We start from the raw sequence: 72,089 nt of genomic DNA, 5'->3' as shown, positions 1-72,089 counted from the left end.
CCAGGGAAGCAGAACTCAACTGAACTCACACACCAAGTTTGATCGAAATCCATAAATATTTGGGGACGTTAAAGTCTTAACGTCGTTTCGGAGCTGAAAACAATATGGCGGCCTATGGCGGCCATTTTGTGACGGATCAGGTTGGAATGCAATAGCAACCTACCTTGTGTTGTAAGGGTTAAACATTCTAAGTTTGATCAAAATCTGTTAATATTTGTGGACGCTAGAGTGTCAACGTCGTTTTCATGACCAAAAACAAAATGGTCGCCTAAGTCCGCCATTTTTCAACGGATCGGGCTGAAATGTAATACAAACCTGCTCCTTGGGGTAAGGATGCTGCTTGTCAAGTTTGATCAGAATCGGTTGATATTTGTGGACGCTGGAGTGTTAACGTCGAAAAGTTAACGGACGACGACGACAGACGACGGACGCCAGTGGGTTCAGTATGTGATGAACTCAACTTGTTCGCAGGAGTCGTTTTTTGTTCGGCGGGTATTTCAAAAATGTTTGAAACAGGATGCGAACAATTGACGACGCTTCCGAACCCCCGCGCATGTTTGGCGAACTTTTGGAGCCTAAAATACGAATGTTGGACTTTGCCATTTTTTCGACATTCGCATCCTTCGCGAACCGTTCGCGTGTCCCATGAAAACCCACCTTAACCCTGCTTTTCGCTTCGCGAGCGCAGGGTAACAATAGTATAATTTGGCAATAATAATAACGAATGGAAACCCTCTCTAACCCCTCTCTCACCCCCCCCCCCAACCCCCCGGCCCAAGCACATCTGTGTTTGGTGAAAGGAAAGCTCATGCTCAAGCACTGCAGGCAGGTATGCTCCAAGGCCATGAAGACCAATGAAAATTTGGGTGTCAAACCCCCAAAACATAGATTTTGACACCCATTTTTATTACTAGTGGACAAATGGGCCCACTAGTAATAAAAATAGGACCGCGGATCCTGAAGCTCACCTGGACCAGAACCAACAATCACTCAAACTCCCCCTCCCCCCATCCCCCCTGCGCAGACCCACGTAGACCCTGATATTTCAATGCCGTGAACAAACTTTGGTACATCACGGGTGTTGAAGGTTGTAGTCAAGTTTCATCGACATCGTGTGTGTAGTTCCGGAGAAGAGAGCAAATACCGTAAAAATGGGGGGAATAGGGACAGCAAGGTGAATAGGGACACAAACTGAAAAAAAAGTTCGGAAACTTTTTTCGCTGAAAATTGATAACCATACTGATTTGTTGATATTTGGGTTGAAAGTGTTCTCTTGTTTTTTTAAAAGCAACTTATAGTCCCCATTAACCCCATATATGGGTTAAATAGGAATAAATAGGATTTTTAAGGCTGTCCCTATTCACCCCGTTTTATGGGTGAATAGGGACAGTCACTAATACAAAAACATTATAATCAAGAAATAGGGAAAGTTTGGAGAAACCTTTTATCCCATATTTTTTTTCATTGGCACCGTGGTTTATATTATGGGTGCATATTATGTGCATCCATCTGAGCTATCAATTTAGCAATAAGTTGGAAACTCAGGATTGTTTCTTGATTATTTTTTTTTTTGTATTAGTGACTATTCCTATTCCTGTTAATAACGGTTTCCTGTTCTCGCACGGAGCCAGAGAGATATTCCTCCTCTGCATCCACAGCCGAATGTCGGAGGCATTATGTATTCGGGTTGTCCGTCCGTCCATCCGTCCGTTATTGGATTTTGTTTCCTCGATAACTTGTGAAGGGATGTCCACCAAACTTAGCACAAGTACTTCCTGCAACAAAAGGATGAACCGATTCGATTTTGGGTTCAAAAGGTCAAATGTCTGTCACGTGTGCTTTGATTGAACACCTTTATTACAGTGATAACTCGTGAACCACTGAAGATATTTCAATCAAACTTGGCACAAGTGTGGAGTGTAATACAAAGATGAACTGAGGCAATTTTGGCTCCAGTGGGTCAAAGGTCACGTGCCTTTTGGGAATCATTTTGCAGACCATAATTCAAGTTGGAAGCATCTGAGGTTTGTTTTCTCTCTCGCGCTGTCCATCATATGTGACCTTTTAGTGTTCCATGTGACCTTTAATTGAGATCAAAGGTAACAGTGGATTGACATCTGACGCGGGCCGAGGCATATCTATTGAGGCATTCGCGTCAAGTTCCATTTTCTATTTCTCATTGGCATCCTGATGGATTCTCTTTCCTGAATCTTTTTGCTGTATTTTTAGGATGATGCACTTTACAGGTTGTTAATAAATGTTGCACTTTAAACTGCAGTAGTCTTACTAGTCAACTATATTGAAAACGAAATCTTAACGATTAAATGTTGACAGGTATGCTAAATGCCCTGAGCTGAAAGTTGAAGTGACCTTTTTAATTTATTTTTTATTTTTTTGTATACAAGATCGAGGCTCGTGAAAGAGCTAACATCAATCACACAAAAAGGCAAACCGACACATAAAACACAAAAAATAAGGGGAGCGGTAGACAAGATGGGGAGAGAGGGGGGAAGGACCCAAACACGACATTTGAGAGCAGGGACATCGGGAGATCTGTGGGAGGGAGAGGGCTTGGGGGGGAGGTGGGAGAAGTATAAAACATATGGACCCTGCAAGGACTTCCAGGAAAGAAGTTGGAATTTCAAAAAAAGTGTATCTGGGGTGAATTAGCGGGGGTAGAAAAGATCAAGGTTTTGGATGGGGGAAGATAAGAGATGGTGGTGAACAGCTGTTTTAAAGACCTGGAGGGAGGAGTGGGATTGAAGGGATTGGGGGAGTTTGTTCCAGAGGCGGGAAAAAAGAGCAATGAAAGAGCGAAGGTGAGCAGAGAGCCTTGATTTTGGCAGTTTAACCATAAGAGGGTTGCAGGCAGATCTTGTGCGACCTGCAGGAATATTTGGGGGACAGAGCACAGAGAGAGTTGGGGGAACAAGGCCGGAGAGGAGTCTGTAGAAGACAGAAAGACCACCAACCTGCCTGCGGTGAGTGAGTGAAAGGCCCTCGGAGTTAGCTTCATTGCAGGAGATTCCAATGATTCTGAAAGCTTTGGTTTCAACAGCGTGAAGCCGAGCTAGGTGTGAGGCAGGAGCACCGGCCCAGAGGGGGGAACAGTATTCCATTGAGCTGCGGATGAAAGTCTTGTATATGGTGAGGAGCTCAGGTGTGCCAAAGAAGGACTTCGCACGACGGAGGATGCCCAGTCGGCGACTGGCTTGGGAGGCCAGCTTGGAAATGTGGTTTTCCCAAGAAAGATCATGGCAGATAGTGAGACCCAAAAGCTTGAGCGACAGAATTTCTTGGAGAGGATTGTTGAGAAAGTGGATGGGAGGGTTTTCCAGTCGGTCTTTTCGGAGAGACATCGTAAGAGTGTGAGGACCTTTCAGGCATGAGCTCTTCTTAAGAGCAAGAGACGGTTACTCGCTGCTCTTTGAATTGAACTTTCATTTATCATAACATTTCCTTCTCGTCTGGATGCGTCATTTGAAAATTTGAATGTCATGACGAGCCTCTCCCACTGCATTATCCCACTGGACCTGCTCATGTTTTTCCAGGTGAACCTGTCATGGCAACACTTTATGCAGAATCTTTCAACGCCCCCATTTTTCTGGCACAGCACACGGTGTGCACCCATCGCCTTTAACAAATCATTGACACCTCATTTCTCATGAAGATTGCAAGTGATATGGATCCTCCCTTTTCTTTTCCACAAACAAGGGTGCTGCAGAATTCCAAAAGCAGGAGATGCATTCAAACCTCGTAAATATCAAAGGGCCATTACCTGAAGTATTGTCATTAATCCTGGGGACTGTTTCTCCCGGCAGCGAAGCGACGGGTCTTATATTCTAGTATTCAAATAAATCGATCCTATTGAGGGGCGGATCTAGGAATTTCAAGACGGGGGTGGAGGGGGGGGGGGGTGATAAAGGGGGGTCTGGGTTTTCCCAGGAAATTTTTATAAATTGATCGTCAGAAACGGCATTTCGTGCGTCCTTGGAAGTTTCTGCAGTTCCTTGCGAAGGAATATTTGGACCTGTTGGACCAGTTCTGCTGAACTGTTGGACCAGTTCTTCCCTGGTGCAACAGTTCAGCAGATTCGCGATGACTAATGGTCAGATAGAGAACCTGCTGAAACGACTTGCCCAGCTGTTCCTTCTGCTATAAGTTGAAGAATTTTGTCGGTGTGTGTGTGTGTGTGTGTGTGTGTGTGTGTGTGTGTGTGTGTGTGTGTGTGTGTGTGTGTGCATGCGTGCAGCATGTTTTTTGTGTAGTTCTGCTGGAGCTTTCTGATATGGAATTTCTGATTTGTGTAGTTCTCGCGAAATGATTGTTATGATCTCCTGAGTTATTTAAGCTAATTAACTACAAAGAATCCAGAAGAATTCCCATGTTTCTAAACGCACGCCATGTGAAGGTGTATATAACAGCTTAATAGGTCCTTCCATGGCATGCCATTCTCATTACAAAATAAATAACAAAAACAATGACAATATTTTACAAAGCATTTATTCCAACTCAAGTACTATAGCAGGCAGGTATGCTGCAAGGCCATGAAAGCCGATGAAAATTTGGTCCATTTGGACCAACGGGCTCACGAGTAGTTATAAAAGACCTGTGCACTCCCAATTCCCATAGTGTGAAATGATGGCGATGACAGACTGTATGCTGGTCAAAGCCCGGCACCACCATGCACCGAGGTTGTGAAGCTCAAGGCAGGGGGTTCTCCCCACAAAAGAGATCAGATAGGACAGCGGAATGTGAATTATTTTATTAATCGTAAATTATGCTATTTTGGAATAGACGGCGCTTGTGTTTCCGAATGAAAATGTCACACACATCATGTCGGGATATGGTGAAGTCATGGTGCATGTTCAATGTTCATGAGGGCCAGAGATGCCATCCGACTTTCTCCCATGGAATATCTTAGGTAGGTCTTCAGACGACGCAGGCAAGAAAATGAGCGTTCGGCCTCACAGGAACCTACAGGGAGGGTGCATCCAATATGGAGTAGGACTTTGATGGATGGAAATTCGTCTCCATCTACTGCACAGAAACAATCCATGAATGTGCTTGGAAGCTTCTTGTTGGGCTTCCTTCTCCAAAACATCTGCCAGTCTCTAAGCTCATAAATCAGTCCTGCTGGATGTTCCATGTCGTTTTTCCAACGCAACAGCTTCTGATGTCGGGCTGGAATGTCGCAGGTATCCGCGATTATTGCAGATGGCATCAGCAGAAACAGATCACCACCTTCCTGATTTTCAGCACAGAATCGGGTGTCCATTTCCTGGCTGAGATGGTCGAGAAATGGAATGTACATGTTTCTGAGGTAGAAGAGCAAGGGAGTATTGGCGGCAGTGTTCGGACGATGGATTTGTCCTTTTACAACTCTCGGCATTGTGACGTCACCTCCTACAGATTCTATCATGGCCTTGGCGTGATCGAACCACAGAGAGAATTCAGTTTCAGCATTTGACCATAGTTGAGTGAGCACGTCCTTCTTGTCGTTAATCATGGAGTTTGCCTCCAGCACATCCATGTCGTTGCGTTGCAGCTTGTGGGCAAGGCCTTTTAAAGTATGTCGGCTGTTCTTCACTGTAATGAATACAACAACAAACTGAAAAGACATCAGTGAGCTCAGAATTCTCTGTGCAGACACGTGGATATCACTGTCCCACCCCCAGGAATTCTCATCACCGTCGGGATTTACAATCCTGTCCAAACAAATACAGACAAATGGATATAACTCTTCGACTGTCTCATAACAAGAGTGTGTCTCCACCCACCTCATCTTGCACAGACCTTTCAGGTTTTTTGCTGTGGTTTCGTCTTCTTGCTCAGATAAGGTCTTTTCAAGGTACCGTTGTCTCTTTGGTGAGTTCTTGAAAATTTTATAAACCTCATGAATGGTATCAATCATATTGCGAACCATGGGTAGTCTACACGCTGCTGCGATAGACAAATGTAGCACATGACTGTTGCAGTGAGTGTAGAGCGCCAAAGGCTGGACAGCTTGAATCTGCGCTTGAGTTCCGATTCTGGATGACGCCATTGATGATGCACCGTCATAGCTTTGCCCTCTTGCCTTACTGATGTCCACACCTCTTCTGAATAAACAATCTATGATGGCCTTTCCTATTGCTTCCCCAGTAGTTCTCTCTAGCTCTACGAAATCAAAGAATACTTCTTTAACTGAAGGTTGTGAGGCCAGGGTGTCGAAGAGTGAAATACTGAGAATTTCATGGTTGGAATGAAGCTCCGTTACCTCATCGCCTATGATGGTGAAAAATCCTCCCTCCTTCAAACACTTGGTCAGTCCGTCTCTAATGTGGCCACCAATGATCTCTATCACTTCGTTCTGGATGGTCTTAGAGGTACAGCGAGCATTCTTGTTGTCACTCAGCAGATGCTCCCGTAAGATCTCATCGTTTTCGGCAATGTGACTCAAAATGGCGAGGAAATTTCCTTTGTTTGAGATGTCATCACATTTCAGTGAATTGTCGTCTCGATGTCCCCTGAGTGCTATGTTCTGCAGCACCACACCAACAATTTGTCGGAGGATGTGTAGGTTTTTGTCATCGTTTAATTTGTCCTGTGCGGAACTCAAATATGATATTCTGTGGGTTGGATTTCGGACACTTTCCATCAAATCATGAGCAGCAAGCACAGCTTGTTTACGGTAGTTCAGTTAATCGTGTGTCGCCAGTGCACCGTCTGTACCAGTTGCTTTCTGTAAGTTGGTTAAGGGCGATCGGACTGGCACCCCTAACTTAATTTGATCATTTTTTGGAGGGAACATAACACAGAACTTACACATCCCACCTCCAAGTACAGAACTGTAAGCCAACCATTTGTAACGATCGAGCCACTCTCCTCGAAAATTCAGCACATTACATATGAACCATTTTGTCCGTTACGGTTGATCCGTTGAACACACAGGGAATCAAAATGTTGTGGGCAGTGATGCTCGTTTAAGTACTTGATTTTCTCGTCACCCGGAAGCGACTCGATACGAACATTATCGGCCACAATATCACCGACATCATAAACTGGCGCGGCCTGTACGCCTTCCAACACAGGCACTGATTTGTCGTTTGTTGCATCACTCACTTCAACAGTGTTTGTATTGCCAAGGGGATCGGAAGACGTGGTTGCTTCATTACGGCGTTCTCGTACCTCTGGTTGGGCCTCAGTTGCTGGTGCTGCTGCAGGCCTACCCAGTGGGTGTTGAGCCTCATCTGTTGTTATAGTATGGTCCGTCGCAGTGATGGACGAAAAGAAGTCCGTAATCTCCCTCTTTTTTGGGTCTTCCATGACACTCACTCGTTTTGTCTAAGACAAAGTAAGTGATCCGATGTTTGTCGATATGATACCTCTGTAGACCGCATTGACCAGTTTCCTCGGTGCTCAGCAATACATTATTGGATGGACGAGTCCACTAACGTGCTCGGCGAGGGGTGTTGAAAATAGGATTGTACTATTGTGAACGTACCCCACGTCGAGCGATTTAATGAACTCGTCGACATAGCACATGAGTATCGATCCTGTCCAGACACAAATAATTGACACAAACATGAAGAGAAATTTGAATTCTGCGCAAACTGTACTGCAACCATTATAATTGTGCTCCGCTGTAAACGACTTTTAATGTAATGCTCCGCCCTTGTTTGCATCATGCATATCATGCTCCACCCATGTTTTCCTCATCACATATTCAATTCATGCTCCACCCATGTGTTGCGTCATCGCCACGGTGTTATCTTTGCGTCATATCTGCTGGAGTGGCTGCTGCTGATTATTTCGCTTTGGACGGTGCATTTATGTGATGAAAGCATGGTTTTTTACCGTCGCACTTGGAGTGTTTTATAATAAAGCAAAAGTGATTTAAAACCTCTGAGTGTTGCTAAGCCGCCTGAAACGTTCCTTGTTCAAAATAATCTGGACACAAGGGCTGTTCCAGGATTGTTACGGGGTCCCCCCCTTACCTCTGGTCTCGGTGGACCTCCGAACCCCGAGAGGGTCCCCGGCAGAAAGATGTGTTATCCTTGGTTGAAATCCAGCAAATAATGAAACCCTCAATGGAACCAGCAAATGAAACAGTCAAATCAATAATGCAACCACACCAGGTTATAAACAAACAATAATATTGTGGCGGACACAACGAGCAATAATTCCGCGCACCAGTGGGTGGCGCGAGCGTCCAGGCGGGGAACGGGAACGCATGCCCCGCCTTTCGGCCGACCGGCCACGCCCGGGGGCAAGGCGTGGCCTCAGGACATATATGCGGGCTCTAAGCTCGAGCCCGCCCAGTGCTGAGATGCGAGCTTTGAATAAAGTCTTTTGTTTGTATCCACGCGTTGTGGCCTACCTCTCTGGCAATCGAGTCGTGTGTGCACAGCACCACAATATATTATAAATCACACACAAAGAGCCATACAACAATGGGGGCAGTCACCCCTACTTTCAAATCTTACGATGATATCCTTGTCCAGCCCCTTAACCCCACACTCACGGCAACTCCCCCAATGTCTCTGCACCCCTCCAAGGCGAAGTCCCAATGTCTCTGTGCGCTCCCGCGATCGGGGAGTCAAGGCCCGATGGTCAATTGAGGCGTAGTTGAGCGAGACGACCCCGAGGTCACGTGCTCAGCACCCAGCATCACAGCGGTGGAAAGGAACCTCACAAAGACGCGCTCAGACATGCACGTTGCAGTTCAATCCGCGAGCCTCCGTATAATTCTCACGTGCCCCTTTCTGGCACAGCCGTCCCCGGCAAACCACCGGGGAATAATGCCCAGCCGACACGACAAAAACCTGTTCCCTGCAGGTTGCTCGTGTGGCGAAGATGGCGGACGGCTTTCACTCCAACCCGGGCTTTGAGGCCAGGATCCTCCGGAACCTCAATGAGAATACCCAACGACACAGGCTCCATGCACTCCGGCGATATTTCTTATCGCCCAAACTTCCCTTCACGGACGCAAAGTTCACTCGCACTGTACGTCGAACGCTCTGGCCGGAGCTTCAACAACCACGTCTCTTTTCGATGTCCTTCCGCCTCTTCTTTTCGCTCCACCTCCTCCGGTCACGATCCGGATTTCCGGCCACATTTTACCAGGAGCGCCTTTAAATCTTTTAACCACCACAACCCTTTCCCTTAAGTCATAATAAGCATAATATCTAGAACCAACAATGATAACAACAACCATAACGAGGGCCGAATCCGTAACACTTCCCCTCCTCAAGAAAGAAAGGTTGAACACCGCGAAAACTTGCTTTGTTGGCAAATTCTTGAAACCAACACAAGTAATCAATGTTTCCCCAAAAATAAAACAACAAAATTTTACACAACCCCCAGAGCTTTCCAAAGTTAATTCCCTCTGGACCAAGCGTCAACAACGACATTGTCCCTGCCCCTCTGATTTTTACTTCTAGTTTCTCTTGAATGAAGGTTAAGGGGTTGTGATCAAAAACCCAAAGGCCAGCAAATCTATAGCACTTTCCCCGGGAGGCCGAGCTGAAAGCCAGGTTCCATGGTGGTTGGGTGGTGAGGCCTGGAAGTATTCACGACATGGACGCCTTTAGGAACGTGGAGTTCACGGTTAGTCCGGGGAGGACAGTTCACTACATGGACGCCTTTAGGAACGTGGAGTTCACGGTTAGTCCGTGCAGGGAAGTTCACTACCTGGACGCCTTTAGGAACGTGGCGTTCACGGTTAGTCCATGTAGGAATCTTGGCTCGGCGGCTCCGCAGCATTCAGTGCTTCAACTTTTCCGGACTCCTAATAATTACGGTGGGACCACTTGTCACAGTAGTCACCTGACTGGCGGTCTCCTTCTCGGCCACTGCTCTGATAATCCTTCCTTCGGGAGCTGTCATAACTCTTGAAGCCTCCATAATAATATCGCTTGCGGCCACCACCACTACTACTCCGTGGTCCTCCTCTGTAGCCCCCTCGACCCCTAGGAAATGCCTTCCCTACTGTGATGGTCCGACCCTCCAACTCCTTGCTATTCAGATCCTTTTCTGCCTCTCTGGCATCCTTTGAGTTTTCAAACGTGACAAAGCCAAACCCTCTTGACTTTCGTGTCTCCCTGTCTTTTATCAGCAGGACTTCCAAAAGCGGTCCATAGTTGCTGAAGGCAGACTGCAAAACATCTTCCTGTGTTTTGAAGGTCAGTCCACCTACAAATAACTTGCTAAACTTGTCGCCATCCCTAACTGGTGTGGTGTTATTTTCCCTTCTGGGCTTTTTAACAACCATCGGGTTACCATAAACTTGACCACCGGCCAAATCATTCCCGATAACAACCGATACTCCCTCTACAGGAAGCGTGGCTTGTAAACCGCCGGTGACCGGTCCTGACACCAAATCGGACTCCAAATGGATGACATGAAGTGGAGCACTAACACAGCCACCAATCCCCTGTAAACGAACACTATCCCCAGTTGCCGTCTCCTCGGACCATGGCAAGATGCCTTCAAGCATTAAAGATTTATGTGCTCCTGTGTCCCTCAATATCCTAACCGGTCTCCGGTTAGTCGAGGCTCCATCCAGTGACACAAACCCCTCGGAAATAAATGGTTCGCAACCCTTTTGAGGGCGATTTCTCACAATGGCCATCGCATTTGGAGTCATACTAGTCGAACTCCGCTCCTGATTTTCCTTTCCCCGAGCATAACAGTTGGACATCCAGTGTCCAGGTTTATGGCAAATTGGTGCAAATTCCATTATGGTGCAAATTCCTTCTTCATTATGGCAAATTGGTTTATGGCAAATTCCAACATCCCAGTGCAAGTAGGCCCGGAGGAGAACCTCCTGGTCTGCCAAGGCATGGGGGCGGCCGTCTGCCTCGAGTCCCCCGGATGATAGGTCTGTCTTGGAACCGCAGTCTTCTGATTTCTAGAAGTCGTGGTGTCAAAGTGGACCTCATTTTCATCCCGAGGCCGCCCCCATGGATTTTCATTCTCCGCCCCTGATGTACCATAGCTCCCCTGGTTAGGTCTGGGCGAGAAGTTCGGTTTGTGGAACCCCATCCTGTGTGTTAAGGCATAGTCATCTGCCATGGTGGCTGCCTCATACAGCTTTGGTACTTTCCTTTCCTCCAGATGAACTTTAATGTCCACGTGGACACACTGTTGGAATTCCTCCACCAGGATCAATTGTCACAATAGTTCGAAGTTTTTCCCAACTCCTTTTGAATCACACCACCTATCAAACATGGTTTCCTTCACTCTGGCAAATTCCACATGGGTCTCACTCTCCCTCCTCCTGGCATTCCGGAATTTTTGCCGGTAAACTTCCGGGACCAATTCATAGGCTTTGAGAATGTGTTTCTTCAATACCTCGTAGTCTGCACATTGGTCAATCGGTAAAGCCGAATAAATCTCTTGAGCTTTACCCACCAGAACACTTTGCACTAGTATGGACCAGTACTCCTCAGGCCAGTTTAACTGTCGAGCCACTTTCTCAAAGTGTGGAAAAAACTTGGCTACCTCCTTTTCATTGAAGGGTGGAACCAGCCTCACATGTCTTCCAACATCCCAGGTGTTCTGACTAGGTGTCGAACCAGTCAGCAGGGATGGTACCTCTCCCCGTTCTCTCATTAACTCCAGCTCCTTGACTTTAATTTCCTGCTGACGCGCCAATTCACAGTCCTTTAACTCCCTTTCGGCTCTTCTCTCCTCTGCTTCGAGTTCTCTTGCAGCTCTCCTTTCCTCTGCTTTTTTGTCTTCTAACCTTTCCTGGAGTTCTCTTTCCACTCTCTTTTCCTCTGTTTTTTTCTCTTCTAACTTTTCCCGGAGTTCTCTTTCCTGTACTTTTAACCTTTCTTGGAGTTCTCTTTCCACTCTCCTTTCCTCTGTTTTTTTGTCTTCTAACCTTTCCTGGAGTTCTCTTTCCTGTACTTTGAACCTTTCCTGGAGGTCTCTTTCCACTCTCCTTTCCTCTGTTTTTTTCTCTTCTATCCTTTCCTGGAGTTCTCTTTCCTGTGCTTTTTCCCTTTCCTGGCTCTGTAATTGCATCTCCAGTCTCCGGAGCTCCACATTTTCTTGCTCTTCTGGTAACCAATCCCAGGCTACCTCTTCCCATGCTTCTAATCCCACCATAGATTGTATCACCACTGTCTGCAACTCTGCCTTCTTCATATTAGTTCGGACCTCCAAGCTAAAATGTTTGGCCAATTTCCAGAGGTCCGATTTTACTAACGCTCTGAACTGTGCTTCACTAGGGGTCACTGTAAACTTCTCTGCATCAAACTTCATAGTGACTACTTGTAACACCTGTTAACCTTCACACAAGAATTTTTTTTTTTACAAACAAAAAAAATTACTTTGTTTTTTGTTGTTGTTGTTGCTTGTTTTTGGAAAAAATTTGGGAATGTTGGAAAAAGTTCCAAATTTGAGAATTCTGGGAATGTTAGGGAATTCTTTCTCGGACTAAATTTAGGAATTTTTATATCCCGGACGCAGACCCAATTGCGAGCCCACGGATATCAATTGGACGAGCCCCCAATTTCTGTTACAGGGTCCCCCCCTTACCTCTGGTCTCGGTGGACCTCCGAACCCCGAGAGGGTCCCCGGCAGAAAGATGTGTTATCCTTGGTTGAAATCCAGCAAATAATGAAACCCTCAATGGAACCAGCAAATGAAACAGTCAAATCAATAATGCAACCACACCAGGTTATAAACAAACAATAATATATTATAAATCAGTAATCACACACAACGAGCCATACAACAATGGGGGCAATCACCCCTACTTTCAAATCTTATGATGATATCCTTGTCAAGCCCCTTAACCCCACACTCACGGCACCTCCCCCAATGTCTCTGCACCCCTCCAAGGCGAAGTCCCAATGTCTCTGTGCGCTCCCGCGATCGGGGAGCCAAGGCCCGATGGTCAATTGAGGCGTAGGCGAGCGAGACGACCCCGAGGTCACATGCTCAGCACCCAGCAACACAGTGGTGGAAAGGAACCTCACAAAGACGCGCTCCAATGTGCACATTGTGATTCAATCCGCGAGCCTCCGTATAATTCTCACGTGCCCCATTCTGGCACAGCCGTCCCCGGCAAACCACCGGGGAATAATGCCCAGCCGACACGACAAAAACCTGTTCCCTGCTGGTTGCTCGCGTGGCGAAGATGGCGGACGGCTTTCACTCCAACCCGGGCTTTGAGGCCCGGATCCTCCGGAACCTCAATGAGAATACCCGACGACACAGGCTCCACGCACTCCGGCGATATTTCTTATCGCCTGAACTTCCCTTCAAGGACGCAAAGTTCACTCGCACTGTGCGTCGAACGCTCGGGCCGGAGCTTCAACAACCAAGTCTCTTTTCATTGCCCTCCCGCCTCTTCTTTTTGCTCCACCTCCTCCGGTCACGATCCGGATTTTTGGCCACATTTTACCAGGAGCGCTTTTAAATCTTTTATCCACCACTACCCATTCCCTTAAGTCACAATAAGCATAATATCTAGAACCAACAATGATAACAACAACCATAAGGAGGGCCGAATCCGTAATAGGATATTCAGAGCTTATAATTTATCAAAGATCCAGAGGGGAGGGGGGGGGTGGCGGTGCACACCCCCTGCACCTTCATCCTTGATCGAAGGGGGGTGCACACCCCCTGCACCCCCCCCCCCTGGATCCGCCCCTGCACTGACATCGAATAACGGTGGGTTCACAATCGTCGAAACGGACACAGGCTCCGAAACGGACACAGATGTCGAAACAGACACAGGCGTCGAAACAGACACAGGTGTCAAAACAGACACAGGCATCGAAACAGACACAGGCATCGAAACAGACACAGGCATCGAAACGGACACAGGCATCGAAACAGACACAGGCAAAGAAACGGACACAGGCAAAGAAACGGACACAGGCCAAGAAACGGACACAGGCACAGAAACGGAAACAGGCGCCGAAACGGACAAAGGCGCTGAAATGGACACAGGCTCCGAAATGGACACAGGCGACGAAATACAGACACAGGCGTCGAAACAGACACAAGCGATGAAACACAGGCGCCGAAACAGACACAGGTGCCAAAACAGACACAGACGCCGAAACAGACACAGGCGCCGACACAGACACAGGTGCCGAAACAGACACAGGTGCTGAAACAGACAAAGGTGACGAAAGAGACACAGGCGACAAAATACAGACACAGGCACAAAAACAGACACATGCGACAAAACAGACACAGGCACAAAATACAGACACAGTTGACAAGAAACAGACACAGATGACAAGAAACAGACACATGCGACAAAATACAGACACAGGCGACAAAATACAGACACAGGCAACGGTATACAGACACAGGCGATGGAATACAGACACAGGCGATGGAATACAGACACAGGCGATGGAATACAGACACAGGCGACGAAACACAGACACAGGCGATGAAATACAGACAAGGGGGACGAAGCAGACACAGACGTCGAAACAGACACAGGCAACGAAATTCACACACAGGTGCCGAAACAGACACAGATGCCGAAACAGACACAGGTGACGAAACAGACACAAGCGACGAAACAGACTCATGCGCCAAAATACATACACAGGCGACGAAATACAGACACAGGCAACGAAATACAGACACAGGAGACGAAACAGACGCATGCGCCGAAACAGACTCATGCGCCAAAATGCAGACACCGGTGCCGAAACAAGTATTTGCTTGCTTCACAGGCGCCGAAACAAGTATTTGACCATCTTGCAACCATTTTTTTTTTCAAGGTCTGAAGAGAGGGAAGAGGCTGCAGTCTACTTGTCTGAAGGATGAGGGACGTCATGGCAGAAGGGGGAGTGATCAACAAATGGCAAAAGAGAATTTTCCAGAGAGTCAGATAGATAATTTATGAAGGTCAGTGTTACGTGTTCCTCCCCAAACCCCGGTTGCAGTGCACCTCAGAGTCTCGAGCAGGAACGCAGCAGAACGATTTGTTATTTTGAGTGTTCTAATAAACCATGGTAAAACCACACCAATGCATTTGTAGAACAAAACAAGTAATTGTATAAAGAACTCTCACATACACAGTAATAACACTCTCAAAGAAATTACAATGAAAATATCACTTGCATCAAATGAACAATACATATGATGGTACCATCATTCCCCAATGCTCTCAAAGCAATAAACTCACAAAATGCCAAATGTGAGTGAAAGGTAACATTCCCCAAAGTCCGTGCATGGTTCCCCACGCTGATTGAGAATGGCAAAGCAATCGGCAGGTATTGGCGCGACTGTGGATGAGGAGTTACGAGGTGAGAGGTTGACATGGGAATTGAGCCGATATGGAAACCAACGGCAATCAACACGATGAAGTCGATATGGAAATCCCAATGACAAAACAAGTTGCACCAAGCGGATAGCCTATTCTCTTTCAAGGACAAAATGGCGTGTAGGCCTGCAATGGAGGCGCTTGATTTCTCTCCAACAATAACTCACACTTGGTGATGAAACATGAGACGCAGGTTTAATTGCAATTGCAATATAGGACGATGTCGCAGGCAATCCCCGCCCCACGGGAAGCCTCAACTCATTCGCAACCAATATCAAAAAAGTCCACTCGCAGCCTCGATGTGACTCACAGCTGTCTCCCCCTCTCTCTGCCCATCTCGATCTCTCTTCCTCCGGTTTCTTTGCGGCATTTTCCTTTTTCCTTCACAAACATTTATTTTTACCTTTTGCTGAAGTCATCTCCATTTCACACAAAAATCTTAACAACAATATTACCTGAAACTAAAAATATTCTACAAGTATAGAATAACAACAAAGGCGGAAGTGACGGATCCATCACAGTCAGGAATAGGCCTGGGCCCAGAAGACTGTCTTGGGGGACTCCAGCCTTGACAGGCAGAGGAGATGAAAGGATTACATTGAGAGCCGTCCGGCCCAGTTGCAGAATCAGTCACAGGTTGCAAGAAACCTCTTCACCTTCTCAGGTGCAGATGACACAAGGACCAGGAGCAGTGGAAACGACAGGGAAGGGTGGGTACCAAGAGCAAGGGGTGGGGATGCAAGATTTGGAAGCAAACACAGAATTGAGGCATTTGGCGTTGTCATGAGCAGAGTCGGCTGTTGTGCCATATAAGTGAGGGAGAGGATGAAGGGGGTCGGGGGGGGGGGGCATACACCAGAGAAAGACTAAACAAGGTGCCACCAGGTTTTAGAGGAAGGAGACAAGTTTGAGAGTTCATTCTTGAAATTGGCCAGATGTTGATTTCTGGCTCTCTTGAGAGTGGACACACACTTGTTTCAGGCTTTGTGGAATGATCTGAGGTTGCATTTCGTCGGATTTGCCTTCTGGGAAGAGGAGAGGCTTGATGTTTGAAGGCAACTCCCTCACCACAGATTCCATCTGTGCAGCAGACAAGATAGTATAACTCTGTACAAAATGGAAAGGAAGCTTGTGTGGAAGGATTCCCAGGCAGTATTGATATCGTGAGAGGTGTAAATGAAGGACCCATCTTGACATGAGAGGGCGCTTGTCGTACCTGCCAGTCAGTTTGAGTGAACTGCCAGACTATACCATACTCTGACAATACCCAGAGAGATATTGACTCTCACAAGCACATGATAAGATGAAACTATTGGGAACAGAAGATTCATGGATCACATTTGCAGGAAAATTCCTCATTACCAAGTCAAGAAAGGAGGACGCCCCATTGGGAGAAATCAGGGCCGGAAAGTTCACTGATTGGGTGAGCCCATATTTGGAAATCGCAATTGATTTTGTGCTGTGCCGCTTATTTTGTGCCGTACCGCACCGCAGATGTAACCAATGTGGTTAGTGAATGCTCAGAGAGCACCAGAGAGTATCTAAACTCCCAAAGCTCCCACAGACCCCAAACTGCAGACTTTATGGCTTCGCACTTCACTACTTATTCCCTTGATTTCTGGACCCACCCCTTTCAAAAAATCACAACCGTGTCTGAAAGAAGTGGTTCAGTGTGGCATTTTAAATATGAAATAGGCAAAGCCAAGAAATGAATGAAACCCATCAGAATTACCATTTAGAACCCTTTAGATTTAGAATGACCCTTCTAGAAACACCCTTTAGAATTACCCTTTAGAAACACCCTTGAGAATTACCCTTTAGAATTACCGTTTCGAAACACCCTTTAGAAATACCCTTCAGAAACACCCTTTAGAATTACCCTTTAGAATTACCCATTGGAATTACCCTTTAGAATTACCCTTTAGAATTACCCTTGAGAAACACACTTAAGAAATACACTTCACAAACACCCTTTAGAATTACCCTTTAGAATTACCCATTGGAATTACCCTTTAGAATTACCCTTTAGAATTACCCTTGAGAAACACACTTTAGAATTACCCTTCAGAATTACCCTTTAGAATTACCCTTTAGAATTGCCCTTTAGAATTACCCTTTGGAATTACCGTTTAGAAACACCCTTAAGAATTACCCTTTCGAATTACTCTTTAGAATTACCCTTTAGAATTACCCTTTAAAAACAACCTTTAGAACTACCCTTTAGAAAGACCCTTTAGAATTACCGTTTAGAAACACCCTTAAGAATTACCCTTTCGAATTACTCTTTAGAATTACTCTTTAGAATTACCCTTTAAAAACAACCTTTAGAACTACCCTTTAGAAAGACCCTTTAGAATTACCGTTTAGAAACACCCTTTAGAATTACCCTTAAGAATTACCCTTTCGAATTACCCTTTCGAATTACTCTTTAGAATTACCCTTTAGAATTACCCTTTAAAAACAACCTTTAGAACTACCCTTTAGAAAGACCCTTTAGAATTACCGTTTAGAAACACCCTTTAGAATTACCCTTTGGAATTACCCTTTAGAAATACCCTTTAGAATTACCCTTCAGAATTACCCTTTGGAATCACCCTACAGAATTACCCTTCAGAATTACCCTTTAGAATCACCCTTCAGAATTACCCTTTAAAATTACCCTTCAGAATTGCCCTTCAGAAATACCCTTTAGAATTACCCTTTAGAATTACCCTTTAGAATTACCCTTTGGAAATACCCTTCAGAATTACCCTTTAGAATTACCCTTTGTAAATACCCTTCAGAATCACCCTTTAGAATTACCCATTAGAATTACCCTTTAGAATTACCCATTAGAATTACCCTTTGGAATCACCTTTTAGAATCGCCCCTTAGAATTAGCCTTTATAATTACCCTTTAGAATTACCCATTAGAATCACCCTTTTGAATTACCCTTTGGAATCACCCTTTAGAAACGCCCCTTAGAATTAGCCTTTGGAATTACCCTTTAGAATTACCCTTTAGAATCACCCTTTAGAATTACTCTTTAGAATTACCCTTCAGAATTACCCTTTAGAATCACCCTTCAGAATTACCCTTTAAAATTACCCTTCAGAATTGCCCTTCAGAAATACCCTTTAGAATTACCCTTTAGAATTACCCTTTAGAAACACCGTTTAGAATTACCCTTCAGAATTACCCTTTAGAATTACCCTTTAGAATTACCCTTTAGAAACACCGTTTAGAATTACCCTTCAGAATTACCCTTTAGAATTACCCTTTAGAATTGCCCTTTAGAATTACCCTTTGGAATTACCCTTTAGAAACACCCTTAAGAATTACCCTTTAGAATTACCCTTTAGAATTACCCTTTCGAATTACCCTTTAGAATTACCCTTTAAAAACACCCTTTAGAATTACCCTTTAAAAACACCCTTTAGAATTACCCTTTAGAATTACCCTTTAGAAAGACCCTTTAGAATTACCCTTTAGAAACACCCTTTAGAATTACCCTTTAGAATTACCCTTTAGAATTACCCTTTAGAATTACCCTTTAGAATCACCCTTTAGAAACACCCTTTAGAATTACCCTTTCGAAACACCCTTTAGAATTACCCTTTAGAATTACCCTTTAGAAACACCCTTTAGAATTACCCTTTAGAATTACCCTTTAGAATTAACCTTTAGAATTACCCTTTGGAATTACCCTTTAGAAACACGCTTTAGAATCACCCTTTAGAATTACCCTTTGGAATCGCCCCTCAGAATTACCCTTCAGAATTATTCTTTAGAATCACCCTTTAAAATTACCCTTTGGAATTACCCTTTAGAATCACCCTTCAGAATTATCCTTCAGAATTACCCTTTAGAATCACCCTTCAGAATTACCCTTTAAAATTACCCTTCGGAATTGCCCTTCAGAAATACCCTTTAGAATTACCCTTTAGAATTACCCTTTAGAATTACCCTTTGGAAATACCCTTCAGAATTACCCTTTAGAATTACCCTTTGGAAATACCCTTCAGAATCACCCTTTAGAATTACCCATTAGAATTACCCTTTAGAATTACCCTTTAGAATCACCCTTTAGAATCGCCCCTTCGAATTAGCCTTTAGAATTACCCTTTAGAATTACCCTTTCGAAACACCCTTTAGAATTACCCTTTAGAATTACCCTTTGGAAATACCCTTCAGAATTACCCTTTAGAATTACCCTTTGTAAATACCCTTCAGAATCACCCTTTAGAATTACCCTTTAGAATTACCCATTAGAATTACCCTTTAGAATTACCCATTAGAATTACCCTTTAGAATTACCCTTTGGAATCACCTTTTAGAATCGCCCCTTAGAATTAGCCTTTATAATTACCCTTTAGAATTACCCATTAGAATCACCCTTTTGAATTACCCTTTGGAATCACCCTTTAGAAACGCCCCTTAGAATTAGCCTTTAGAATTACCCTTTAGAATTACCCTTTAGAATCACCCTTTAGAATTACTCTTTAGAATTACCCTTCAGAATTACCCTTTAGAATCACCCTTCAGAATTACCCTTTAAAATTACCCTTCAGAATTGCCCTTCAGAAATACCCTTTAGAATTACCCTTTAGAATTACCCTTTAGAAACACCGTTTAGAATTACCCTTCAGAATTACCCTTTAGAATTACCCTTTAGAATTGCCCTTTAGAATTACCCTTTGGAATTACCCTTTAGAAACACCCTTAAGAATTACCCTTTAGAATTACCCTTTAGAATTACCCTTTCGAATTACCCTTTAGAATTACCCTTTAAAAACACCCTTTAGAATTACCCTTTAAAAACACCCTTTAGAATTACCCTTTAGAATTACCCTTTAGAAAGACCCTTTAGAATTACCCTTTAGAAACACCCTTTAGAATTACCCTTTAGAATTACCCTTTAGAATTACCCTTTAGAATTACCCTTTAGAATCACCCTTTAGAAACTCCCTTTAGAATTACCCTTTCGAAACACCCTTTAGAATTACCCTTTAGAATTACCCTTTAGAAACACCCTTTAGAATTACCCTTTAGAATTACCCTTTAGAATTAACCTTTAGAATTACCCTTTGGAATTACCCTTTAGAAACACGCTTTAGAATCACCCTTTAGAATTACCCTTTGGAATCGCCCCTCAGAATTACCCTTCAGAATCATTCTTTAGAATCACCCTTTAAAATTACCCTTTGGAATTACCCTTTAGAATTACCCTTCAGAATTACCCTTTAGAATCACCCTTCAGAATTATCCTTCAGAATTACCCTTTAGAATCACCCTTCAGAATTACCCTTTAAAATTACCCTTCAGAATTGCCCTTCAGAAATACCCTTTAGAATTACCCTTTAGAATTACCCTTTAGAATTACCCTTTGGAAATACCCTTCAGAATTACCCTTTAGAATTACCCTTTGGAAATACCCTTCAGAATCACCCTTTAGAATTACCCATTAGAATTACCCTTTAGAATTACCCTTTAGAATCACCCTTTAGAATCGCCCCTTCGAATTAGCCTTTAGAATTACCCTTTAGAATTACCCTTTCGAAACACCCTTTAGAATTACCCTTTAGAATTACCCTTTGGAAATACCCTTCAGAATTACCCTTTAGAATTACCCTTTGTAAATACCCTTCAGAATCACCCTTTAGAATTACCCATTAGAATTACCCTTTAGAATTACCCATTAGAATTACCCTTTAGAATTACCCTTTGGAATCACCTTTTAGAATCGCCCCTTAGAATTAGCCTTTATAATTACCCTTTAGAATTACCCATTAGAATCACCCTTTTGAATTACCCTTTGGAATCACCCTTTAGAAACGCCCCTTAGAATTAGCCTTTAGAATTACCCTTTAGAATTACCCTTTAGAATCACCCTTTAGAATTACTCTTTAGAATTACCCTTCAGAATTACCCTTTAGAATCACCCTTCAGAATTACCCTTTAAAATTACCCTTCAGAATTGCCCTTCAGAAATACCCTTTAGAATTACCCTTTAGAATTACCCTTTAGAAACACCGTTTAGAATTACCCTTCAGAATTACCCTTTAGAATTACCCTTTAGAATTGCCCTTTAGAATTACCCTTTGGAATTACCCTTTAGAAACACCCTTAAGAATTACCCTTTAGAATTACCCTTTAGAATTACCCTTTCGAATTACCCTTTAGAATTACCCTTTAAAAACACCCTTTAGAATTACCCTTTAAAAACACCCTTTAGAATTACCCTTTAGAATTACCCTTTAGAAAGACCCTTTAGAATTACGCTTTAGAAACACCCTTTAGAATTACCCTTTAGAATTACCCTTTAGAATTACCCTTTAGAATTACCCTTTAGAATCACCCTTTAGAAACACCCTTTAGAATTACCCTTTCGAAACACCCTTTAGAATTACCCTTTAGAATTACCCTTTAGAAACACCCTTTAGAATTACCCTTTAGAATTACCCTTTAGAATTAACCTTTAGAATTACCCTTTGGAATTACCCTTTAGAAACACGCTTTAGAATCACCCTTTAGAATTACCCTTTGGAATCGCCCCTCAGAATTACCCTTCAGAATTATTCTTTAGAATCACCCTTTAAAATTACCCTTTGGAATTACCCTTTAGAATTACCCTTCAGAATTACCCTTTAGAATCACCCTTCAGAATTATCCTTCAGAATTACCCTTTAGAATCACCCTTCAGAATTACCCTTTAAAATTACCCTTCAGAATTGCCCTTCAGAAATACCCTTTAGAATTACCCTTTAGAATTACCCTTTAGAATTACCCTTTGGAAATACCCTTCAGAATTACCCTTTAGAATTACCCTTTGGAAATACCCTTCAGAATCACCCTTTAGAATTACCCATTAGAATTACCCTTTAGAATTACCCTTTAGAATCACCCTTTAGAATCGCCCCTTCGAATTAGCCTTTAGAATTACCCTTTAGAATTACCCTTTCGAAACACCCTTTAGAATTACCCTTTTGAATTACCCTTTAGAAACACCCTTTAGAATTACCCTTTATAATTACCCTTTAGAATTAACCTTTAGAATTACCCTTCAGAATTACCCTTTAGAATCACCCTTTCGAATTACCCTTTGGAATCACCCTTTAGAATCGCCCCTTAGAATTAGCCTTTAGAATTACCCTTTAGAATTACCCTTTAGAATTACCCTTTAGAATTACCCTTCAGAATTACCCTTTAGAATCAAATACCCTTCAGAATTACCCTTCAGAATTACCCTTCAGAATTACCCTTTAGAATTACCCTTTAAAATTACCCTTCAGAATTGCCCTTCAGAAATACCCTTTAGAATTACCCTTCAGAATTACCCTTCAGAATTACCCTTTAAAATTACCCTTCAGAATTACCCTTCAGAATTACCCTTCAGAATTACCCTTTAGAATTACCCTTTAAAATTACCCTTCAGAAATACCCTTCAGAATTACCCTTCAGAATTACCCTTTAGAATTACCCTTTAAAATTACCCTTCAGAATTACCCTTTAGAATTACCCTTTAGAATTACCCTTTAGAATTACCCTTTAGAATTACCCTTTAGAATTACCCTTTGGAAATACCCTTCAGAATCACCCTTTAGAATTACCCATTAGAATCGCCCTTTCGAATTACCCTTTAGAATTACCCTTTAGAATTACCCTTTGTGGAAATACCCTTCAGAATTACCCTTTAGAATTACCCTTTAAAATTACCCTTCAGAATTACCCTTCAGAATTGCCCTTCAGAAATACCCTTTAGAATTACCCTTCAGAATTACCCTTTAGAATTACCCTTTGGAAATACCCTTCAGAATCACCCTTTAGAATTACCCATTAGAATCGCCCTTTCGAATTACCCTTTGGAATCACCCTTTAGAATCGCCCCTTAGAATTACCCTTTAGAATCACCCTTTAGAATCACCCTTTAGAATCACCCTTCAGAATCACCCTTCAGAATCACCCTTTAGAATCACCCTTTAGAATTACCCTTTAGAATCACCCTTTAGAATCACCCTTCAGAATCACCCTTTATAATCACCCTTCAGAATCACCCTTTAGAATCACCCTTTAGAATCACCCTTCAGAATCACCCTTCAGAATCACCCTTTAGAATCACCCTTTCGAATTACCCTTTGGAATCACCCTTTAGAATCGCCCCTTAGAATCACCCTTCAGAATCACCCTTCAGAATCACCCTTTAGAATCACCCTTTAGAATCACCCTTCAGAATCACCCTTCAGAATCACCCTTTAGAATCACCCTTTAGAATCACCCTTCAGAATCACCCTTTAGAATCACCCTTTAGAATCACCCTTCAGAATCACCCTTTAGAATTACCCTTTAGAATCACCCTTTAGAATCACCCTTCAGAATCACCCTTCAGAATCACCCTTCAGAATCACCCTTTAGAATCACCCTTTAGAATCACCCTTCAGAATCACCCTTCAGAATCACCCTTTAGAATCACCCTTTCGAATTACCCTTTGGAATCACCCTTTAGAATTACCCTTTAGAATCACCCTTCAGAATCACCCTTCAGAATCACCCTTTGGAATTACCCTTCAGAATCACCCTTTGGAATTACCCTTCAGAATCACCCTTTAGAATCACCCTTTAGAATTACCCTTTAGAATTACCCTTTGGAAATACCCTTCAGAATTACCCTTTAGAATTACCCTTTGGAAATACCCTTCAGAATCACCCTTTAGAATTACCCATTAGAATTACCCTTTAGAATTACCCTTTAGAATCACCCTTTAGAATCGCCCCTTCGAATTAGCCTTTAGAATTACCCTTTAGAATTACCCTTTCGAAACACCCTTTAGAATTACCCTTAAGAATTACCCTTTGGAAATACCCTTCAGAATTACCCTTTAGAATTACCCTTTGTAAATACCCTTCAGAATCACCCTTTAGAATTACCCATTAGAATTACCCTTTAGAATTACCCATTAGAATTACCCTTTAGAATTACCCTTTGGAATCACCTTTTAGAATCGCCCCTTAGAATTAGCCTTTATAATTACCCTTTAGAATTACCCATTAGAATCACCCTTTTGAATTACCCTTTGGAATCACCCTTTAGAAACGCCCCTTAGAATTAGCCTTTAGAATTACCCTTTAGAATTACCCTTTAGAATCACCCTTTAGAATTACTCTTTAGAATTACCCTTCAGAATTACCCTTTAGAATCACCCTTCAGAATTACCCTTTAAAATTACCCTTCAGAATTGCCCTTCAGAAATACCCTTTAGAATTACCCTTTAGAATTACCCTTTAGAAACACCGTTTAGAATTACCCTTCAGAATTACCCTTTAGAATTACCCTTTAGAATTGCCCTTTAGAATTACCCTTTGGAATTACCCTTTAGAAACACCCTTAAGAATTACCCTTTAGAATTACCCTTTAGAATTACCCTTTCGAATTACCCTTTAGAATTACCCTTTAAAAACACCCTTTAGAATTACCCTTTAAAAACACCCTTTAGAATTACCCTTTAGAATTACCCTTTAGAAAGACCCTTTAGAATTACCCTTTAGAAACACCCTTTAGAATTACCCTTTAGAATTACCCTTTAGAATTACCCTTTAGAATTACCCTTTAGAATCACCCTTTAGAAACACCCTTTAGAATTACCCTTTCGAAACACCCTTTAGAATTACCCTTTAGAATTACCCTTTAGAAACACCCTTTAGAATTACCCTTTAGAATTACCCTTTAGAATTAACCTTTAGAATTACCCTTTGGAATTACCCTTTAGAAACACGCTTTAGAATCACCCTTTAGAATTACCCTTTGGAATCGCCCCTCAGAATTACCCTTCAGAATTATTCTTTAGAATCACCCTTTAAAATTACCCTTTGGAATTACCCTTTAGAATTACCCTTCAGAATTACCCTTTAGAATCACCCTTCAGAATTATCCTTCAGAATTACCCTTTAGAATCACCCTTCAGAATTACCCTTTAAAATTACCCTTCAGAATTGCCCTTCAGAAATACCCTTTAGAATTACCCTTTAGAATTACCCTTTAGAATTACCCTTTGGAAATACCCTTCAGAATTACCCTTTAGAATTACCCTTTGGAAATACCCTTCAGAATCACCCTTTAGAATTACCCATTAGAATTACCCTTTAGAATTACCCTTTAGAATCACCCTTCAGAATCGCCCCTTCGAATTAGCCTTTAGAATTACCCTTTAGAATTACCCTTTCGAAACACCCTTTAGAATTACCCTTTTGAATTACCCTTTAGAAACACCCTTTAGAATTACCCTTTATAATTACCCTTTAGAATTAACCTTTAGAATTACCCTTCAGAATTACCCTTTAGAATCACCCTTTCGAATTACCCTTTGGAATCACCCTTTAGAATCGCCCCTTATAATTAGCCTTTAGAATTACCCTTTAGAATTACCCTTTAGAATTACCCTTTAGAATTACCCTTCAGAATTACCCTTTAGAATCAAATACCCTTCAGAATTACCCTTCAGAATTACCCTTCAGAATTACCCTTTAGAATTACCCTTTAAAATTACCCTTCAGAATTGCCCTTCAGAAATACCCTTTAGAATTACCCTTTAGAATTACCCTTCAGAATTACCCTTTAAAATTACCCTTCAGAATTACCCTTCAGAATTACCCTTCAGAATTACCCTTTAAAATTACCCTTTAGAATTACCCTTTAGAATTACCCTTTAGAATTACCCTTTAAAATTACCCTTCAGAAATACCCTTCAGAATTACCCTTCAGAATTACCCTTCAGAATTACCCTTTAGAATTACCCTTCAGAATTACCCTTCAGAAATACCCTTTAGAATCAAATACCCTTCAGAATTACCCTTCAGAATTACCCTTCAGAATTACCCTTTAGAATTACCCTTTAAAATTACCCTTCAGAATTGCCCTTCAGAAATACCCTTTAGAATTACCCTTTAGAATTACCCTTCAGAATTACCCTTTAAAATTACCCTTCAGAATTACCCTTCAGAATTACCCTTCAGAATTACCCTTTAGAATTACCCTTTAAAATTACCCTTCAGAAATACCCTTCAGAATTACCCTTCAGAATTACCCTTCAGAATTACCCTTTAGAATTACCCTTTAAAATTACCCTTCAGAAATACCCTTCAGAACTACCCTTCAGAATTACCCTTTAGAATTACCCTTTAAAATTACCCTTCAGAATTACCCTTTAGAATTACCCTTTAGAATTACCCTTTCGAATTACCCTTTAGAATTACCCTTTAGAATTACCCTTTAAAATTACCCTTCAGAATTACCCTTTAGAATTACCCTTTAGAATTACCCTTTAAAATTACCCTTTAGAATTACCCTTTGGAAATACCCTTCAGAATCACCCTTCAGAATCACCCTTTAGAATCACCCTTCAGAATCACCCTTTAGAATTACCCTTTAGAATTACCCTTTAAAATTACCCTTCAGAATTACCCTTTAGAATTACCCTTTAAAATTACCCTTCAGAATTACCCTTTAGAATTACCCTTTAGAATTACCCTTTCGAATTACCCTTCAGAATTACCCTTTAAAATTACCCTTCAGAATTACCCTTTAGAATTACCCTTTAGAATTACCCTTTAAAATTACCCTTCAGAAATACCCTTCAGAATTACCCTTCAGAATCACCCTTTAGAATTACCCTTTAAAATTACCCTTCAGAATTACCCTTTAGAATTACCCTTTAGAATTACCCTTTCGAATTACCCTTTAGAATTACCCTTTCGAATTACCCTTTAGAATTACCCTTTAGAATTACCCTTTAGAATTACCCTTTGGAAATACCCTTCAGAATCACCCTTCAGAATCACCCTTTAGAATCACCCTTTAGAATTACCCTTCAGAATTACCCTTTAGAATTACCCTTTAGAATTACCCTTTAAAATTACCCTTCAGAAATACCCTTCAGAATCACCCTTTAGAATCACCCTTCAGAATTACCCTTTCGAATTACCCTTTAGAATTACCCTTTAGAATTACCCTTTAGAATTACCCTTTCGAATTACCCTTCAGAATTACCCTTTAAAATTACCCTTCAGAATTACCCTTTAGAATTACCCTTTAGAATTACCCTTTAAAATTACCCTTCAGAAATACCCTTCAGAATCACCCTTCAGAATTACCCTTTAGAATCACCCTTCAGAATCACCCTTTAGAATCACCCTTCAGAATTACCCTTTAGAATTACCCTTCAGAATCACCCTTTAGAATCACCCTTCAGAATCACCCTTCAGAATTACCCTTTAGAATCACCCTTCAGAATCACCCTTTAGAATTACCCTTCAGAAATACCCTTTAGAATCACCCTTCAGAATCACCCTTCAGAATCACCCTTCAGAATCACCCTTTAGAATCACCCTTCAGAATTACCCTTTAGAATTACCCTTCAGAATCACCCTTTAGAATCACCCTTCAGAATCACCCTTCAGAATCACCCTTTAGAATCACCCTTTAGAATCACCCTTCAGAATCACCCTTCAGAATCACCCTTCAGAATCACCCTTTAGAATCACCCTTCAGAATCACCCTTCAGAATCACCCTTTAGAATCACCCTTTAGAATCACCCTTCAGAATCACCCTTTAGAATCACCCTTCAGAATCACCCTTCAGAATCACCCTTTAGAATCACCCTTTATAATCACCCTTTACAATCACCCTTTAGAATTACCCTTCAGAATCACCCTTTATAATTAAACACAGTGGGTTGGAAAGGTTCTTCTTCCTCATTTCCCCCCAATGGACAGACAGACATAGACAAAAATTGAAGCTTCACCGCTTTGACCTCTTGGCTCCGCCCCCAAAGCGTTCAGTAAATTTTGAACGTCCCGTTATGACGTGTAATGAAGGGGGCGGTTGCTTTCGTTCCCAGGCAACGAGATTGTTTGTTTGGAGTTGTTTCTGTCAGTTGTGTTGAGACGTTCGTCGAAGACGCTGGTTTGACTTGAGTGACCATGATACGCATCAACGTTTTGCCTGAGAAGGCGGAGTTTGATCGTCTAAATGACCATCATGATGACGACAAACATGAGGTGAACATCTGGAGACGAGAGGAGGAGCGATTCCCAAATGGGATGCCCCAGGTGAGGGAAATGTTCCATTACCTCACGGTTTCCTTCAGCAGGTGGTTCCTGCACAACTCTCCTCTCGAAATGAAGAATATTAATGCTTCCTCGGTTCCTCGCAGGTTCCAAGACTGGAAATGATCGAGAAGCTTGGCGAGGGAGCATTTGGTACGGTGTACAAAGCGAACCACCTCGGACTTGGCATCGAGGTACGAACGTGAACAATTTCGGCGGGTTCACTCATTCTTTCATTCGTTCGTTCATTGGTGGAATTCCTTCGAAGGGATGACGAGATGACGAGGAGCTGCAAAACCAATGGCTCAAAGTTTATCGGAGCAAATGCACAAATTTAGATCTCATAAACAGACCAAACATTGATTGAAAATATTACGACATTTGTTTATAAAACGTTTTTAAAATAAACACGGGTTGTAATTTTGTGGTGTATATAAATGTATGTTAGATTGACCTGTCCTTCTACCCGCTCATCTTATTATTGTTGTTACGTCCGACAGAGAAGGATGTTTCACCCTTTTATGTTCGTTTGTTAGTGAGCATGAGTTACATGATATATCAAAAAGTTGTGGATGTGTTATGACAAAATATAATGGATGAGTTTGTGACAAAAACAAGCCGATTACATTTCAGATCAGGTCCGAATCCAGATGCTGCCGATCAGTGGGAATGTGGGACACAAACCGTATTCCCAATGTTTGACCAACTTGTGATTGTGTCAAGGTCTGGAGAGACGGAGGAGGCCACTCTCTGTCTGTATGGAGGATGAGGGATGTCATGGCACAGGGTAGAGTTGTCAGAAAATAGATAAAGACGATCTTTCAGAGTTAGAGAGATCAGGAATCTGAATGGTGTGTGTGTGTGTGTGTGTGTGTGTGTGTGTGTGTGTGTGTGTGTGTGTGTGTGTGTGTGTGTGTGTGTGTCTCTATGTAACTGTGTGTGTCTATGTAACTGTGTGTCTATGTAACTGTGTGTGTCTATGTAACTGTGTGTGTGTGTATGTCTACGTAAGTGTGTGTGTGTGTGTGTGTGTGTGTGTGTGTGTGTGTCTGTGTGTCTGTGTAACTGTGTGTCTATGCAACTGTGTGTGTGTTTCTATGCAACTGTGTGTGTCTATGCAACTGTGTGTGTGTGTCTATGCAACTGTGTGTGTGTGTGTCTGTGCAACTGTGTGTGTGTGTCTGTGCAACTGTGTGTGTGTCTTTGCAACTGTGTGTGTCTATGCAACTGTGTGTGTGTGTCTATGCAACTGTGTGTGTGTGTGTCTATGCAACTGTGTGTGTGTGTGTCTGTGCAACTGTGTGTGTGTGTCTGGGCAACTGTGTGTGTGTCTTTGCAACTGTGTGTGTCTATGCAACTGTGTGTGTGTGTCTATGCAACTGTGTGTGTGTGTGTCTGTGCAACTGTGTGTGTGTGTGTCTGTGCAACTGTGTGTGTGTGTGTCTGTGCAACTGTGTGTGTGTGTCTGTGCAACTGTGTGTGTCTATGCAACTGTGTGTGTGTGTCTATGCAACTGTGTGTGTGTGTGTCTGTGCAACTGTGTGTGTGTGTCTGTGCAACTGTGTGTGTGTGTGTGTGTGTCTATGCAACTGTGTGTGTGTGTGTGTGTGTGTGTGTGTGTGTGTGTGTGTGTGTGTGTGTGTGTGTGTGTGTGTGCGCGCGCCTATGCAACTGTGTGTGTGTGTGTGTGTGTGTGTCTATGCAACTGTGTGTGTGTGTGTGTGTGTGTGTGTGTGTGTGTGTGTGTGTGTGTGTGTGTGTGTCTATGCAACTGTGTGTGTGTGTGTGTCTATGCAACTGTGTGTGTGTGTGTGTCTATGCAACTGTGTGTGTGTGTGTGTGTGTGTGTGTGTGTGTGTGTGTGTGTGTGTGTGTGTGTGTGTATATGTGTGTGTATGCAACTGTGTGTGTCTTTGCAACTGTGTGTGTGTGTGTGTGTGTGTGTGTGTGTGTGTGTGTGTGTGTATATATGTGTGTATGCAACTGTGTGTGTCTTTGCAACTGTGTGTGTGTGTGTGTGTGTTTGTGTGTGTGTGTCAGCTTCAATACGAGTTTTCAGATGGGGCTGAGAACGCTGCCTTGGGGCACTCCAGCCTTGGCAGGGAGAGGAGACGAGAGGATTCTGTTGAGTGCCCCACGTTGGCTACGAGAGTGGAGGAAGTTCGTAAGTCATGTGTGTGGATTTCGCATTGGATGCCACAGGTAGAGAGTTTGGAGAGTTAGGCAGGATGTTCGACTTTATCAATAGGATGAGACGTCCAGAGAAACGGCACTGATCTCATGTCTGACATTGAGGGCTTCCATCCATTGTTGGGTGAGTTGTTGTCGTTGTGTAGCCCCGGACATTTCTCTCTCGCAATCCCATTGCACGAAATCTGCACTCATCATGGGGAACGATGGGGGTGTTTTTTGACCCACCCCCCCCCCCCTAAAATCGGTATTCGCTCTTTTCTCTGAAGCTATGCACACGATTTTGATGAAACTTGATCACAACCTTCATCACCCATGATGTACAAAAAGTTTGTTCACGGCATTAAATATATCTGGGTCTGAGGTGATGTATGGGGGGTTTGAGTGACTGTTGCTCCTGATCCAGGTGAGCTTCAGGCCTCCTGACTATTGCTCCGAGTTCTGTTTTTATGTAATGCAGTAATGTTGGTGGATTTCCAAGCAGTTGGAAGATGACCTAGCGCAAATGATGGGGTCAAAAGGACAGAGAGGACGAGCAAGAGTAGCAGCGCAGGTATATAAGACACGTGAGCTGATGCTGTCCGGTCCAGTGGCAGAGTCAGAGTCTGTGATTGCAAGAAAGATTATATCAATTGGAGCATGTTTGAGTGTGCAAGGGTAAACTTGGTGATGGAATCCACACTGATTTCAACTGAAGGCGAACAATGAAACAAAGGGACAATTAATCGTGATGTCCGGCGGACATTTACAATCGGTGTACATCAATGGAGACCATCATTTTGCTTGTTTCCCGCTTTTTCATGCTCTCCCAAAAGGTGATAACATGAGGTATATTCCATGTGTTTTCTTTTCCTTCTCCAGGTTGCGGTGAAGTGCATGATGAGAGAAGATTGGGAGATGGTAAGTTTATGGGAATGTGGCGCAGGTTGGGCCATTTACACAGAACCTAACTGGCTAATGGGACCATGCAGGCTGTTCATGACGTATAAACCCACTTTCTTGTTTCCTGCTCCCCGAGGCTGCTCCGCACATCCTCCTGTAAATTTTTAATGGGTTCACTCACTGAAGAGGTACATTTACTTCAAATTCTTGAAAAAAATGATTGCATGTTATTGACATTTTTATCCATTTTTTACGGCGTAGCGCGTAGAGCAATGCCCTCTGGAACAGTCTTTGTCCGTCCGATGTATGTATGTCCCTTCTGCTGGCATTTTGCGGATTTATTCCCCTTAAAATTTGTTTTCTCTGCAACCGTTGGTCCGAGTGACATAAGATTTTCACCATGGCAGCGCGTCATTCTGTCGAATTTTTGCTGATAATTATGACGTCATAGGTCACGTGGTTCGGCAGCCATATTTTTACGGCGTCGCCCATTGGGCGATGCTTTCTGAAGCAGTGTTTGTCCGTCGGACCGTCCAGTGCATGTTGGTATGTCCCTCACAAACATCCACCAATCAGAGCTGAGGATCTTGTCACATGACAGGAGGACAGCAGATCCAAGCCCAGCTATGCCATTGTTAAACTATGGGTTTTGTTTTTGTTTTGCAGCTCTCACAGGAAGGGGGATTCTTGCGCAAGGTCTCACATCCAAATATTGGTAAGTGTGTATTGCTCCCTTTCCTTCAGCTTTTACATTGACTTTAGTGACGGCTCTGACCCATGCGGTTAGTTCATTGTTGATGAACTCACTTTCACTCACTCACCGTAGGCAGTAAAGTGGTCTTTTTGTCCTCTTCCGACTCCTCTCCTGCCGAGCTCCCCCAGCTCGATCTGTGCTTTGTCACCCAAATATTCCTTCAGGTCGCACAAGATCTGCCAGCAACCCTCTTCTGGTTAAACTGCAAAAATCAAGACTCTCTGTTCAACTTCACTCTTTCATTCCTCTTTTCTCCCTCCTCTGGAACAAACTCCTTCACTCTTCAATCCCACTCCTCCCTCCAGGACTTTAAAACAGCTGTTCACCACCATCTCTTATCTTCCCCCATCCAAAACCTTGATCTTTTCTACCCCCGTTAATTTACCCCAGATACACTTTTTTGAAATGCCGACTTCTTTTCTGGAAGTCCTCGTGTCCATGTGTTTTATACCTCTCCCGCCCCCCCCCCCCACCCTTCCCATGCCACCTCCCCCCAAGCCCTCTCCCTCCCACAGATCTCCCGATGTTTCTGTTCTCTGCTGTTGTACTTGTGTGCTTCCCTCTCTCTCCCCATCTTGTCTCCCGCTCCCTTTATTGTATATTTTGTGTACGTTTGTTTTTTTTGTGATTGATGTTAACTCTTACACGAGCCTCGATCTTGTTCAAAAAAGAAAAAAAAGCATTGCAATTCCTGAGTTTGTGAGATTGGAAACCCAATGAATGACAGAGCAAATGTTTGTGGGGTTTGAGGAACTATTGACTGCCAATTTTAAATACTAGGGCATGCCCGTACTATATCTATATCTAAAATTATATCCCCCCCTCTATTTACATGAAATGGTTTGGTTCATGAAATGTTTTGGTCCATTCGCAACGCCAAAGCGAACGGCGAACGCTTTACATGAAATGGTTTGGTGCATGAAATGTTTTGGTTCATTCGCAACGCCAAAGCGAACGGCGAACGGCTTGCGAGTACAGTGACAATCCCCCCGGGGTTTTTATTAGTTTTAAAACATAGTTTAACGCCAACATAGCGCCAACATAGTTTGCAAACGTGAAATAAATGAATACGCTCTCAAATGTGCCATCCGAGGCAGAGTGTGTCCGCCACGTTCGGCACACGCGATAGCTCGCTGCTCTCTGATTGGTTGAATCGTTTTTTGGACATAGCTCGGTAAGTAATTGTCCGATTAATATGAAACCTTGAAAAGGCACATCCTCGGGTCCCCAGCAATATACCTGGCAAGTTTAAAGTATATCGGACCCGTGGTTGTCGAGAAACAGCGGTCACAGACAAACAAACGTACAAACGTACAAACGTACAAACGTACAAACAAACACACAGAGATTACTGGAATTATAGATAGATACTATACCAAGAGTATCATGGGGTTGGACAATAGGTATTTATTTATGGACACTTTTTGAAAAACCTTTCAGGAATAACATTTCTGGATGTAGCTTTGTCAAGTGTTCTTTCTTTCGGAGGGGAATAAAGGAGATGAGATGGGTCGGCAGCCTGGACATTTGCAGGGAAACTGAGAGCAGCTACATGTGATGTGTTGTGGAACATGAATGTGCAGACAAAGTGAAGTGAGTCCCGTGTCGGGATGACCCATTTCAACATCGTTTTCATTTGTTGCTGCTGCTGTCCCCGTGCAGTGCGAATGCTCCATTTCCAAGTTTTGAATGATTGCGCAGCCATGACGATGGAGTACGTTCAAGGCGGTAAGGCTTCTTCAATTCGCCTTCTGTTATATGGTGATGTTTGTGTCCATTATGTCACACTTGAATATCCTAATCGATTTCGAATCAGTAATAATTACCCTGCGCATGCAAAGTGAAAAGCGGGATTAAGCAATTGGCTCAGGTGTGTCCGCCTGTCTGTCTTATCAGTTTATGATTGAGGAAGAACTTGTTTAAAATTAATGTTACATTTTAAACACAAATCGGAACACGAATTATGAATAGGAAGACAACTCTGCCGTTTTACAGAACCTTGGCTCAGGATTTGTCCCTATCGCGCATGCGCAGAAAGGACCGGGGTGATGTGTATACTCCCTGGCAGTCAAACAAAATGGGAAATCATTCCAAACAGGAAACGTACTGTTTGTAAGGGCATTATATGAAGGACAAACAACAGGCACGAATAACTGATGTCACGGGTTAGATGGGTGGTATAATTAACGCTGGAGAAAATGGCGGTAAAACCGGAATTACATGATTGATACACCTTTAAATATATAATATTGGTTTATTATTGGTTAATTATTATTCAATCATAATAATAATATTGTTTAATTATATTGGTTAATATTATTGATGAAAAATTAATTTATAATATTGACTTGATTAAAAAATGAAGTAATTTATTGAAAAAATGATTATTTAAAATTTAGTGCACATTTAATTGAAAAAAATTTTTAACAACGAATTGAAACAAATCTTTAAAAAAATAATCATTTTTTTTTTTTGCAGGTAAAAAAACAAAACAAGAAAAGGTTTCGTGCAGGTTTAATGAAAAAAAAAAACCCAAAAAAACCCAGTTAATCAGAAAATTAATAATATTGGTTAATTTATTGGTCAATCATTGCAATCACTAATCAAACAGAATCGGAAATCAAAGATCGAAAACTGTTTTTAAGAAACATACTGTTTTTACACAAAATCGAATCACCTTGTTCGAAGACTGCGTCTGCCTGGCAGTCAAACAAAATGGGAAATCATTCCAAACAGGAAACGTACTGTTTTTAAGGGCATTATATCAAGGACAAACAACAGACACGAACAACTAATGTAACGGGTTAGATGGGTGGTTTTATTGACGCTGGAGAAAATGGCGGTAAAACCGGAGTTACTTGATCTTTACACCTTTAAACCTCTTTAAGCCTTTATTGTCCCCCGTCGCACCGCGGAGCGAAAGGGGGACTATGGTTTTCCCCTCTGTCCGTGTGTCATTCCGTGCGGGCGTGTGTGCGTGCGTGCGGGCGTGAGTGCGTGCGTAAGCGAAGGACCGCATTCGAATTTGGTGTGTGGGTGCAACCCACGTCAAAATCCAAGATGGCCGCCGCCATATATGTCTGATGCCATGTATGTCTGAACCTTGTGAAATGAATATCTTGAAAAACAAGCATTCTGAGTATTGCGCTGCAATACATGTCCCCTACCAAAGTTCAAAGTGCCATAACTTTGTCAAAAATGATCGAATATGCAAATTTATGCATGGTTGATGCTGTTTTTCAAACTTGATCTGAGGTATTCTGAGACACGTGTGTCACGCCTCGCCTCGTTGATAAGCCCGCGAGGTCGCTCCGTATTGCACTGTGTGAATTATATAAATTATTACCAACTCACGGTCTGAGGTACCAGCGATTCAAGAGATATCCATTTTTTTTATGGCACATTGGAGAAGCCAATGCGAGGTTTCTTCTTCCTCAGCTTGTCACAACTCTCTCAAATGCGATCGAGTTAAAAAAGTCAGAATTTGACCAAATCTGTTTTATTCGTTTGTTAATATACCTCAGCTATTGACAAATCTTAAATTAGAATTTTATTTGAGGTTAAAATGACCGCGACAGGTCGTGTCCAACGATGCTTTCAGTCTGTACATGTGATAAATAATTAAATCCGCACACTTGACGCCCCTTCTTCTTCACACAATAACAACGTCTAGCTTCCAGACCGTACATCCATTCATCTTGACATTTTGCACACTTGTTACTCTTCATGACTTCTACTATAGTATGAAGTTTCACGTCGATCAATAAAGCGATTCAAGAGATATCCATTTTTAAAATATTTTCGTTTAATTAACGATATCTGCCAAACCACGTGAGCTATCGCAAATTCCAAAAGGACATTTTAGTAGACTGACATGCGGAACAGATCTGTGAAGTTTCCCCTAGATTGGATAAAAAATGAGGGAGGGGCTCGGTTTTAAAGATTCATGTTTAAAAACATCATAACTCTGAAACCATGTGATGCATGACGGCATGCTCGCTGACTTTTTTGTTCGTCATGGGTATGCGATTCTGCCTGCAAAGTTTGGCCTCGATCTGTTCAGCCGTTGCAGAGAAAAAGGGGTTTTCGTGTTTTCACGAAAAACAATATGGCGCCCGAACCACGTGACCTGTGACGTCATAATTAGCATTAACTTACAGACCGAGTCCCTCCTATGGTGAAAATTTGATCTCAATCGGTCCTATTATTGCAGAGAAAATAATCTTTTTTAAAGGAAATTAAAACTTAAAATGGCACCGACTCAAAAAACGTTTTTTTTTTTTTTGATTAATCAATAAATTGAGGAGTTATTTAATTATTAGCGATTAATTAAGTACTTATTTAATTAATCAAATTTCCTTTCTCTTCTGACCATTAACTCAGGCACCTTTTGAGTTAGGAAGCTGATATTTGGACATGCCAATGACCAGGTGATTTGGCTGCAAAGGATATTTTTGATTTATTAATTAATCAATTAATCGATTAATTATTTAATTATTTGATTAATGACAATTTTTTTTTTTTTTTTAAGTTACAGATTCTGATGAAATAGTGGTAGTTTATGTGTTCTCTGACCAAATTGATTAATAATTTAATTTTTTTATGATTATTATTTATTTATTTTCATTATTAATCATTTATTTATTTTCTTTCTCATTTGGCCAATATCTCAGGCACCTTTTGAGCTGGGAAGCTAATATATGGACATGAGTGACCAAGTGATGTGGCTATCAAGGATATTTTTGATTTATTGATTAATCATTTCATCTATTAATTATTTATTGATTAATCGATTAATTATTTATTGAGTAATCAATTAATTATTTAATTTTTTATAAATGACTTATTTAATTAAATTTCTAAAAGATACATCTTCAGATGAAGCACTAGTGGTTTAGTTATGCGATTAGCCAATTGATTATGAAAATATTTTGTGATAATCTTTTATTGATTTTAATTATACAATTAATCAATCAATTAGTGTACACCTCTCCCTCCCAATGCAGCCTCAATGAGCTGCACTGCGGTATTGCCGGGTGCCAGAGGCGCCCCGGCAATGCCGCGCTGCAGCATATTTAATTATTTGGCATGGGGCGGTGTACTTTGAATGTATTCGTACTTGTTTATTTATTTGTTTCTATGAAAAGTCTAATGCTGAGTTTTGTGTGCAGACACGCTGTTTGATTACATGTCTAAATGTAACCCTCTTACTGAAAAGCACGCTTGGCCAATCATGTACCAGGTGAGCTGAATCGTATCAACATGTGTGATGTTCATATTCATTACACATTGCATGTGTAATGTAATGTCCGGTTTGAAATGTTGTGTTGAACAAGAAACGAGATTATCGTGAACGAGTTTGATTTTTAATTTCAAAAGGCGCATCTCATTATCTACTTTTGGTCTTTTCCAGATGGTTTCAGCACTTGCGTACATCCATGATCAGAACATTGTGCATTGCGATATAAAGGTATGAACACACACATGTTTTTTTCTGGTGTTCATTTAATAATTGTATTTTAATCAAATAACTCGCAGCTTTTTCTCAAACTTCTCTTTCCGGCACACACAGACACTCACAAAACTGAAGTTCAAATGGTGAATGTCCAGCCATTACTTTTAACAATTTGTCCTGTTCTCCAGCTCCAAAACATTCTTTACCGCTGGGACGGAACACTGAAAGTAGCCGACTTCGGCCTCGCGAGGTGTTCCGCACCGGGTCAGCGGCTCCGTGGAAAACGTGGAACATTATCGTTCATGGCTCCGGAAATCCTCCGAGGAAGAAGCTACAGTGGTCCTCCCATTGATGTGTGGGCAAGCGGCATACTTCTGCATTCATTGTTCACCAAACGATATCCCTTTCACGAGAGGGAATTAACGGTGAGCATTTGTAAATTTGCTCTCATCATTTTTATAATTGGCATCGTGAATGTTGTAACTTTAAAAATATGTTTTTTATTGGTTCTGACCTCCCCTCTTCTCTCTTCCTTATAGCTCCTCTCGAACATCTCCCCTACTAACCTCCCCCTATTTATCCTCACTCATACAAACCCCTTTCAGCTGTTTATAAATTTTTATTTTCTTCAGTTCGACATACCCCCCCCCCCCCCCACCCCCAACTTTTCCTGTCCTCACGCTCCCTAGGATGCAAAAAATACGTTTTGTTCCATTTTCCAGAAACAGATATTGATTGGAAATGTAAATGGTAAATGGTGATCCACAAAACTCTCCACATGATGGTTCAAAATATATAGACGACACAGGAGCGATAACCACGCTGCACCATCGCCCCACGCACTTCCCCACATCCCGTCTCTCACTGACCCATTTTCTTCCTCCTTTATGTTACGGGCGCGGGTCATATAAATCCGAATGCCCGATGTCTGTCAAACGACCATGGATGCAATTCACAACACTCACCTCTGACCGGATCTTCGTGCCCACTGCCCAGGGTCGGTTTACCGTACCTGTGAGATGAATGAAGCAGATGGGGAACCACATATGGGTTACCCTTGTAGAACAACAGCACTTTTTATGTTCCTCCCCCTCTTTTAGATATCTGGCTCATCTTGGGCTCACCTTCCTTTCCCTTTTCCCATCTCAACTCTTCTTAAATTCTCATCTCATTCTATCCACACTCCCACAACCTACGTTAACACTCATCACCATCACTTTCTATTAATTTCCTCAATAATAATTGTTTTATTTCCCCAATTTGTTCCTAACTGTGAGTGAAGTTTTTGGTGAGCCAAGAGAAAATTTAATTTTTTGGCCTTTAAAAATCATCTTGGATATAATTGGAATTTGAATTCCTTATAAAAAAAAAATGTGCCTGAAGGCGAATGTGAACATTACATGTGGATATCGATCAATAATTTGGTAACTGGACAATCTCATTACAGAAAATCATGTCACCCTTTGACAAGCTGCACCCATACCATCCTCCAGCATGGGTCAGCAAACCGTGCGCTTCCCTCTTGTCATCAATGATTTGTGAAGATGCAATAAAGAGGATCTCGATGCAGGTGGGTTAAACAGCAAGGTCTGGGCCGCTGATCTTGTGTTGTTATTTCTGTCCTATTTGTAGTCCAGGCAAAATAAGGTTTCACTTGGAACAAATTGCAACAGAAATTATTTCACCACAATGCATTTCTACAAGGTCCCCAGAACAACATACTAAAAGTCCCAAGCAATCCCAACATGGTAAATATGTCTAATTTGCATAATCCAATATGGCCGCCAATCTGCAATATTTCTCTCATATAACGAATGAAGCTCTGTCTAGTGGTGACAGATACACGAGTTTCATTACAAAATCACCATACTATGCTCATATAAAGATGTCCAGCTTGTGAAAATTGCAGTAGTGATTGCTGTAGGTGTACAAAATGCTGGAACATCCAACTCAAACGATTAAACAGTTTTGTCATACTCCTCTGTGAAATCTGGCAGTTCTGCATTGGTACAACTTGTACCATGACATTCCCCGCACACAGCACTGCATGTGAGACCATATTTTCTACAAGTACATCTTCGTGTATTGCAGTCCTTTTTACAGTTGCAGCAGATGATGTCCAGGAGTGCTGATGGTGCTGCGGCCTGATCTGTCAGTATTGGTAGGCAATGTCCATCTACTACGTGCCATCCCCACTCCAGTGGATTTAGATCGATCCCTTTCCACTGCTGTATTTGGTGGTACACACGAAGGCTGTGGTATCTTGCAGCTGCGGAGGTGGGTGGCAGGGTCTGTGGCTCTACATGTGAAACATTCTTGGTGACCTTCTCACAAAACCGCTTGTACCGTAAGGTGTCCAATCCTTCCTCCTCAGATCCTCCATACAATGACACTAGTGCATGTTCTCCTGCCTTGGCGATAACCTTCCTCTCCATTTGATGTGTTTGACTGAAAGCTTTAGCTTGTTGATAGAAGAAGGCATCGTTCATGATTTTTTTCAGTGCTAGACCCTTTCCCAAACCAAACAGTCGAGAAGTTGTATCGCAACCAAGAATAGCATGTACGAACAGCATGCAGTCACATACATCACTGCCAAGCAAATTCTTTGATTGCTTCATGTTCGAAATCCTGTTCTTTCTTGAAGTTTGCTTTGGTTCTGGTATCAGGAACAAGTCATGTGCGTCCATTTCAGCATGGTGAAAAAGAAGGATGAGTAAGTCAGTGTCATCTCCCACCAGGACAGAGTCTGTTGTTCGTGCAGAGGTGACAGCTGTTTGAACAATTAACAAATCAGAATTTTGCTTTGCATGAAATGTATTGCACCCAGCTGTCTCCAGTTTGTCACTCAGATAAGAAATGAAGCGCTGTTTGTTCCTCGCATTGTTCAAGAAATCCTCTTTTCTGAATTGAATCACCATTTCACCCGCGAAGTGAACTGTCACACCAGTACAGGCTCCTGTTCTTCTCATGTGTGTGGCATCTTTCGTTGATGGGTCATCATTGTAGCCATCAAAGACAACAGTAGCATCAGCATATTTCTGTACAACATAGTTGGTGTATAGATCACACACACAATCAAAGGTAGAACCTCTTGGCCAGGATAGTCTGTGAAGTAGAGCACCACCATCAAGGATGTACAGGACATTTTCAGGAGGTTCTCGTTGTTTCTCTTGGATGACTTTCCAGATAGAATCAGCAAGAGTTGCCTTATTGGCCTGCAGTGGAAGAGAGGAAGATTCGAACAATGCAGGAGGGTGACTACAGAGTTCATACTTGAACAGTGATGGAACATCTTCACAGCATTCAGCGACAGTTATCAGCCTCTGGAATATCAGCTGTGGATCCACCTTCACAGATTCGCCTTTGATTTTGACAGTTGATCTTGTACCGAGTGTCTTTGCTTGATCAGCTTTTCGGAAGACAAACTCATCGACAGATATCCCAACCATTGACGCTAGAATCCGTTCACCAACCTCTCTTGATCTTTCAACATTGGCTCCTTCCTGAGCTGTCATGCCATTTGCAATGTTGAGCAGTGCACTGTTATTAACAAATGGGTTTCTCTTTTCAAGATAACTGATAAGGTCAAGGGTGTCGCTGACATCTCTAGCTTGTCTTGCTGATGATATGTCCTTGTGTTGGTCACTGGTTTCATATGACACACCACTGAGCTTTTGCATGGCATCATTGATGTTTGCACATGCTGGCATAGATAGGACCCACACCAAGCGCTGGGTTTCTGTCATCCCCTTTCCTCTTGTAAGTCCCCCACTTGTCTTAACACTTCTCATGAGCACTGGTTCAATAATGAGATCGGTCGACAATCCTGACCAATATCTGTCGCTGCGTCTCACCACATGGTATCCCTGCTCAAATTTCTTGTTCACTTCTGGGTGTGTCTCTGGCAGATTTAACATCAATTGAAGATAGATATATGCAAACTTTGCATATAGTGTGTGTCCAGATGCTGCAAAGTATGGTAACATTTCACGTACTGATTGGAGATGCATTTTCCAATTGCCTGTGTGTTCAGCCTTGGGAAACCTCTGTAGAATATCTACCATTTCCATATATTGTACCCAGAGTTCTGCGGTCTGCATTGTGGTCATTATATCCTTCTTTTCCTTCAGTTTGTTTTGAATTCTGTTCCAGACATCTGCCAAACACACGTTTTCTACAGATGTTGTAGAGGAAACTGCATTGTCATATACTTCTGCTGCTATGGTCAAGTCGGTTGTGTCAGAATGTTGTTCGACATCATCACCTGTCATCACTTCATCAGGGTCCTCTGCTTTCATTTTGGATGGCACTGGTACATTGTATGCGCTGGACAGAAGGATGGTGTTCAGTGCAGCATCTACTAGCATGTGACCATGGACTGCTCTGGACACAGCCTTGCCAGTCAACATGTGGCTCACGGTGTTACTAGCGTACACAACCTCAAGGACTTCTTCCAATCCAGAACCTGTCATCAGATACCCAGGAATGCTACCCAGGAAACTCATTTCCATGTGAAACCCTCCCAGTTTGAGGACCATTCGCCAGAGATGAGTCAAATGGTTGAGATCGAACAATTGATAATGCTTTCCAATACAAGGGTTGATCGAATGTGAGGACAGGAGTAACACCATGTCGCATGGCCTGAGCCGACACAAACTTTAGTGTGGAATAGAAACAATTTGGATCACCAGGATTGAGATCAATCATTGGAAGGAATATCACAGAAGACTGTCCTGGATATTGGCCATGTTGGAACATTTGCATCATACCAGACCATGCTGGTCTTGGAGAGCCAAGAAATAGGGAGGTTTTCCATAGAATGTCGAGTTGAGATGTCAGATCATCCGCTGCCGTGTGTACAAGTGGCAGATAGGTGAGTGGTGGCATCATTGCAGGGATACGGAAGTACTCAATGTTTATACGGCCAACTGCAGCAATGTCCGAAGCTGTAACAGACACTTTGGGGACAGGTCTTGAGGTCTTTATTTGTGGTGTAACGGTAGCTATGATGCCCATGCCATGAAATGTCCCGGTGCCATCTAGTGTTGCTACGTTATGGTCAACATTGTCCGCAATATACTGGATGCATTGTTCTTGAGTAAAGAGTGATGGAGTTGGAGTGTTATAATTATAATTAGAGTATTTATTAGAGTATTTATTTATTATTTATTAGAGAATAATTATAATTATAATTAGAGTGTTATAATTATTATTTCATTGCTATTACTAACTTCTATAATTGCAGATTGGTGGCCATATTGGATTATGCAAATTACATATTTCCCATGTTGGGATTGCTTGGGACTTTTAGTATGTTGTTCATGGGACCTTGTAGAAATGCATTGTGGCAAAAAAAATTCTGTTGCAATTTGTTCCAAGTTGAGTGAAAAAATGGGCTAGATTGCCTGGACCATTGGGCGAGGGGGGGGGGGGGGGCGGTTGAGTGGTTCTGTGGTGTTTTACTGTGATTCCTAAACTTTATTGTACAATGTTTTGTCTTCAGGAAATAATGAACCACACTTGGTTTGAACATTTCCCGGGAACACCCTGGAGAAACAAGAGTCAATGTGAACACATCGATGGTAAGTCAGGCTCTCATTAAGCTTTTCGATGGATGCATAATTTGAAGTACGAGTGTGCACTCCCGCCCTCTGGGCCGGAGTAACCTTCTCAAACCATCTTGGGTGTGCAATTTTCTTGGAAAATGAAAAAGCCACAGTTGTGGAAAAAGCACTTTGTAATTTTTGTCGTTTTTGAAAAACATTTTATTGATCATAACATATCATGAGACAAAGGAACTTGATTTGTAATACCGGCTGCCACCACAGGTGGTGCTATTTCCATATCGAAGTTAATTTCGGTGACATCCACGTTTGCTCTCTTATCGTAAGAAGAGGTAAAACACAGTCACAATGGAGAAGTAATTGTCAGAATTTGATGCATGTATGATTTGGTTGCAATTTCTTCCTTTATATGGCCATCTCAAAGCATGACCTTCAATGGTGCATTTTCTGCAGACAACGTCATGGCTGTTCATTCTCCATTGCAATTGTCATAAAGATATCGTTCGACCACATTTTATAAATATTTGGGATAATTGGGCGTCGATGGGTGGGGAATGGTCGGGACATATCTCCCCACGTTTTTGACGAGGGGGTTTATCCGCCCACTTTCCACTCAAACATAACATAAAATGCGTTGCTCTGTACAATCCGCATCGGCCTGGATATGGGATGTTCTGATAATGATGTAATAATGTGGGCAGAGGCATATCGGTCGACGTTGTGACGTCAAATTGTGTCGAGTTTTTCTTTTTGCTCTCATTTGACGTCCTCTTAGAACCCCTCCCTGGCAAGGCTGTTACTGAACTGAAAACGGTCAATGGAGGAGATGTTGAGCACATTGACTCGAAAAGTGCTCCCAATTGTGATGGTGTACATCCAGTCCAGTGCCCCATCCAGGAAGAGGTAAGCATCTGCACTTTCTGGTGGTGAATCAACTATGATGTGTTGTGTTGTGAAGCTGGAAATCATTTTCGATTTTCTGCTGAAGATTTCAAAACTGAATTGGTCAAAATGACAACACAACATTTGCTTCTCTTTTTAGTGATAGTTTTGATGTTTTTTTTTTGTTTGCTGTGCATTTCTGCAATGGAACTAGAAAGAGCAATCCGATTGTAGACTCTTGCTAGGACTTTTGTGTGGTGGTGTGTCTCTTTGTGTGGTTTGAAGAAGATGTATTGATGACATAAGATTATGTTAACACAGTGGAGAAACAGACCTTTTATGTTTCATTGTATAGATTCACGTTCCATTGTTCTCCTCCGCCTCTTCCCTTTATAAGGAGTGAGGTCCGATGGTACCAAGCTCCTGCCCTGCCTTGACCATGATACTCCTCCACTCCCTTCTGGCCTCAGCCAACTCTCTCCACTGTCCAACTCCCACCACCATCTTACGGATATCCCTCTTCACACAATCCTCCCATCTCAACTGCGCTCTCACTCTTTTCCTCCCACCTTGCTCCCTCAACCTATTCGCTCTCTTTGAAATTCTTTCTCCCCCCATCTGCACCGTGTCCAGCCAATCTCAGCCGGCATTTCACCAATCTCCCCACCAAGCTCATCTGCACACCAATCTCCTCCCTCAATTCATCCATTCTCATTCTATCCACCCTCTTCACTCCTGCAATCCTCCTGACCCAGTTGTTCTCGCAAACCTGCAGCCTCTGTTGTTGTCTCTCTGTCAGTGCCACTGTCTCCATACTGTAAAGGTAGGCCGGCATTACACAAGACATATGAACCTTTCCTTTCATTCTCCTTGAAATCATTCTGTCTCCCCTTACCTCCTCCACCTACCATGCATTCGCCCCCACCTGAATCCTCCTCTGCACCTCTGCCTCAGACTTACCATCCCCGGTCACTGTTCCACCCAGATACTCAAACCTATTTCCTTGTCTGATCTCCTTCCTCTCTCAGCTCATATCAATTCATTTTCTCTGTTGCCCAACCCACATCACTTCCGTCTTCTCCATGCTCATTTTCAGCCCATGTTACTCCCGTCCAGAATCCTCTCTTGCCGAATGCACATTTTATGGACGTACGCATATTCTAATTGGTATTCTTTACAAGTATGTACTCCCATTCTCATAGTACGTACTTTATAGATGTGCTCACATTCTAATTATAATACTTTATTGAAGTAGTTCATTAAAAAACAACAAAAAAACAACAACAAACCTTTAGAGGCCATTTTAGAGGCCATTTATTGAAGTACTTCATTGAAAAAAGATAATGTGTAATACTGGCTATCCCTCGGTGGCGTCTGTGGCCTACATTAGCACGTTTTGCAGACAGACAAACTGACGAACCAACAAATGGACTCAAATGCAATACCTTCTGGCGAGGATAATAAGAGAATGCCAGAGCTGTGTGATTGCATCGTTCTTGCTCAATCCAGCGTTCACTTTTTTCACTATTCAAGTGATTTTTTGTTTTCACTCCAGGAGACACCCAAACCTCCACAGATTCCGGTGAGGCGGAACACAACTTGGCAACGCCTCCGCAATTTCTTTAAACGGCTCAAGCCTCGATGTCTCAGGCGTCAAGGTAGGAGGATTGAATAAACAGGGGAATGTGACGAGTACCTTATTTGTACTCGGGTTTTTATGGAGGAGTATCAAATGGTCCTTGTTAATCACAGAATAAAACCTTCAATTTCCACATTGTCATCACACTTATTTACTTTGTTCTTCCCGCACAGACTGAGCCGGATGAAGAGCAGCTGCTACTCTTCCAACACTTTAGCAGGACATCAAAAAGGTTTGTTAAGAAGTGTTTTCCATTTGAATTGTCAATGATGAGTTTCCTTTTCCTGAATGTCAATACCCCGTCAAGTAAATGTTGATATATTTTAAAATGATTCGACATGAGGGCCAGCTGTGAGACTCCTCCAATCCAAAAGAGCCAAAGACAGCCTCTCCTCCAATTTTATTCTTCTTTCCAAGGTCAATGCTTGTTTGTTTATTTAGTTTGGCTCTGCGCACAGTTGTGACCTCACCCCGAAGTTGCTCCAGCAGTCAGCGGTGCCTTATTTCGGGATTTGTTTATCACACTATTCTTGCATGACTCCTTCATCGCTGTGCAAGCTGCCATGGAGTCGACATATCCTTGGTGTCTACCATTGATGAGAATTGTACATGCTGAGTCACAATAAGGTAACTAAAACTTCGGAAAGAGTAACAATCACGACATTGTTGTAGTATTTATTTGTGCGTTTCACCGCTCCCTTTGTCACCCTTCTCTAGCGCTCACTGTTCTTCGCCTTGCCAGATGGTTAGGGCCTACTATACAACTTGGACGGTGCTGTACAAGCACCTGCTCCTGTCTGCACTATTACCGGCAATGTTCTTTGTCAGGAGACCTACACAGAGACACTTCCCATTGAGAATTGCCTTCCAAAGTCACAGAGGTGAGGTTCCACTCGGGTTGAATAGGCCACATGTGTGATATGTCGTCATTGGTTTAAGTAACTATTTTTTCATAATGCCACAAATGGAAGACTTTGATTTTCGAGGATAACCTCTTCGGATCAGATTTATATTTTATACACTTCGAAAAACCCCTTGGGGGGGGGGGGGGGATGAGTAACGACCGAATGTATCGCTGTCACACAGACACGCAGACAGATATACACCAAATTGTGTATTTTAGTAGGATTATAGGAAGCAGGCCGCAAGATTTGGTACAGAATTTGAGTTGGGAGTTTATAAACCTGAGAGGGAGGGGGAGACATGAAGGAAAGGTCATTGTTAGCGGATTAATATTGGACTGGGATTCTATTCTGAATTTAGCCTGCTGGTTGCATCATTGCCGAGGTAAGGCTGATGCAGTGCCCCCTGCAGGTTAAAGCTGGAATTATTACAGTAATAGGTTGAGGATGCTGGGGATAACTCGCTTATTGTTCGTGAAGGGCACCGTGGGATATCTGAGGTCCACCAACATTTGCTAGCAGACAGGACACTCAGCTTAACGTCCACCTGAGAGATGGCACACACATTGATGTGGAAAACCAGGGTAGGGGGGATTTGAAGGGGAGGAGCGAGGAGGGGGTGGGGGGGATGTGAAGGGGAGGAGCGAGGAGGGGGTGGGGGGGATGTGAAGGGGAGGAGCGAGGAGGCGGGGGGGAGGGGATGTGAAGGGGAGGAGCGAGGAGGCGGGGGGGAGGGGATGTGAAGGGGAAGAGTAATGTGAAGGGGGTGGAGGAGCAGGAGGAGGAGGAGGAGGGGTGGAGTACAGAACAGTTGGGCATACCAGGTATCTTGTTTATTCTGTAGAACTGATGATTCTGTAGAACTGATGACAGGGAAATTGGGGAAAACCTTTCGGATAAACACAAATATTTTAATTAAAAACAAATTAACTGAATGTAAGGAGGACTATGTCAGTCTGAGCAAGATCCTTAACCCTAACCCTTCTCTCCAAGGCTTCAAGGTGGCAGTGGACCACCACCTCAGGTCATCCTCCATCTCTCCCCCATAAACCCCTCACACCTCAGTTTGTTGGTCCGTCTATTGTCCCACGAACATTACATATAGTGAAGAGAATATTGACACAGCCGGTAGTTTTTAAACTTCATCTTCTTACTTCTCAGGTTCCACCTGGTCATTGAGATGGCCAAACCAGTTAAGCTGAGCTCGGCAACCAAGCTGTACGGGGTAGACTTTGTCGATGTCGGCGCGACTGGCCGGAGGGACATTTCTTCTCATACAAAGAGGGAACGTTCACTGCAAAGGTGCTGTCCATATTGCTCACACCAATGAGTGTCACCAAAGACCACCTGTCCGCCGTCACACAGTGTCAGTCGTGAAGCCTACTTACCCAGGAAAGACTATAATAGTATTGACTGTGATATTATGATTAAGGTCATTTTAAATGTACTAAAATACATACAAGTTTTCACTTCACTGTACTAACATTGCGCTGGTAGGAATGCAGGATGGCCTCGCTCCTGGAGGATGCACACTCACCTCGAAGCTGCTAAGCCTGGGCTAGAATGCCGATGCAGCTATAAACTGTCTCCCTGGAGTCGTGCAGACAGGCCAAAGCTATCGATGTGTGTGCAGACCCTCCGGTGGGCGTTAAGCTGGGTGTCCCATCCGCTGGCATGAGTTGGTGTACTTTAAAGATCCCACGCTGTCCTTCACGAAGAGTCGGCGAGTTATCGCCGGAACCACAAACAAATTATACATTCCTCCTCTATCCTCCAGGGGGCACTGCATCAGGGGCATATCCAGGCCCCTCCCCTTCATTAACCTTCCACAAATCTCATTACCCTCGCCTGAGGAGAGGGTATTGCATTTGACTCCGTTTGTCTGTCTGTCTGTGTTGTTTGTTTGTTACTTGCAAAATCGAAGATTTTTCAAGTATATTGGTCGGTTGCGTTTGTGGTTGTCTGTTTGTCTGTTTGTCACCGGCCTACAGGTCACCATTCTAAACCGATTGTCACGAAACTTTACCAAGTTGTATAGGTCGTCCCAATTGAGAAGCCTATTGATTTTGAGGTCAAAGGTCACCTGGAGGTCAAATTTCTAAAATCGCCAATTTAAATCCGATTGACTTGAAAATTGAACAGCATTTGCATATCGAATCACTAAATTGGGAAACATACTATTTTGAGGTCAATAGGTCAAAGGTCAACTCAAGGTCAAACTTCCAAAATCATCATTTCATCTGAAAAAACCGTCAATTCTCATCCGATTGACTTGAAAATTGAACAGCATTTGCATATTGCCTCACTGAATTAGGAAACCAACTTTTTGAGGTCAAAAGGTCAAAGGGCAACTGAAGGTCAAAGTTCCAAAAATCAATTTCCATCTGAAAACCCATCAATTTTCATCCGATTGACTTGAAAATAGAACAGCATTTGTGTATTGCCTCACTGAATTGGGAAACCAACTATTTGAGGTCAAAGGGTCAAAGGTCAACTCATGGTCAAACTTCTAAAATCACAATTTTTCATCTGAAAAATCGTCACTTTTCATCCTGTTGCCCCGAGCTTTGATCAAGATCGTAAATTTAAATCTTCATGAAACGGCCAATTTGCTGTATCAATGGAAAGCTTTAGTGGGGGGGGGGGGGGGGGGGGGGTTGTAAGTATTGTGCTTCGCATGACGTCTTCTTCTTCTTGTTTGTGTGTTTGTCTGTCTCGCTCACTTATACTTACCTACAGGTCACAATTTTAAACCGATCCACACGGACCTTCACCAAATGGTAGAGTTCGTGGTCTGACAAAATGCTATATATTTTTGGGTTCAAAAGGTCAACATAGGCCAAAGGTCATCATCCCTCTCTGTACCCACCATACCCAGTCGTACCCTGCTGCTCCTGGACTCCGTGTCCTTTCCTCCTGACAAGGTGGAAAAGTTTCTGTCAACCCTCGACTCTGATTCTGCAACTGGACCCGACGGCATCAGCCCACGGGTCCTAAAATCCTGCTCTGCTGCTCTATCTCACCCTCTCTCTGTTCTCTTCACCCTCTCTTTTGCTCAAGGTCAACTGCCATCTGCTTGGAAATCAGCCAACATCACCGCTTTGCACAAAAAAGGTGCAAAAACAGATCCTAGCAACTACAGACCAATCAGCCTTCTCCCAATTATCAGCAAAGTCATGGAATCCATCATTGCTTCGGATATGAAATCTTTCCTCTTCTCCAATGGCTTGATCTCTGATCATCAATTTGGTTTCAGACCAGGTCACTCTACTCTGGACATGCTGCTTCTGCTGTCTCAACAATGGATGGAGGTCCTCAATGCCAAACAGGAAATTAGAGCTGTCTCCCTCGACATATCACGTGCCTTCGACACGGTCTGGCACCCCGCTCTGCTCACCAAACTCTCCTCCTTTGGTATCCATGGAAATCTCCACGCATGGCTGGCGGACTTCCTCTCTAGTCGTCGTCAACGTGTGGCCCTGAATGGGTTTCTCTCATCTCCTCTTCCTGTTCAGGCTGGAGTTCCCCAAGGCAGTGTTCTGGGCCCCGTGCTTTTTCTGGTCTTCATCAATGATCTCTCTGACTCTCTCGAAAATCCTCTCTATCACTTTGCTGATGACTCCACTCTCTGCCGCTCCATTCCTCTTCCCTCAGATCGGCAGTCTGCTGCCTCCTCACTCTCTGAAGACCTGGACAAAATCACAGACTGGTCAAACAAGTGGAACATGTCTTTCAATCCTGACAAATCTCACACTCTTACTATGTCTCTCCGAAAAGATCGACTGGACAACCCTCCCATCTACTTTCTCAACAATCCTCTCCAAGAAGTTCTGTCGCTCAAGATTTTGGGTCTCACTATCTGCCATGATCTTTCTTGGGAAAACCACATTTCCAAGCTGGCCTCCAAAGCCAGTCGCCGACTGGGCATCCTCCGTCGTGCGAAGTCCTTCCTCGGCACACCTGAGCTCCTCACCACATACAAGGCTTTCATCCGCAGCTCAATGGAATACTGTTCTCCCCTATGGGCCGGTGCTCCTGCCTCACACCTAGCTCGGCTTCACGCTGTTGAAACCAAAGCTTTCAGAATTATTGGAATCTCCCGCGATGAAGCTATCTCTGAGGGCCTTTCACTCACTCACCGCAGGCAGGTAGGTGGTCTTTCTGTCTTCTACCGACTCCTCTCCGGCCTTGCACCCCCAGCTCTCTCTGTGCTCTGTCCCCCAAATATTCCTACAGGTCGCACAAGATCTGCCAGCAACCCTCTGATGGTTAAACTGCCGAAATCTCGGCTCTCTGCTCACCTTCACTCTTTCATTCCTCTTTTCTCCCGCCTCTGGAACAAACTCCCTCACTCCCTTCAATCCCACTCCTCCCTCCAGGTCTTTAAAACAGCTGTTCACCACCATCTCTTATCTTCCCCCATCCAAAACCTTGATCTTTTCTACCCCCGCTAATTCACCCCAGATCCACCTTGTTTGAAATTCCAACTTCTTTCCTGGAAGTCCTGGCAGTGTCCATATGTTTTATACCTCTCCCACCGCCCCCTTCCCATGCCCCCCCCCCCCCAAAGCCCTCGCCCTCTCTCAGATCTCTCGATGTCTCCATGTCTCTCGGTCCCTGCTCTCAAATGTTGTGTTTGTGTCCTTCCCCCTCTCTCCCCATCTTGTCTACCGCTCCCGATGTTATATGTTTTATGTGTCGGTTTGTCTTTCTGTGTGATTAATGTTCGCTCTTTCACGAGCCTCGATCTTGTATACAAAAAAAAAAAAAAAAAAAATCAGCCACTTTTTTCAAATTTCTAACATCCTCAATTTTTATCCGATTGACTTGAAATTTGAAAAGGATTTACATATCAGCGAACTGAATTCAACCATAAACTATTTTTGAGATCAGCATAGGCCACAAGGTCAATATAGGCCAAAGGTCAACAACCATTTCAAATTTCTAAAATTCTCAATTTTCATTAGATTGCCTTGAAAATTGAATGGGATTTACAAATCAGGTAACTGAATTCAACCACCAACTATTTATGAGATCAACATGGGCCAAAAGGTCAACATCGGCCAAAGGTCAAGCACTTTTTTTCGAATTTCTAAAATCCTCAATTTTCATCTGATTGACTTGAAATCTGAATAGCATTTGCATATCAGTTTACTGAAACCAACCACCAACTATTTTTGAGGTCAACACAAGCCAAAAGGTCAACACAGGCCAAATTTCTAAAATTGTCAATTTTCATCCGATTAACTTAAACTTTGAAGACGATTTGCATATCGGGTCACTGAATTCTCCCACAAAATATTTTTGAGGTCAAAAGGATGTGCTACTGAGTACCATTCTACTTTGTACTGTTTTGTCGTGTCGCTCTATGAGTGATTTTTCATCTGTTTGTTTGTCCGCACAGAATAAATATGATGATCTCTGCAGCCGTTGGTCCCATTGACAGGAATTTTTCACCATAGGTGCAACTCCACCAGAATTTTTAAATAATAATTATGACGTCATCGGTCACGTGGTTCGGCCGCCATATTTGTTTTAACACAAAAGCCTTAAAAACCACTGAAAACACATCCTGGCGAGGGGTTGCCATCTCTGATTGCTCTTTCTTGTTAAGAAATTTAATTTGGCTATACACCAGGAGGCCTCCCAAATGGACATTCATCCTCAATGGTTACACTTAACTGCTTGTCGCTCCCTCGGTGTGTTCGAGGATCATCATAAATGAGTTACAGTACCTCCGTACATCGGTACGACAACTGTTACTTTTGAGTCGTTGACAGAAGAATGTATTTGCGAATCAAACTGTTGCTTTATAGCAAAACACTACTCAGTCCTTGGTGATGTGTTGTTGATTGTCCCGCGTGAGCAGTTGGTTCACTTTGTCTGTCGAGACGTCAGTTTATGATCGAGGAATAACTCATTTCAATTGAATGTTTTATTTTGAACACGAATCGGAACATGAATCAGAACATGAATCGGAAAAAGAACCTGCAGTTTAACAGTACTTTGGTTCTGAATTTGTCCCGATCTCGCATTCACAGAGAGGAGTGAGATAATATTTTACTCTGTCTGTCTGGCAGTTTCAACAATTCAATTGATTATGTTGATTACGAATTGATTATGTACAGTTAACTGGTTGATTACGAATTGATTGTGTGCAGTTAACTGGTTGATTACAAATTGATTATGTACAGTTAACTGGTTGATTACGAATTGATTGTGTGCAGTTAACTGGTTGATTATGAATTGATTATGTACAGTTAACTGGTTGATTACAAATTGATTGTGTGCAGTTAACTGGTTGATTACGAATTGATTGTGTGCAGTTAACTGGTTGATTACGAATTATGTACAGTTAACTGATTGATTCATAAATTGATTATGTACAGTTAACTGGTTGATTAATGAATTGATTATGTACAGTTAACTGGTTGATTACGAATTGATTGTGTGCAGTTAACTGGTTGATTACGAATTATGTACAGTTAACTAATTGATTCATAAATTGATTATGTACAGTTAACTGGTTGATTAATGAATTTATCATGTACAGTTAACTGGTTGATTACGAATTGATTATGTGGATTTAACAGGTTGATTACGAATTGATTATGCACAGTTAACTGGTTGATTTATGAATTGATCATGTACAGTTAACTGGTTGATTAATGAATTGATTATGTACAGTTAACTGGTTGATTACGAATCGATTATGTGAAGAAACTGGATGTTACAGCACCTGGATGTTGGGGATGACACAGGACCAGGATGTTGGAGATGATACAGGACCAGTATGTTGGGGATGATACAGGACCAGTATGTTGGGGATGATACAGGACCCGGATGTTGGAGATGATATAGGACCAGGATGTTGGAGATGATACAGGACATGGATGTTGGAGATGATACAGGACCCGGATGTTGGGGATGATACAGGACCAGGATGTTGGGGATGATACAGGACCAGGATGTTGGGGATGATACAGGACCCGGATGTTTTTGTTTTTTTTGTATACTGAATCGAGGCTCGTGAAAGAGCTGACATTTACTTCACAAACAAATCAACCAGACAAACAAAATATATAAAAAGAGGGAGCGGGAGACAAGAGAATGGGAAGCACGCAAACACTTGAAAGCACACAACATTTAAGAGCAGGGAGATGTGTGGGAGGGAGAGGGCTTGGGGGGAGGAGGCGTGGGAAGGAGGGGGGGGGGGGGGGTGGGAGAAGTATAAAACACAAGGACACCAAGGACTTCCAGGACAGAAGTTGGTATTTCAAAAAGTGGGATGTTGGGGATGATACAGGACCAGTATGTTGGGGATGACACAGGACCCGGATGTTGGAGATGATACAGGACCCGGATGTTGGGGATGATACAGGACCAGGATGTTGGGGATGATACAGGACCAGGATGTTGGGGATGATACAGGACCCAGATGTTGGGGATGATACAGGACCTGGATGTTGGAGATGATACAGGACCAGGATGTTGGGGATGATACAGGACCAGTATGTTGGGGATGACACAGGACCCGGATGTTGGGGATGATACAGGACCCGGATGTTTGGGATGACACAGGACCCGGATGTTTGGGATGACACAGGACCAGGATGTTGGAGATGACACAGGACCCGGATGTTTGGGATGACACAGGACCAGGATGTTGGGGATGATACAGGACCAGGATGTTGGGGATGATACAGGACCAGGATGTTGGGGATGATACAGGACCAGGATCTTGGGGATGATGCAGGACGCGGATGTTGTACCAGTGCATGACGTGTGTGCGGAGCCGTGGTAAGGCGGGCGTAACGTGTGTGCGGAGCCGTGGTAAGGCTGTGTGTGCTTCTTGGATGTTGGCAGAACCTGTGTGAATAAATCCTGATCGATTAAACCGATCGTTGAATTCTTTGCATTGCTTGAAACTCTGAGGTAGTATGAGAGTTCTTAGGTTTTGCACAGCCCTGATGTGGAAGCTCCAACTTGCTCAGGAAACCTCCTCATCAACTGCACAGATTGTAATGTTGAAACCTGTGCAGGTGTAATCGTTGATTGTCCCTACACCCTGCAGGTAATTTTCCTCAACAAGGAGACACAAGAGTTCATCTTCTTCATGTTGATATTCCACGCGACCTCTACCGACGTCGTGCCGGTTCTGGAGTTGTCTGCGACCGTCCGGCACGGTGCTTCCACCTCGTTGGTTCTGCACAACCCTCTTGCTGTGCCCGTTACCTTCAACACTGACTGTGATCTCGATGAAGTGAAATTACCACCGCAGTTTGTCGTTCCCGCAGAGTCAAAGGTAAACCTACACCTGATGGGTTGTTTTCATAAGCCTTTAATCCGGTGTAACGTATGTTAAAGTGACAGCAAACATCCTGAAGAGTCTGTAGACCTTTGCAGTCGCCAGAACCCCACAGTTATATTGTATTCTCAGTCATTTCGTTCAGTCGTGAAGAGACCAGAGAGGACTTTCAAAACATGCAATTTCTGCCTTGCGTTGTGGCATTAGCAGCATACACAGACGTCACTTCTGCTGTGAGGACCGGGCTGCATGATGTTGCCGCCATTACGGGAGATAAGTGTATCCGAGCCGGTGTGTGTGGCGGCCATTTCATGAGTGGTCAGTATGTCCACATGCTAGGCTCAGTATCAATTGATTTTAGTGTCGATCTTCAAGTTTGTCTACCGGGGCGGTTTCGCTGTCACATTTGTTTGTCTCCCATAATGGCGGACGGCCTTTGTATCCCTGAGTGACGTGACGTCATTGCATACTTCCTGAGTCACAGCACGAAGTCGAGGGTTTGTCACCGGACATCAACAAAATGTTGAGTTGAACCCTGATCATTTCCATCGATTTTAATAAATCAATTATAAAGTAATGGTTAATTCAACGAAAAATGAACATTTGATGATCACCCACTTTCTTAACTCGAGCAAATGAAAAGGCCTGCCAAGCTTTCGTCACCACGTTTCACCCCTCAGCCCAAATTGGACTGAGGGGTATTGTCATCACGGGCGGGCGTCCGTCAACTTTTGGTTTCCGTCAATTTCAAGGAGAACGGCTTGTCCGATTAAATCTATGTTTGTAGTGTGTGTTGCGGTTGAGTAGAGGAAGGTTGCTTTCGAAAATAGGCGCGTTGCGATTTTCAATATGGCCGCCACGGCAGCCATCTTGAAATTGGTTTCCACCATGCATGGGCTGAGGGGTTACGCCCGCTTTGCGGTGCTATTTATTAAATATGCCGCCAATAGAGACAAATCAACACATTGAATGTCCATTGGAGCTTGCTTCCCTTCAAGCTGAAACAACCATTTAAACGAGGGCTTCCGCACCAGGGTCTTCCCTCCCTGGGAGAAATTTGGGAGATGGAGTGGAGTTTGGAAGCACGTGATGTGGTTGGGGATCTGATCTCTCTCAAACTATAATCTCCTTCAGCCAGAGGCAAACAAACACCGACTGCAAACAGGCCGCACCAGCTGCACTCCCACTCCAATACTCTGCTGATTCACGGCCAAAAGGAGATTTGAAAGCTGTTCTCCAGTGACGATGTTTGAGGAGGTGCTCCCACTCCAATCCATCGTCTAAAGTCTCAATGCTGAGCGTGAAGCAAGGAAGCAGCACGTACCATTTAAAAAAAAAGTTTTTGGGATGACTCGACTGGGGTTCACCTGCAGACCTCTCACACTCTAACACCAATCCACACCAACCACAACTACTCCAAACACAATCCACTCAAGCCAGGATCCACTTTAACCACACTCCACACCAACTACAATCCACTCGAACCACAACCACTCTAATCACACTACTACTCCAGACACAATCCGCTCAATCCACGATCCACCCTAACCACACTCCACACCAACTACAATCCACTCGAACCACACTCCACACCAACTACAATCCACCCTAACCACAACCACTCTAATCACACTGCTGCTCTAAACACAATCCACTCAATCCACGATCCACTCTGACCACACTCCACACCAACTACAATCCACTCTAACCACACTCTACACCAATCCACTCGAATCGCAATTTCAATGGAACCACATTGCACCCTAACAACAATCCACAACAACAATACATTTTTTCCCCCAATTTCAAACCGTTCCTTTGCAAGAAGACTTTAAAGTTTACATACAGACGTGAAGATTTTCTCGTGACTCGGGTTTGAAGCCTTGCTCAGACATTCATGAACGTGTGAAGATTTCCTCGTAGACTCGTATAATTTGGAAGCCTTGCTCGTAGACTCATGCAGGTTTTAAGCCTTGCTTGTGGAGTCATACAGGTTTGAAGCTGTGCTCAGACACTCATACAGGTTTGAAGCTGTGCTCAGACACTCATACAGGTTTGAAGCTGTGTTCAGACACTCTTACAGGTTTGAAGCTGTGCTCAGACACTCTTACAGATTTGAAGCTGTGTTCAGACACTCTTACAGGTTTGAAGCTGTGCTCAGACACTCTTACAGGTTTGAAGCTGTGCTCAGACACTCTTACAGATTTGAAGCTGTGTTCAGACACTCATACAGGTTTGAAGCTGTGTTCAGACACTCATACAGGTTTTAAGCCTTGCTCGTAGACGCGTACAGGTTTGAAGACTTGCTCATACTTGATTGTAGCAAGCGTTGTTTCCTTGCCCATTAGTTACATCCCAGCCTCCCTTTGTTTCCCTCTTGCTCCCTCCCACAATAGGCATCGATATCACTTGAGTACCGGCTGATGCATGCTGGAAATGCTGAGCGAGAGTTGAGCTTCCACAGCAATAATCTCTGCTCCATCAATTATGACCTGCGAATGGATGCACGGGCTGCACCTCCTGAACGTACATTATACTTTAAAGCCGCACTGGGTTGCATTCACGTGCAGGCTGCAAGTTTCCTGCACTACCTTTCCCAAAAAACAGAGTACACCTGCAAGGTAAATCGGTTGATACATCTGCAGACGAACATTTTCTAGTTTTTGATGTCATGTGAAAGTGAACTTGCGGAACACTTACACATAATTACAGATATATATTGTTATGTTTTGGGGGGGGGGGGGGAGGAGAGGAGGGGAGGGGATTTAGAGATTACTTTTGAACAGATAGAACTGCATGGAGTAGCATGGTCCGTGTGCGAGTAGGTAGCCGATCTCAACGTAAAAGGTAGGGACACGCCAGCTTAATAATTGTTTGTTTGAATGTGTGCCATGCAGAGTGTGAGGCTGTGTATTAAATAGCTAGGGATTAAGTTAATTAAATGTGCGTACAAAGCTCCCTGTAAACATCCACCGGATGTACCGGGTGACGAGAGAAGAGTTGGGGAGAGCGAAGCAGATATCATGGGGCTCTGCCATGTAAGGGAGAGAAGGGGGTGGAGCTCTGATCGTCTCATTAAGGGGGTGGAGGCCAACACCTCGAGGAGCGGAGGGTTGTCAACAGAGCAAGAGGGAGGAGCCTGGAGCTCTAAGTTTGGTGTGCTCAGAGGAGCGGGAACAGTTCTGAGGAGCATGCAAGAGGATTGCGCTGAGTCTGAAGAGATCTCACAGAGTTCTAAGAGGAGACGAGCACTTTAAGGAGGTTGTCCTGCATGCTTGCCTTCACCCTGTGCCTACTGTTGTCGTGAGCCTGTTCGTTGTCCTGTCTATCTCCTCATAATCCTGCCTATCGGCCCCTCTCTTCCCTCCTCACCACCCGCTCATGGTTGCTCCCTCCCCTCCACTCCCCTCCCCCTCTCCCCACCATTGACCACCAGAGGTAAGTCACCCAGTTTCGTCCCTTTCCCCATTGTGATTGTGTCCGGTGTGTATTAAAATAAATGATCCCTGCAGCTGGTGGTGCAGAGACATCAGTGATAGTGCAAGAATTAGAAGTGGTTGGAGGAAGTTTAGGGAGTTGTTACCCCCATATTGACCAAGGGGGATCTCGCTCCAACGAAAGGGAAAGCGTTATGCAGCTTGCATTAGAAGCGCAATGTTATATGGCAGTGAAACCTGGGCAAACCCAAAGAAGGATGAACGGAGGTGTGAACAAAATGAATCACAGCTTACACATGCAAGCAAAGAAAGGGCCATAAAACAATGATGATGATGATGATGATGATGTGCGGTGCCATACGTTCATATTTTTATACATAGTTCGTGTTTAATTAAACCTTCCCTGGTTTTGTTGTTCGGGAATAAACCCGTTTGGTTTTAAAAGAGATAAGGAGCCTCGTGATTCTCCTGAATCCTGTGCTCGAGCGCAAAGTCCGCCATAATTGATGCAGTCTTCGGGAGTTAAAGTCTGTTCAGTCTATCCGTTGAGAGGCAGTGTTAATCGCTCTGCACACGACTATATATATGTATATATACTGGAAGAGTCCACCCATCACCTTGTCAACGGATCTTGCTGCTAGAAGGATAAGGGAAGGAAGGGGGAGAGATATACTGCATGTACATCTTGTATGGCGGGCTTTCACAGGACACTGCATGGGGGGGAGGGAGGGGGGGGGGGAAGGTAAAGAGGACAAATTTACCCGGGCAAAGAGCACTTTAGCCTTATTGTTGCCCAGGTAGAGGAAGGAGTTGCAATACCCCCTGCCACCACCACGAGGTGGCACGACACGGTACACATTTACGTACAGAATTTAATTTATGCTTTATGCCCCCGTCCCCCATCCCCCATACCCGTGTGTGAGGCTGTGGCCACATATCAGCCCCCCCCCCACACCCACCCCCCTCCACCCCCCCCTCCACACACACACACCGTTGTATTTGTTCCCCGAGTTTGGAGTTTGTAACTTCAAAGATGTGGCCATGCATAAGGAAACAAGGGTACAGACTGCCACAGCGGACAATGGCGTTGTCTGTACTCGTATACGTTGCCACAGAGAGACAATGGCATATATATATATATATATATATATATATATATATATATATATATATATATATATATATATATATATATATATATATATATGATTGCGCTGAGTGCATGTGCATACCATCCTCCCTGTTTATGGATCTTGGAACACGTATATTATGCGATTATATATATTTTTATATCCATATATGTTACATAAGGGGCCTATAAAAATGAGGGATGCCCTACATCTGGCAAATAAAATACATTTACTTCTTCATGTAACTGTATGAATCAAATTTGCACCCCTTTATATTAACTTTTTTAGAGCAGTACTTGGTTCCTCCTGAGAACACAAGGGTAGTACAGCATGCACATGAGATTTTTTGAATATCCCTTCTTTTCTATTGTTTGACATTTTCCACAAGCTATGAATGTCCCTTCATTTCTATACTTTGCCACATGGCACTAGGGTTGCAAAGGGTCGGAAACTTTCCGGAAATTTTGGAAACTTTCCATGGAAAGTTTCGGGAATTTTCAATGCGTTGGAAATTTTGGGAATTTTCATTTTATCTTAGAAATGGAAAAATAATGTTATTTTTGGGAGAAAGCAACAACATTATTGTGTTCTTTACTCTTCACATAAATAAAAGAGTTTTCACATGCTTTGTGGGCTGGCTGGAGCCTTCATGTAGCTTAATTCGCTCAAATATAGGATATGTGCGAATGATGTACCACTATAGACACAATGTATACAGGGTAACATTTGTTTCAAATGATGATGTCATGACTGGTATTGTGAACTGCTCCCAAATTTACTTTGTGATTTGTCTGGAAAGTCTCTGTCTTAAAGAATATGAATGTGTCATTTTGGTATACCCCCTTCTCATCTATCATTTTGTAAGGTCTATAATTAGATACAGTCAGAGCCATGGGAATTCCCCCATCCAGTGAATAGTAATTTCAGAAAGTGGGATTTTCCATTTCTTGATTTTAAACCTCACTCTGTTCACTCAGTAGCTCCAAGGTTGAGTACAACTACAAGTTGGACATAAAGCTGCTGTATTTACCTTCAGAGCTGCTATTCCTATTGGCTGAGTTTACATAACATCTGCATTGTTGATGATTGCTGTTATTTCACCTTGGACCCAGTTTTAAGTGAGGTAAGTCTTTGTTTATTAACTCTATTTCTTTAAATTGATTTTCCCACACATGAAAATGTAGCTACCAGGTAAAATCATCTGAATTTAAGCTTTGACACTACACTGTATCTTTCATCTGGAATACTTAGTATGTTTCTTCTGTTTTTGCAGAATGCCTCGTGTTCCATCAGATGCATGGAAACATTTAACCTTGGTGAAGAAAGAAGGAAAAGAGCTGTACCTCTGCAAGTACTGTTCTCAGCAGTATGTGAAGAATGCTACCAAGCAACAGAATCATCTGAAAAAGTGCAAAAAGTTTCCACAGAACTTGAAAAAAACAAAACAGACACAACAGCTACTCGTCAAACCTAAAGCCGCTACAGCATCTTGTCCATCTGCTTCAGCTGCTGCATCCACTTCAACTCCTTCATCCCCCTGTCCGTCCTCTCAATCCACTACAGCTGATGATGCATCCATTTCTACTGGTGCATCCACTTCAACAGCCAAACAGAGATTCTTTTTTGATTCGATTGATGAAGCCACACAACAAAAGGCAGATGAATGTCTGGCCCGTGCCATCTATGCAACTGGCTCTCCCCTCATGCTAACATCAAATGTGTATTGGCAACGATTCATCAACATCCTCCGTCCTGCATATTCCCTTCCAACAAGGCATGCACTGTCTACACATCTGATGGAAGCAGAGTATGTTCGTGTTCAGGGCAAGGTAAATGAGACAATAGAAAGTGCCGACTGTGTTGCAGTGATTTCTGAAGGATGGTCCAATATCCGTGGCGAAGGCATTATCAACTACATTGTTGGTCCAGGCAATCTAGCCCATTTTTTCACTCAACTTGGAACAAATTGCAACAGAATTTTTTTTGCCACAATGCATTTCTACAAGGTCCCATGAACAACATACTAAAAGTCCCAAGCAATCCCAACATGGGAAATATGTAATTTGCATAATCCAATATGGCCACCAATCTGCAATTATAGAAGTTAGTAATAGCAATGAAATAATAATTATAACACTCTAATTATAATTATAATTATACTCTAATAAATAATAAATAAATACTCTAATAAATACTCTAATTATAATTATAACACTCCAACTCCATCACTCTTTACTCAAGAACAATGCATCCAGTATATTGCGGACAATGTTGACCATAACGTAGCAACACTAGATGGCACCGGGACATTTCATGGCATGGGCATCATAGCTACCGTTACACCACAAATAAAGACCTCAAGACCTGTCCCCAAAGTGTCTGTTACAGCTTCGGACATTGCTGCAGTTGGCCGTATAAACATTGAGTACTTCCGTATCCCTGCAATGATGCCACCACTCACCTATCTGCCACTTGTACACACGGCAGCGGATGATCTGACATCTCAACTCGACATTCTATGGAAAACCTCCCTATTTCTTGGCTCTCCAAGACCAGCATGGTCTGGTATGATGCAAATGTTCCAACATGGCCAATATCCAGGACAGTCTTCTGTGATATTCCTTCCAATGATTGATCTCAATCCTGGTGATCCAAATTGTTTCTATTCCACACTAAAGTTTGTGTCGGCTCAGGCCATGCGACATGGTGTTACTCCTGTCCTCACATTCGATCAACCCTTGTATTGGAAAGCATTATCAATTGTTCGATCTCAACCATTTGACTCATCTCTGGCGAATGGTCCTCAAACTGGGAGGGTTTCACATGGAAATGAGTTTCCTGGGTAGCATTCCTGGGTATCTGATGACAGGTTCTGGATTGGAAGAAGTCCTTGAGGTTGTGTACGCTAGTAACACCGTGAGCCACATGTTGACTGGCAAGGCTGTGTCCAGAGCAGTCCGTGGTCACATGCTAGTAGATGCTGCACTGAACACCATCCTTCTGTCCAGCGCATACAATGTACCAGTGCCATCCAAAATGAAAGCAGAGGACCCTGATGAAGTGATGACAGGTGATGATGTCGAACAACATTCTGACACAACCGACTTGACCATAGCAGCAGAAGTATATGACAATGCAGTTTCCTCTACAACATCTGTAGAAAACGTGTGTTTGGCAGATGTCTGGAACAGAATTCAAAACAAACTGAAGGAAAAGAAGGATATAATGACCACAATGCAGACCGCAGAACTCTGGGTACAATATATGGAAATGGTAGATATTCTACAGAGGTTTCCCAAGGCTGAACACACAGGCAATTGGAAAATGCATCTCCAATCAGTACGTGAAATGTTACCATACTTTGCAGCATCTGGACACACACTATATGCAAAGTTTGCATATATCTATCTTCAATTGATGTTAAATCTGCCAGAGACACACCCAGAAGTGAACAAGAAATTTGAGCAGGGATACCATGTGGTGAGACGCAGCGACAGATATTGGTCAGGATTGTCGACCGATCTCATTATTGAACCAGTGCTCATGAGAAGTGTTAAGACAAGTGGGGGACTTACAAGAGGAAAGGGGATGACAGAAACCCAGCGCTTGGTGTGGGTCCTATCTATGCCAGCATGTGCAAACATCAATGATGCCATGCAAAAGCTCAGTGGTGTGTCATATGAAACCAGTGACCAACACAAGGACATATCATCAGCAAGACAAGCTAGAGATGTCAGCGACACCCTTGACCTTATCAGTTATCTTGAAAAGAGAAACCCATTTGTTAATAACAGTGCACTGCTCAACATTGCAAATGGCATGACAGCTCAGGAAGGAGCCAATGTTGAAAGATCAAGAGAGGTTGGTGAACGGATTCTAGCGTCAATGGTTGGGATATCTGTCGATGAGTTTGTCTTCCGAAAAGCTGATCAAGCAAAGACACTCGGTACAAGATCAACTGTCAAAATCAAAGGCGAATCTGTGAAGGTGGATCCACAGCTGATATTCCAGAGGCTGATAACTGTCGCTGAATGCTGTGAAGATGTTCCATCACTGTTCAAGTATGAACTCTGTAGTCACCCTCCTGCATTGTTCGAATCTTCCTCTCTTCCACTGCAGGCCAATAAGGCAACTCTTGCTGATTCTATCTGGAAAGTCATCCAAGAGAAACAACGAGAACCTCCTGAAAATGTCCTGTACATCCTTGATGGTGGTGCTCTACTTCACAGACTATCCTGGCCAAGAGGTTCTACCTTTGATTGTGTGTGTGATCTATACACCAACTATGTTGTACAGAAATATGCTGATGCTACTGTTGTCTTTGATGGCTACAATGATGACCCATCAACGAAAGATGCCACACACATGAGAAGAACAGGAGCCTGTACTGGTGTGACAGTTCACTTCGCGGGTGAAATGGTGATTCAATTCAGAAAAGAGGATTTCTTGAACAATGCGAGGAACAAACAGCGCTTCATTTCTTATCTGAGTGACAAACTGGAGACAGCTGGGTGCAATACATTTCATGCAAAGCAAAATTCTGATTTGTTAATTGTTCAAACAGCTGTCACCTCTGCACGAACAACAGACTCTGTCCTGGTGGGAGATGACACTGACTTACTCATCCTTCTTTTTCACCATGCTGAAATGGACGCACATGACTTGTTCCTGATACCAGAACCAAAGCAAACTTCAAGAAAGAACAGGATTTCGAACATGAAGCAATCAAAGAATTTGCTTGGCAGTGATGTATGTGACTGCATGCTGTTCGTACATGCTATTCTTGGTTGCGATACAACTTCTCGACTGTTTGGTTTGGGAAAGGGTCTAGCACTGAAAAAAATCATGAACGATGCCTTCTTCTATCAACAAGCTAAAGCTTTCAGTCAAACACATCAAATGGAGAGGAAGGTTATCGCCAAGGCAGGAGAACATGCACTAGTGTCATTGTATGGAGGATCTGAGGAGGAAGGATTGGACACCTTACGGTACAAGCGGTTTTGTGAGAAGGTCACCAAGAATGTTTCACATGTAGAGCCACAGACCCTGCCACCCACCTCCGCAGCTGCAAGATACCACAGCCTTCGTGTGTACCACCAAATACAGCAGTGGAAAGGGATCGATCTAAATCCACTGGAGTGGGGATGGCACGTAGTAGATGGACATTGCCTACCAATACTGACAGATCAGGCCGCAGCACCATCAGCACTCCTGGACATCATCTGCTGCAACTGTAAAAAGGACTGCAATACACGAAGATGTACTTGTAGAAAATATGGTCTCACATGCAGTGCTGTGTGCGGGGAATGTCATGGTACAAGTTGTACCAATGCAGAACTGCCAGATTTCACAGAGGAGTATGACAAAACTGTTTAATCGTTTGAGTTGGATGTTCCAGCATTTTGTACACCTACAGCAATCACTACTGCAATTTTCACAAGCTGGACATCTTTATATGAGCATATCATGGTGATTTTGTAATGAAACTCGTGTATCTGTCACCACTAGACAGAGCTTCATTCGTTATATGAGAGAAATATTGCAGATTGGCGGCCATATTGGATTATGCAAATTATACATATTTACCATGTTGGGATTGCTTGGGACTTTTAGTATGTTGTTCTGGGGACCTTGTAGAAATGCATTGTGGTGAAATAATTTCTGTTGCAATTTGTTCCAAGTGAAACCTTATTTTGCCTGGAGCAACCAGTGTTTTTCAAAAGCACAGACACAAAAGACAAAAGGCATACTAGCCAATACATAGCTGATGAGTTGAAAAAAGTCATTACTGAGCTTTGACCAGACAAAGCAAAGACAGAGCAACAAAAAGAAAAGTACATCTTTGAAATTGCCCAGCAAAACCACGTGGGGTGCAGTTGTAATCATGTATAACAGCCTTATTGATGGCAAGGAGTCCCTACAAGAGTTGGCTATCATGGATTCATTGGAGATAGATGCTGATATCAGGAAGATTCTTCTTGACAATGATGTGTTTTGGGCACGTATTGTCAACAGCCTGAAGATGCTTGAACCAATTGGAGATGCAATTACTGAGATCGAGGGTGACCAGGCAATTCTATCAGATGTCCAAAGGCTCCTTTTTGAGTTGGTGGAAACAGTTAAAGTCGCACTTCCCCAAACACCATTACAGAGAGCAGAAGAGCAGGCAGTGCTGAGGTTCCTTGAAAAACGCCAGGACTTTTACCTGAAGCCAATTCATGCAGCAGCTTATATGCTGGACCCAAAGTACCATGATAAGCCTACTCTCAGTGAAGAGCAGATAGACGCTGCCTATGTTGTTATATCAGCTATGGCACGCCATCTTCATCTGGATCAAGGGAAAGTGATGGCCAGTTTAGCAAAGTTCAGAGCAAATAATGGCCTTTGGAAAGGAGAAGGGGTGTGGGCATCAGCTGAGCATACTACAGCAGCTACATGGTGGCAGGGGTTGTGTGCATCAGAAGCCATATCACCTATCGCTTCAGTGATACTCCAGATACCACCAACATCAGCAGCATCGGAGCGCAACTAGTCACTCTTTGGTAACACTCACACAAAAGTGCGCAACAGACTTACAAATGGCAGAGTGGATAGATTGGTTGCAATACGGTCTAACCTCAAGCTGTTTGAGCCCAACAGAGATGTATCGACTCAGCTTGAATATGACTCCGAGGTTGATGAAGTGGGACTTGGAAGTTCATCTGAATCGGAAGGTGAAACAGAAACACTCGACTAAGAAACAAGTAGGCGAGGCCTCAACTACCACCAACCCATAGACTAAGGGGACTCAATCAAGGCTTGATAAACTAATCTAAACAATAACTTGGAACTGTTTTTCTGTAACTTCCAGAATGGTACATTTGGGAGGCCCAGTGCAGTGGAAACTATTTAACTCAAAGTTGGCAGGGTCACCAATTTTAGTTTGTATTAACAGAAATTTGTGTTATCAGGTTATTACAATGCATAACGATTAACGATACATGCATGGGACTTTAAAAATATGTTGTGTTATCAGGAATTTTGTGTTAACAATGTTTGTGTTAAACAAGTTTCCATCGTGATAGTATTAGATGCAATTCCTGGACATGGTTGTTTCACATATCAAGTAAATCTATTGCACATATAAAGTATGTATCCATTATACATGTCCACAAGTTGTTCATTATGTCAGCTAATTCTTTATTCAAGAATCTTGCTGCTAATTGCAAAACAAAACATGCTCTTTAACTATTTAATATATATTAATGAATGCCAATAATTTTCCCTGGGTAATTTTCAAAACAACATCAATTATTCCACTGACCAATCAAATTTTAACCTTGTTTGTGGAGGTGAAAATTTTACCCAAACAGTTGAGATAAAAATGTTTGTAACACTGATAAAAACTTTCAAGAATAAGACTTCAAAATGTTTGTAACTTTTAACAAATGTGATTTTCAAGAATAAGATTTAATCACATGTGATTTGGGGTATAATACTATTCCAGTGCTTGTTGACTCATGGGCATTATGTGTATTGTTTTTACACATGTCGTAAAAAATGTGTAATGATGTGTTCCACACTTCAGGAAGTAATAAAAATGTTTAGATTACTTACAATCAGTGGTTTTAGTGCTAAAACTATTGAAGCATGTTTCTTTTTTCTTAAAAAACATTATTGAGTTAACCAGAGAACCTTTATCCAATATCCCTCATCTTTTTCTCACAATCAAAATTTCAAATTGTGTGAAAATTCTCAAAGTTTCCGAAAGTTTCCAAAAATTCCCAAAATTCCCAATATTCCCGATGAAATTTACCGCATTCAGAAATTCCCGGGAATTTTGCAACCCGACATGGCACATACCCTCATATATAAAGGGGACTTTTCTGTGCCCCTGGTATTTTTCCAAAGATACATTTTAAATACGAACAAAATGCATTTGTTCATCGTGCAAGACTTTATTCAAAACGAAAAAAAAGATTTGAAAAAGTAAGGGGAAAAAATATTCAACCCAGATGGGACTTGGACCAACAATCCCCAGCTTGGGAGTCTGATGCCTTATCCATTGGGCCTGCACATTAGATCTTTTTAATGCATATTTATATATATCATAATTTTATAAAATTTTTTTTTTTTTTTTTTTGTTTGTATACAAGATGGAGGCTCGTGAAAGAGCGAACATTAATCACACAGGAAGACAAACCGACACATAAAACATATAACATCGGGAGCGGTAGACAAGATGGGGAGAGAGGGGGAAGGACACAAACACAACATTTGAGAGCAGGGACCGAGAGACATGGAGACATCGAGAGATCTGTGGGAGGGAGAGGGCTTTGGGGGGGGGGGCATGGGAAGGGGGCGGTGGGAGAAGTATAAAACATATGGACACTGCCAGGACTTCCAGGAAAGAAGTTGGAATTTCAAACAAGGTGGATCTGGGGTGAATTAGCGGGGGTAGAAAAGATCAAGGTTTTGGATGGGGGAAGATAAGAGATGGTGGTGAACAGCTGTTTTAAAGACTTGGAGGGAGGAGTGGGATTGAAGGGAGTGTGGGAGTTTGTTCCAGAGGCGGGAGAAAAGAGGCATGAAAGAGTGAAGGTGAGCAGAGAGCCGAGATTTCGGCAATTTAACCATCAGAGGGTTGCTGGCAGATCTTGTGCGACCTGTAGGAATATTTGGGGGACAGAGCACAGAGAGAGCTGGGGGAGCAAGGCCGGAGAGGAGTCAATAGAAGACAGAAAGACCACCTACCTGCCTGCGGTGAGTGAGTGAAAGGCCCTCAGAGATAGCTTCATCGCGGGAGATTCCAATGATTCTGAAAGCTTTGGTTTCAACAGCGTGAAGCCGAGCTATGTGTGAGGCAGGAGCACCGGCCCATAGGGGAGAACAGTATTCCATTGAGCTGCGGATGAAAGCCTTGATATAATTATATATATAGATATATGTATATGTATATATTTATATATATATATATAATATATGTATATATATGTATATACAGACTTGGCATTTAATATGGAATATTTTTTTTGTGGGGGTGATCTTACTTTTCAAGATGTCTTAGAACCAAAAGTTCATTGGAATTATGTTGAAATTATTCTAGATTTTGTTAGTGACCTTTAAAAGAAACAAAAACCACATTTTGACATTTCGAAACAAATAAATTGATCCTTGAAAGTGATGTAAAGTGATATCGAACTCAATTCATGGACAGTACTGTTAAACTTCTGTACGTTTTCCAGAAGCATCTCTTTATTTTGCACATTAGCCAAAATTTTTTTTAACAAAAACAAAAGTTAAATTACGGCTGGGATTACGGACAGTAAAATTACAGTTCAGTACTTCGTGTAACCCCCACGAGCATTCAGGAGAGCACGTACACGTTGAGGCATGCTGTTCACGAGATTTGCCAAGGTTTGGACAGGAATCGCTTGCCATGCAGTGACAATAGCCTGCTGCAATTCACGCACAGAGGTCGGCTGCTGGTCCAAGTGGTCGATTTGACGCGTTAATTCTGCCCACAAGTTCTCTATCGGATTCATATCCGGGGACATGGCAGGCCACTCCATATGCTCTACACCATGGTCAGCAAGAAAGTGTTCGATCATGCGAGCACGATGAGGCCGTGCATTGTCATCTTGGAAGACAAAGTTTCCTCGAAAGGCTGCACGAGCAAATGGAAGCAATGTTTCTTCCAGAATGGCCCTGTACTTGAACTGGTTCAGGTTTCCATTCAGAACAACCAGGTCAGTTTTGCCCCCTGCATGAAAAGCAGCCCAAACGGTCACCCCACCACCTCCAGCTTGGACTCTTGGCACTATAGAATCTTTGTTGTAGGCTTCATGCACTTGTCTGCGCACTCGGACACAGCCATCTTGACGATAGACCAGAAATCTAGACTCGTCACTGAAGATCACGTGATTCCAGTGTCCTGGCTGCCATTAACGGTGCTCTCTGGCCCACTGCAATCGGCGCTGGTGGTGTTGTCTGGTCAGGCGTGGCTTTCTCAGGGGACGCCTGGCACGATAGCCTGCTTGAACCAGTCGTTGGTTGACGAGCCTTCTGGATACAGGCACATTTGTCAGTTGCTGCCACTCAGCCTAAGCCGATTAGCTGACTTGGTACGGCCATTGCGGACTAACCGGTGCAGCTGGCGATCATCCCTCCTTGTGGTTCTGCGGGGACGTCCTGGCCTCGGTATTGGAGTAGGGACACCCCTTGGAGCATTTCGTTTCAGGATCTTTGACACCTGACCTTGAGTGATGCCATACTGCCGAGCAATAGCACGCTGTTTCATGCCGGAATTTCGTAAAGCCACCACTCCATGACAAACAGCATTGTCGAGTTGACGGACCATCTCCAGAGGAAGCGGCAATAACTTTTGGAGACGTGCACCAGTTGTTTTCCACTAATACAGAACGCTTGTATACCCGACTGTGAAGCCAATCATCAAATGCACCTGTCCGTACATTTTGCCACGCCATCTGTGATATAATCCTGTTGTTGACTTCTTGCCTCGACAGACAATCAGTGACATGGTTCTTTTAACAAAGAAATCACCAAAGTGTAAAAGAAACTCACCAGATTGATATACTGAATTAAGAAGTTAAACCCAAGTCAAGAAAAAAAAAATATTCCATATTAAATGCGAAGTCTGTATATATACAGTCACGTGAAAAAGTAAGTACACCCCATGTAAAGTTTTGACTTTTTCAACATATTTCAACATACAGCTATTTGATCTTTATTGCAACAATATTGATAGATAAAGGTGATATAATATAACAAATATCATGAAACATTTACATTTTGTATTAAATTGTATAATCTAAATAAACATAAATGCAAATTTCACATGTGGAAAAAGTAAGTCCACCCCTACATTTATCACTACTTCAAATACCTAAAATTAAAATCAGGTGCACCAGCTCAGGTGCAAATGATTAGAACATCATGAGAGAGGATCTTGGAGGAACCTGTCTTATTTAAACCCCAGACATTTAGTTTGGTTTGCTCTTTGTTGTTGAGGTGTGCGGCGTCACCATGCCTAGATCAAAAGAGCTCTCTGAAGCCTTCAGAAAGAAGGTTATAGATGCCTACGAGTCTGGGAAGGGATTTAAAAAGATCTCCAAACAATTTGAAATCAATCTTTCGACTCTCCGGAAGATCATCTACAAGTGGAGAAGATTCCAAACAACTGCCAACTTGTTCAGGCCAGGCCGCCCCAGCAAGTTCAGCCCGAGAGCAGACCGCAAGATGCTGAAAGAAGTCTCTAAGAACCCCAGAATGTCATCACGGGACCTACCGGGAGCTCTTGCCACTGTTGATGTCAAAGTGCACGAGTCTACCATTAGAAAGAGGCTGCACAAATTTGATCGACATGGGAGGTGTGCCAGGAGGAAGCCGTTGCTGTCCAGAAAGAACATCAGGGCAAGACTAAAGTTTGCCAATGAACACCCGGGCAAAGACCAGCACTTCTGGAACAATGTGCTCTGGACAGATGAGTCAAAGGTAGAGCTATTTGGCCACAGTACCAGAAGACATGTTTGGCGAAAACCAAAGACAGCATTTGACCACAAGAACCTGATACCAACTGTAAAGCATGGTGGTGGAAATATTATGGTTTGGGGAAGCTTTGCTGCATCAGGGCCGGGGCAGCTCACCATCATAGAATCCACTATGAATTCTTCATTGTACCAGAGGGTGCTTGAGGATAATGTGAGGCCATCTATCAGAGAGTTGAAGCTCAACCGAAGGTGGACCTTCCAACATCACAATGACCCTAAACATACCAGTAAATCCACCAAGGAATGGCTGAAAAGATAGAAATGGAGGGTTCTGGAATGGCCAAGTCAAAGCCTGGATCTAAATCCCATCGAGATGTTGTGGGGGGATTTGAAACAAGCTGTGCATGCAAGAAACCCCTCAAACATCGCACAGCTGAAAGAATTCTGCATGGAGGAGTGGACAAAAATTTCTCCCAGTCGATGTCAGAGACTGGTAGACAGTTATAAGAAACGCCTACTTGAGGTTGTTTCTGCCAAAGGGGGCAATACCACCTATGAGAGCCAAGGGTGTACTTACTTTTTCCACATGCGAAATTTGCATTTATGTTTATTTAAATTATACAATGGACTACAAAATGTAAATGTTTCATGATATTTGTTATATTATATCACCTTTATCTCTCAATATTGTAGAAATGAAGATCAAATAGCTGTATGTTTAAATATGTTGAAAAAGTCAAAACTTTACATGGGGTGTACTTACTTTTTCACGTGACTGCATATATATATATATATATATATATATATATATATATATATATATATATATATATATATATATATATATATATACAGTATATATATATGTATATATATACATACATATATATATTGTTGTGGATCCCGGGTTCGTCGATGTACTCAGGGGGGTTTATGCCCTGCTCCCCCTCAAACTCCAGGTCCACTGAGGCCGCCGTCCATGACTAAACTCGTGTTTGACGGATTGCGAGGCAACTCCAGCCCGCAGCTGCGCGTGGAAGGGTTAGCGGTCACAACCCGAATACCTTCGGAAACACGCAGCCGTGA

The 72,089-nt window shown here is 42.9% G+C and overlaps 1 protein-coding gene across 1 annotated transcript; it reads left to right on the top strand.

Annotated features, from left to right (window-relative positions):
- Nucleotides 1–53,391: 53,391 nt before the first annotated feature.
- On the top strand, nucleotides 53,392–62,146 carry LOC144893035 (hydrocephalus-inducing protein-like). Its single transcript, XM_078782570.1, has 5 exons — nucleotides 53,392–53,430; nucleotides 54,714–54,944; nucleotides 57,344–57,568; nucleotides 60,495–60,637; nucleotides 60,788–62,146. Exons 1-4 carry the CDS (start codon nucleotides 53,392–53,394, stop codon nucleotides 60,504–60,506), a joined length of 507 nt encoding a protein of 168 aa, XP_078638696.1. The 3' UTR covers nucleotides 60,507–60,637; nucleotides 60,788–62,146.
- The last annotated feature ends 9,943 nt before the right edge of the window (nucleotides 62,147–72,089 follow it).

Source organism: Myxine glutinosa, chromosome 1 (assembly GCF_964187855.1).
Source record: "Myxine glutinosa chromosome 1, kmMyxGlut1.1, whole genome shotgun sequence".
Classification (NCBI taxonomy): domain Eukaryota; kingdom Metazoa; phylum Chordata; class Myxini; order Myxiniformes; family Myxinidae; genus Myxine; species Myxine glutinosa.
The sequence above is the reverse complement of the archived record's forward strand: the minus strand, read 5'-3'. Positions and strand labels throughout refer to the sequence as shown.

Bases quoted from the DNA above. Each gene is read 5' to 3' on its own strand.
- LOC144893035 (XM_078782570.1), top strand. From the start codon at position 53,392: ATGACACAGGACCAGGATGTTGGAGATGATACAGGACCA. The intron at 53,431-54,713 runs GTATGTTGGGGA...TACACCCTGCAG, and splicing joins TTGGAGATGATACAGGACCA to GTAATTTTCCTCAACAAGGA. The intron at 54,945-57,343 runs GTAAACCTACAC...CTCCCACAATAG, and splicing joins TCGTTCCCGCAGAGTCAAAG to GCATCGATATCACTTGAGTA.